The following is a 59,289-nucleotide window of genomic DNA, read 5'->3' as shown; positions in this document are numbered from 1 at the left end:
TTTCATCCTCCAATTTTTTCTGGCCTCTACTTATCACCAGCCTCCCACCATTTTTTGGCCTCCCACCCCATTTCAGCCTCCAATTTTTCTGGCCTCTACTATGCTCCAGCCTCCCACCCTTTTTTGACCTCCCACCCCTTTTTTGCCTCCCACTCCTTTTTTGCCTCCACTTTTTTCTGGCCTCTACTTCCCTCCGGCCTCCCACCTCTTTTTGGCCTCCCACCCCCTTTTTGGCCTTCACATTTTTCTGGCCTGTATTTCCTTTCCAGCCTCCCTTTTCGACCTCCTGCAGCTTTTCACCCCCTCCCCTTTATTCAGGCCTTTATGTGCTTCTCTATTCTTAGAGAGGCCAGGAGAGGTGGAAGCAGAACTGACATCCTGGGCTTCCAAAGGGCTGACTTTGTCTTGTTTAGGCACCTGCTTGACAGGATCCCTTGGGACACGATCCTGAAGGGTATAGGGGTCCAAGGAAGGCTGGACACTCTTTAAGAAGAACGTCTTAATGGCTCAGGAGCAGGCGGTCCCCAGGTGCTGTAAGAGAAGCTAGCAACAGAGAAGATCACCCTGGCTAAACAGGGAGCTTTGGCTGGAACTCAGGTTGAAAAGGAGAGTTTGCAGCTTTTGGAAGAAGGGGCTAGTTGCTCACAGTGATTACAAAGATGCTGTGAGGCTATAAGGGCGGAAATCAGGAGGTCTAAAGCCCAGCTGGAAATTAATCTGGGTTCAGCAATCAAGGACAACAAGAAATGTTTCTATATGTCAGCAGCAAAAGAAAGACCGGGGGCGGTCTCCATCCCCTGCTAGAAGCAGGAGGAAACATGGTAACAAGTGATGAAGAAAAGGCTGAAGTCCTTAATGCCTTCTTTGTCTCAGTCTTTAACAGCAAGACCAGTTGTACTGAGGGAATCCAGCCTCCTCAGCCAGAAGACAGACACTGGGAGAACCACACCCCCCCCTGCAATCCAGGGGGAGACAGTCAGTGACCTGCTGCATCACACAGACACACACAAGTCTATGGGCCCAGACGGGATACACCCGAGGGTGCTGAAGGAGCTGGCTGGGGTGCTCCTTCTCTTCTCCTGAGCTGATGGGGAAGGAGCCCCACTCCTTCCTGACAGCTCCTTCCCTGTATTTGCACCCCCGACCCCCTGCATCAGCTGCAGGAGCAGAATGAGCACCCTGGCAAGAGGCTCATATACCGCAGGCCCCACCCACCACCTGGGAAAGGGGAGGGGGGAACCACCAGAAGGCGTAAAAGCGGCCAGAGGATAAGCAGTAGGTTTGCTGATCTGCCTAAAAGTTACACCGTGTGAGGCACTGTAGCTGGTTTGCTCCTGATGGGAGCTCTGACTCACTTCTGGTGATTATTACACCACTTATGTTTCAGATATGTTAACTTCTTGTTGTGGAGAAGACATTACTGCAGCGGTTGCTTTAATTTTTTATTTTTTAGTTACTTTTGTGGTTAATGGTTGACAATTTTCTGCAGTTTTGGAAGAGTGCCGTTATGCACCGTGGGCGACTTCTAGAAGCCCCTGGTGATTTCTGGATGCCAGCAGAGCAGCGCCACTGGGAGCATGGCAGTTACGGGAAGCTGGGGGGGGGCCCAGTGTGAGGGTCAGGGTGGGGGGTACAGGATGGGACACAGGGTTGGGGTGGGGGCACAGAATAGCACTCGGTCTGGGGGACACGGGATGGGACACGGGGTCGGCGATATGGGACACCCGTGGGGCAGCACAGAGGATGGGGTCAGCGTGTCCCCAGGGGCGCTACCCCCGCTGGCCGAGGGGACACCGCTACGGGCCCGGGGCGGGGGGTGCAGGTGGCCCGGGGAGGGGGTGGTGGCCCGGGGGATGGTGACGCTCCGCCCTTCCCCGGGACGCGGGTCACGCCCCGCCGTGGTGGGACCAATAGAAGCGGGGGGAACCCCGGGGGGGCGGGGCCTGTGGGTGGGCGGAACTCGCTCCGCGCAAATACGAACGTGTTTGCCCGCCCGAAAGCGCTAGGGCCACGCCCCCTTCTCGCCACGTGCTTTCCCAGCCGGCTCCCATTGGCGGACGGGCCGGCGGGGGCGGGCCCTGTGGCGCTAACCGGAGGAGGCGGGGCGGGGCGGTTACAGGCGGAACTCTGCGCCAATGGGGCGGCGGAGCGAGGGCGGGCGCAGGGCGCGTCACCTGACCGGGACGGCGCCGGAGAGGCGCCATGGTGAGCGTTAGCGGGGGAGCGCTGGGATGGGGGGAGCGCTGGGATGGGGGGAGCGCTGGGATGGGGGGACTGGGAGCGACTGGAGGGGACTGGGAGGCGGGGGGGGCGCTTTGAGGCACTGCGGGCCCAGGGACGACTGGGCCCGGGGCACTGAGGGGAGCGGAGCCGGGGTGAGGGGAGCGCCGAGGCGGGAGGACCGGGGTGACCCTGTGCCGTGTGGGCTGACGGACCCCCCGCTGCCCCCAGACCACGGCGCTGACCCAGGGGCTGGAGCGCATCCCGGACCAGCTGGGCTACCTGGTCATCAGCGATGGGGCCGTGCTGGCGGTGAGGGCGGCGGCACCCGCGTCCGGAAGCCTGGGGCGGGGTCCCGGGGCAGGGCGCGGGGGGGGGGGGGGCATCTGGAGACCCCGGTCCCTGCGGGGCGGGAGGGGGGGGTGCAGAAGGGACACACCGGTACCTGAAGGTACTTGGATGCCTGGGGGGGGGGGCGCGACAGGCACCCGGGTCCGGGAAGGGGGGGAAGGGGTACCCGCATATCTTGGGCCGGGGGAGAAGGGGGTACCCGGATATCAGGGGGGGCAGACACTCGGGTCCTGGCAGAGTGGAAGGGGTACCCGGATATCTTGGGGGAAGGGGGGGCGTAGAAAGGGTACCCGTTTACCGGGGGGAGCAGACACCCGGGTCCCGAGCAGGGGGTAGGGGAAGGGGTACCCGGATATCTGGGCACAGGGGGGCTCAGACGCCCGAATCCCATTGACGCTGCGCTCCCCACCCCGCAGTCATCGGGCGACCTGGAGAACGATGAGCAGACGGCCGCCATCCTTTCGGAGCTGGTAGCCACAGCCTGCGGGCTGCGGCTCCAGCGCGGCCACGACCCCCCTTTCAAGCGCCTGTCAGGTGAGCGTGGGCTGTCCCTGGCCCCCACACCACCCCCAAGGTCAAGAGAGTGTCTTCCAGACTGTCCCCAGGGCGATGCCAGTGTCTCTGCAGTCCCCCAGGTCTCTGTGACTGCTGCAACTCCCCAGGGGGATAGTGGTGGCACTGCTGTCCCCGATGTTTTAGGGGTGACCCAAGTTATCCCCCCGATAGTGGTGGCCCTGCTGTCCCTGGGGCAGCTGTGACCCTCACAGGGTGCCCACGCCGGTGCCCCCACTGCACCCAGAAGAGCCCTGACCACCGCGGTAGCATGCCCAGCACCCGCACCCTGTCCCCGGGGTGGCAGTGCCAGCGTCCCTGTACTCACCCTGTCCCTGCAGTGGTGTTCGGGGAACACTCCCTCCTGGTCACTGTCTCTGGACAGAAGCTCTTCGTGGTGAAGCGGCAGAACCACGTCCAGGAGCCCGTTGCCGTCTGAGAGGTGTCGCCGAGAGGAAGGACGGTCCCCCTCACCCCCACTGTCCCCAGCGCCTCAGGGGAAGAGGGGGGGGCCGGCTCCCCTGGCCCTGCTGGCCCCAGGGCCCTGCAGCAACGCCCACTCGTGTCCCTGTCACCTCGAGGACTTTGGGGACTGGTCCTCTGCATCTCTATGGTCCCCAAGGCCACCTGGTGTCCCCTGTGTGCCTCAGGGCTCTGCAGTGTCACCCCCCCACGCACATTGTCCCTCTGTTGAGGCAATAAATTATGTCCTGGTCCCCCTCAGTCTGGCTTCCTTGGGGGAGGGGGGGATACAGGTCCACTCAGGACAGGGCATGGGGTGAGATGGGGCCTTCACGTAGGAGAGGGGGACGCGGAGCCCTTCGGGGGCTTCCACTCCCTGCGACACCCCAGGTCACCCCAGCATCTCCTGCCCTCCCCCAGTGACAGACTTGTCCCCGTGTCCAGGCCAGCGCTTTATTGGCACGCGCACACACACACGGACGGTAGCCAGCGCGGAAACAAATAAATAATAGGGAGCGGAGGTGCCAGCCGTATCAGGAGGCACGGAGACACCCCTGTCCCCAGCAGGGCACGGGGGTTGGCAGTGCAGGACCCGCCTTTGGCTTGGCGCCCTGGGGACTGGTCACAGTGTCCCCCGTGGCCCCAGGGACAGGCCCTGGTCCCTTGTTCCCCCATCCCTCCCCCCCACCCTAGCAGCCAAATTCAAGGCAATGCAGGAAGCTGAAGGGGTGTAAACAGTGCTGGGTCCAGCCACAGGACGTCCCCCCGCTTCCCCCGTGCCACCCCCATCCCCAGAGCATTGTCACCCCCAGGCTGGGAACAGACCCCCGTCCCCATTGGTAACCCCATGGCACATTCCAGTCCAGTCCCAGTGAAGCAGCAGGTTCATCCCCTGGGCATGTGGGGACTTAGCCCCATCCCTCGCCCCCCACGTTCCCCCCCCCCAAGCTTGGCCCCTTCCAGCACAGTCTCCAGGACGCAGCAGGATTTGTCCGTCCCCCTTGTCCCCGAGGTCCCCGTCACTTGACGGGCTCCACAACCAGCACCTTGCACTCCCGCTTGGCAATCTTGTCTAGGGACAGCACTGTCTTCTCGGAGGGCAGGTAGAGGGGACGCCCCACAGGGGACCCCACTGGCGGGGTGATGGCGCGTCGCTCCATCACGCTGCCTGACCTGGGTCGTGGGGAGGTAAGGGGGGGGGCTACCCTGGGTGCCTGTAGGGCTGCCTGTCGCTTCCCCACATCCCTGCAGGGCTGGCTGTCCCTCCCCGCGTTCTCCCCCAGAGCCATCTCATCCTGTGTCCCCCGAGGTGTCCCCCTGATGTGTCCCCGTCAGCCCCGGCCGCCCCCCCACCACATCCACCCTTGTCCTGGGTGTGCCCCAGCCCTGTCCTGCCTGTCCCCTCCCCACGTCACCCTTCTGTGTGCCCTCCCCAACCCTGCTCTGATCCCACCGCCATGCCCCTCTTGTTCCAGGTGTCCCTCCCATGCCCTGCCTGTCTCATGTGTCCCCCTGCCAGGTCCCTGCTGTCCCCCTGTACCTCATGAGGTGGCTGCGGGATGGCTGCTGGTGGGAGAAGGACTGGGACCGGCCCAGCCCGGCCTGGTGCCGCTCCACCAGGTCCCGCACAGCCGGGCTGCTGGGGCTGCTCTTGCGTGACACGGGCCGGGCCTCAGGCGGCGGGTTGGCCACGCTGGCCGTGAACTGCAGCTTCAGCTTCATGTGCTGGGACATCTGGGGACGGACAGAGGACGCGGTGACGCCAGGCCAGGCCCCAGGGTGGCCGCAGGGGCCCCGAAGCCAGGAGGCCTCACCTCGAAGAGGCCGGCCCGCAGCGCCTGGAAGGCCACGCGGATGGTGAGGGCGCTGCCCTTGCGCGAGTAGCCCAGGTTGTTGAGCGGCGTGTGGCACACGATGGCGTCCAGCGCCGCCTGCGTGGCCCGGCGCTCCTCCCCGGACAGCTTCTTCCCTGTGGAGACCACCAGCACGGCGGGGACGGGACCGCTGGCCCCTTCCCAGCCACCTCCAGCACCTCCTGGCTATGACTGTCTCATCCTGATCGCTCCCCCTCCCTCGCCCCGTCTGTCCCCTCTTAGCTACACCCAGAGGCACGCCCAGCCCCTCTGACCCTTGCCCACCCGCTCGGGCCCCTGCCAGGCCCCGTCCCCTCTGTCCCCACCGGCCGTGGCGGTCTCGGGCGTCCAGACGAGGCGCACGGCCAGGAAGTCCTGGAGGTCGTTGAGCAGCGTGTAGGTGACGGTGAAGCGCTGCCGGGCCCGCACCGGGGACTCGCAGGCGGCCGTCATCACAAAGCGCGGCCGCTCCAGGCGGATGCTCGGCAGCCTGGGGATGGCAGGGGGGTACTGACGTGGGGGTGGCCACCGGGAACCGCGGGGACGCGGCATTAGCAACGGGGTACAGCCCCGTGGAGCCCTGAGGATGTGGGGACAGGAACATGGAGATGGCCACGAGGCAGCCCCAGGATGTGAGGTTAGTGGCACAAGCAGGGGCACAGATATCGCTGGGTTCCCCCTCCTTGGGCAGGAGGATCTGGGGGCCCCTCCCCGCTTGGGGACAGGATACATCAAGGACCCTCGGGGTGGCTCTCACCGGTAATGCGTGTAGATGCTGCTGGTGAAGGGCAGTTTTGGCGTTGACCACTGGATCACGGCCACCAGTGGGACCTCCAAGCCCTGGGTGGGGGGACAATGGGTCAGAGATGTTCCTGTCACCACTGCTCCCAGCGAGGACGGTCCCCAACATCCCCACATCCCCCTAGGCTCCCTGGCAAGGACAAACACCCCAGGGCCCAACAAGGACAGCGAGGACAGTGGCCCCACATTCCAGCCAGGGTGGTCTTTGCCGCCCCCAGGGGAGGACAAGGACCCCTGGACCAGCACAGCACCCCCCAGGCCACCGACCGAGATAGTGGCCCCTGATCCTGGCCCAGACATCATCTCCCAGCTAGGACAGTCCCTGCCCAGGATGTCCCCCAGTGTCCCCTCATGCCTGGCCTCAGGGCAGTCACCCCTAGTGTCCCCCAAACCCTGAGGGTTGCCCCTGGTGTCCCCTCACCTCCTTGGCGTCCTCGGGGGGTCTCTCGGGCGCCTGGAGCTGGAAAAGGAAGTTGTGCTCCTCGAGGGCGCTGAGGGCACAGGGACAGGCCGAGCCAGCGCCGGCCACGCGGCAGAAGGCGCCCACAGGCACCTCGCCCGAGTGGTGGCTGCGGGACAGGGCGTGGGGACGGCTCAGTGACGCGTGGGGGCCTGTGCTGCCCGCCTGAGGCTGGCAGTGCCCCCCAGGGCTCCCCCACGGCACGGCCCCGTCCTGAGGAAAATGGGGGGCCCCGTGGGGTCTGGGAGACAGCATGGCCGTGTCCCCCCCACCCCAGAGACATTCCCCAGGCTGTCCCAGCACTCACCAGACGTCATCGACCAGCAGCACAGAGCCATCAGGCATGACAGGCAGGTAACTGGCATTGAAGTTGGGCAGGATCTGCACATCCCAGAGCGAGATCTCCTCCTGGGACCAGCCGTTGAGCACTGGGGGACGGGGACATCAGTGGACAGTGCAGGGGACACCATCGTGGCCCCGACCAACCCGTGTCACATCCTCCCCTGCCCCGCACCCTCTGCTCCGTCGCAGCCACCCCACAGGCACCACCCCTGTCCCTGTGCCACTGTCCTGTCCCGCTCACCTTTGAGCACGGTGAGGTACTTCCCGGACACGGTGAGCTGGCGGCATCGCACCACGGGCGGGGGCAGCACCGTCAGCAGGGTGCTCACTGCGGGGACACGACTGGTCAGGGAACACGGGATGTGGGGACACAGGGAGGGAGAGGGGACGCAAGGATGCTCCTACCCTGCGCCTTGAAGGCCCCCTGCTCCTGGCGGAAGACGTGTGCAGGCGCTCGTGTCTGCAGCAGACTTAGGTACCCGCCACCCTCCTGCAGCTCGGGCGGCTCTGTGTCCCTTTTCCACACTGTCACCACGATCTGGGGACAGTGGGGACATGGGTCATGGCTGGCCCAGGTCCAGTCCCGAGCTCCTCCTCTGTCCTCACGGCTCCTCCTGCCCCCACACCTACTCCAGGTAGGATCCCGTTCCCCATCCCGTGTCACTACGCTGTCCCCAAGGTGCTCACACTGTGACAAAGGCCCCCTCCTGTCCCCAAATTCTACCTTGCCCTCGACAGACCCAGACAGGAGGACCAGGGCTAGATCTCTGTGATCATCAGGATCCTGTCCCTGATGACTGAATGTTGTCCCCAAGGCCCCCCTTCAGGTCCCCATGCTGTCCCCAAAATCTCCACGCTGTCTCTGAGGTCCCCTCCCATCCCCAAGGTCCCCGTGCTGTCCCCACACTATCTCCAAGGTCCCCTTCCATCCCCCCTCAGCCTCACCTTGGCCTTGACGGTACCAGGCGGCAGCTTGTCAAGGGAGATGGTCAGGGGGAAGATGACCTCGTCCGTGGACACGATGGGGTCCTCCACCGGTATCTGGGGACAGAGCAGGGCTCAGCACCACGGTGGCCCTTGGCCCCATGCCCCTCCGCACCCCCCTCGTCCTCCCCCAGCCCTTGGCCCCACCTCTGCCCACTGCCCCTTGTCCCCACATCCCCCTTGTTCCCAGGCCCCTCCCTTGCTCCCACATCCCCTCGTCCCCCACGTCCCCCCAAATCCTCCCTCGTCCTCATGTCCCTTCCCAACTCCTTCTTGCCACCATATTCCGCCCCTCGCTGGTCCCCATCACCCACCCCAGCGGCGGGGCGCCCCGGGGGGCCCTGGCTGTGCGTCAGCAGGGCCCGGCAGTCCCGGAAGACGGTGGGCTCCGGCAAGGCCCCGCTCCCGGTGCCGTCCCCGGTGCCATCCGGGTCCCCGTCCCGGTCCCCGCCGGCCTCCGTGCCGCCGGGGCTGACGCTGGCCAGGGCGGCCAGCGAGGCAGCCAGCTCGGCCCAGGGCGGCCGGCCCGGCCCGGTGCCGCCGCCGCTGCCGGGGCGGCAGCGGAGCACCAGGAGGAACCGCACGGTCTCGCCCAGGTAGAGGTGGTTGCGGCGGGGCAGCGCCCGGTACCGGCCCGGTTCCCCCGACAGCAGCTCCCGGGCCGCGAACGGCACCGCCGGGAAGTACATGAAGTAATCGCACTGCGACTCCATGGGCAGCGGCCCGCGGCGGGGCTCAGGGCCGGGGGAACCGGGGGATCTTAGGGGCAAGGGGCAGACCTAGGGCCAGGGCGGGTCCGGCGGGACTCCGGGGATCGGGGGGTGCCGGGGCCTGGCCGTTACGTGGGGGTCGGGGAAGGGGGGTTCGGGCGGAAGAGCGCCGGGGGGTGATGCTGGGGCACCAGCGGGTTCCGGGCCGAGGGAAACCCCGGAGACGAGGGACCCCGGGGGGGAGGGGGGATGCCGGGGGAGGGGGGGGGGGGGGGGGGGAAAGCCGGCCGAGTGTGCCCGGAGGGTCTCCCGGAGCCGGGCCGCGCCGGGGGAGGTGCCGAGAGCGGGCCGGAGGCTCCCGGGAGCGGCGCTGCCGGAACGACCGGGCGCGGCAAGGAGGGGCGGGCGCAGGGCGCGGAACCGAGCCCCGAGCGTCCAGGAAGGGTCGGGCAGCCGAGCGCCGAGCGCATCGATGATGCTCCTCGGGCACAGGGACCAATCATCCCCGGGGGGGGGCGGAACTTCCGTTCCTGCCGCGCCACGCGATCTCCCGAGTGATTGGCAGCAACAACACCTAATCAGCGGTCTGATTCCAGTCTTTATTGCCATAGTTACCACGAAGCGAGCCTTGACGGGGCGGGGCCTGCGCCAGCCTCTTCCCCCAGGGAGTGGAGGGGGGCTGGTCCCCACCGGGGCAGGGGAGCCATTACCTGGCCCTGGTAAACTGAGGCACGGACCTGTACCATGGGGGCGGGGGGGCCATTACCTGGCCCTGGTAAACTGAGGCACGGACCTGTACCATGGGGGCGGGGGCGGATCCCCACCGGGGGCAGGGGGGGCAATTACCCGGCCCCGGTAAACTGAAGCACAGGGTGGTACCATGGGAGGACCCCGATCCCTGTCGGGGGTAGGGGTGGCCATTACCAGCCCAGGTAAACTGAGGCAGAGCTGTACCGTGGGGGGACCCCAATCCCTGTTAGACTGGGGGGGGAGGGCAGCGTTACCCACAGCAGGTAAACTGAGGCACAAAGTGGTTCCATGGGGGGACCCTGATCCTCATCAGGGTTAGGGGGGCTGTCGCCTGGCCCAGGTAAACCAAGGCACAGCGCCATTCCCGGGCCACGCATGGCTGTCGGGGTTCCCCCCGCTATCCCCCGGGCGGGACGGACGCGTTGCCCCCCCCAAACTGTCGCTGGTCGAGGATGTCCTTGTACTGCAGCTCGGGGGTGGCGAGGCGAGCGCAGCGCTCCCGCTCGGCGGGGGGCAGCCCAGCCCGCAGGGCGTACCCCAGGATCTGAGCCCGGCCGGGGGGCTGGAAGGGGCGGAGGCGGCCGTCAGGGATGGCACGGGCGGGCAGGGGTCCGCCACCCTGCAGGCAGCGGCGGGCCAGGGCAGCACGGTGCTGGCGCAGGCGGGCCACCTCCTCCCGCAGGCGGGCGGCTCCGAAGGCCTCGGCCCGGCGCCAGAAGGACCGGTTGAGGTGGGCGTAGAGCTCCCAGTCGAGGCTGTTCCAGGCCCGCAGGCGGGCGGCCTGGGCGGGCGAGACGCGGGGGGCACCCTCAGCGGGGCGGCCGTTGTGGGCGAAGGCGGCCACGGCCTCCTCGGGCCAGCACAGCGCCTCGCGCAGCAGCACCAGCGACTCGTCGAAGTGCTCAGCCAGCAGCACCAGAGCGAAGGCCCGCTCCAGCCCCGCCAGCGCCGCTGCCACCGCCGCCCCGTCCCCGTCCCCCACTGCCGGCAGGCCGAAGTCGAACCACTGCAGGTTGCGGGCGTAGTGGTTGCCCCGTGCCCCGGCCTCGTAGAAGCGCCCTGGGGCCGCCAGAAAGGCGGCCAGCGACGGGGCCCGCCGGAAGGCCGGCGCCACAGCCCGGTAGTAGGCGAAGGCCGACTCGCCCAGCGTGCCCGGGTCCCGCACGATGGAGAAGTAGAAGCTGTCGTTGGGCATCACCTTCTGCACCTGGGCAGGAACCGCGGCGGCGGCTCGGCACCCCACCGGGGCGGCCGCCAGCTGCGCACCCCCGCCCCCGCCGTCCCCCCCGCTCCCTTGGGTGTCCCCCAGCTCCCCCAGATGCCCCCGGCTCCCCCCAGCCTCCTCCGCCTTCCCCAGGCATCCTGTCGCCCCTAGATCTCGTCTGCCTCACGTGATGTCTCCCGTCTCCTCCAGACATCCCGCATCCCCCCCGGCATCCCCTGGCTCCGCCAGACAGTTTCTCTTTCCAAACCTCCCCAGACCTCCTCCATCTCCCCGTGACGTCCTCCACCTCCCGCAGATGCCCTCAACCCCACCCCAGCCCTGGCCCCCACCCCTCTCCACCTGACATCCCCCAACCCAGCCCCACTCCCCCACGTCCCCCCTTCTTTCCCCCCACCCATCGTGTCCCTGCTGTCCCCCCGCATCCCTGGTACCTCCGTGAGGTTGAAGCGCATGTGGTGGCAGATGATGTCAAAGGGGGGACCCCCTGGGCGGTACCCCTTGACCCGCTCGGCCCGGAAGGGGCCGGGGTACCCGAACTGGTAGCGGTGGGGCAGGGCGAAGCGCAGCCCCCGCGCCTCTCCGAAGCGGTGCAGCAGGTTGACCACGCTGCTGCCCCCCGTCTTGTGGGTCTTCAGAAACACCAAGTGGGTGTGGGGCTGGCAGGGTGCCGGGGGGCGGCCGACGGGGGCCACGGGGGCCCTGAGGATACATGGCAGGGTCAGGGGGTGCCAGTGGGGATCCCCCATCCTGTCCGGCCCCAGCCGTCCCAGGGGGCTGCAGACCCCCTTCCCATCCGTCCAGTGGATGCCGAAGGCGTCGGGAACCTGCATCCCCCCTGACCTGGGACATCCCCTGGGTGAGGCCCCAGGCGATTTTGGGAATGCAGCGTGTGGTGAGCAGGGGGACCGGGGCAGGGGGTGTCTCACCTGCGCTGGAAGGGCCCCCCCAGGAGCTGCACTGTGAAGCCGATGGTGACGCAGACCCCCAGGGCAGCCCCCAGCGTCTGAAGCCGGCAGCAGGCAGGTGGCAGTTTCATCATCCTGCGGGAAAACGGTGGCTCAGGCAACCCCGGCATCACCTTCCTGGGGGACATAGGGGTGCTGCCACATCGGGGACCCCACGTTCCCACCAAGCCAGTCGCATCCCACCCAGTGGGGGCAGAGCCCCGGGACCGCCCAGAGCCACATCGTGGCGCCGGGGGGGTCTGCGGGGCATTGGGCACCCGCCAGCCTGGCCCCACCCAGGGACAGCTGGGGCCGTTACGGAAGGGGACTGGCGACAGGGACAGGGACGGGCCACTGTCCTGGGGAGACCTCTGCCACAGCCATCCCTCCCTGTGCCCCAGGACCCCCCTGTGTCCCCAGGCCTCTCTGTCCCACTGCAGGACCCTCCGCTCTCCCCATCTCTCCAGGAAACCCCTGTGTCCCCCTGTCCCCCTCCAGGACTCCCCCCCCCACCTTGTCCGTTCCAGGAGCCCCTGTTCCCCTCCATGAAATGTCATCTGTCCCCCACAGCCCCTGTCCCCGAGATGCCACTTTCCCCCCCCATACCTTCTCAAGGACACTCCTGTCCCCTGACCCCATGTCCCCAACTGCATCCCAATATCTCTCCTGTTCCCCCCCGTTTTGCTCCAGGTCCCTGGGACCCCTGTGGCCCCAAACCCGTGTCCCCCCCTCACCCCCCTGTGTCTCCCTGTAGCCGCCCAGCCCCCTCCACAGCCTGTCCAGCCCCCTGCCCCCATGTACCCCCAGCCTTGCCCCAGGGCCCACTCCGTCCCCCCAGGTTGACCCCTAGACCTGCATCTCCCCTGCCTCTCCTCCAGGACCTCCTTTTCCCCCGGGTTCCCCTGACTCCCTGTCCCCAGACCCCTGGGTCACCTAAGCCCTGGGTCCCCCACCTCTCCCGTTGCCTTACAGCTCCCCCCCCATCCCCCCATGTCCTGCACAGCCACGTGTACCCCTGGACCCTGAGTCGCATCAGGACCCCCGTCCCCTGCGTGACCTCACAGTCACCTCGTCCCACTGTCCCCAGCGTCCCCCAGGCCGCGTGGCTTCCCAGACACCGTCCCGCTGGGGCTCCCCGCCAAGTTCTGTGCCCCCCCCGTGCCCCGTGAACCCTGTGTCCCCTCCGTGCCCCTCGCCCCTCACATGTGCCCACCCTGTCCCCCACAGCCCTCCAGACCCCCGGCTCCCCGTGTGCCGGTGTCCCCCGACCCTCTGTGCCCCCACGGTGCCCCTCAGTGTCCCCCCGGTCCCAGTGCCCACTGGTGTCAGTCCCGGTGCCCCCCGGTTTCCCCCCCTCCCGGTCCCGGTGTCCCCCCCGCACTCACCGCGGACGCGGGGCCGCTTGCTCAGCCCCGCCACATTCTGCCGAGCTCTCGGGGGGGGCTCAGGGGCAGCCCGGGGCTCGGCACGGGGGGGCTCCGGCCGCCCCGGCGTCCCGGGCAGGGGGTCCGGCCGCCCCGGTCCTGCTGTCGCGGGAGCCGACGCCCGGGGGGCGGGTCTCGAACGCCGGGCCGGGGGCTCGGGGGGGCCGGTGTCCCGGCGGCTCCCGATGTCCCGGCCGCTCTTCGCGAAGTTTTCTCCTTTGTCTCCCGCTGTCCCGCCCCGCCCCGCCGCACCGGGACGGCCCCCGGTACCGGGACGGCCCCCGCGCCCCCGCCCAGACGCGGCGGGACGCCCCGGGACCGGCACCGGCAGCGGGACGGCCCCCCCGCCCAATGCCCTCGTCCCCCGCCGTAGCGGGACAGACCCGGGGGCAACGGGGGGCGCTCCCGAGCACGGCCCGGAGCCAAGAGCTGCCCCCGCTCTCCGGGCTGCGGGACTGGGGGAGACTGGGAGCACTGGGAGGCACTGGGGGGACACTGCAGGGCCTGGGGGTCGCAGAGGGGGCACTGGGGAACACTGGAGGGGGGGACAGGGAGAGGATGGAGGAGTAGGAGGGATGGAGGGACAGAGGGAGTGCACACGGGGGGACTCGTGGGGGGCAGAGCTGGGGCAGCAGGACGGGGGGACACCCCAGAGCAGAGGAGGCCGTGGGGAACCCCCAGGCTATATGGGGCGGCAAGGACTCCCCAGTCCCGAGGGGGCTGTGGGGACCCCCAGGCTCTTGGAGACGCCAGGGCCGAGTGGCACCAGACGGGGCCTCGGTGTTCTGGGCCTGTAGGGGCTGTAGGGGACCCCCAGCACATGGGGACCTACGTGACGTACGGGTCGGCTTAGGGGAGCCGTGGCTTTGCGGGACGCCAGGGCCTGGTGGAGGCTGCGGGGCACCCCGGGACATGAGGCACTTGGGGGTCACAGGGCGCTGGGGGACCCCTGGCTCCAGGGGCTGTAGGGACCCCCGGGACACCCCCGGCTCCGGGGGCTGTAGGGACCCTCGGGACACTCCCGGCTCTAGGGGTTATACGGACCCCGGGCCGATCGGGCCCCGCCCCTTGCACGTGACCCCGGGGGCGGGGCCGCGTCTGCGCACTGAGCTCCCGCAGCCACGTGCGGGGCCTGACGAGGATCGTCAGCGCGAGGCAGGACGGGGGGAGGGGAGGGGAGGGGGGCACGTGACCACGGGGGGGATGGGGAGGGGCGGCCCCCTCCTCGGTGGGACCCCGGGGGTCTGAGGCCTCCCTCGCCCCCCCGGGGCAGGCCCGGGCCCTCTTCCCGCCTCGGTGAGGCCGGGCCGGGCCGGGCCGGGCGTGCCTGTGGGTACTCGGGCCCCCCCCCCGGGCCGGGGGTGCTCCCGCCCCCCGCCCCCAGCCGCCTCGCTCTCCCCCAGGCCCGGCCGCCGCCATGCCCCCCCGGCGCTCGGCCCGCCTCCAGGGCGCCTCCTGCAGCTCCGGCTCCTCCGCCGGGCCGGGCACCGGCTCCAGCCCCGCAGCGGGGTCGGCCGGGGCGCAGAGCAGCTCCCCGCCGTCGGCTCCCGGCAGCCCGTGAGTGGGGCGGGGGGGGGGGGGGGGCGCTCAGCCGGGCCCTGGGTGCACCCTGCCGCCGTGCTGTTCCCGCAGGGACCTCAGCAGCGGCGGCTCCGGCAGCGACTTCGAGGACACGCTGCAGCTGCGCAGCAAGCGGGGACCCCACCGGGCGCTGAGCCACGGCCCCGTGCGTCCTGCCCCTCCTTCCACCCGTGCCCCCATCCTGAGGCTGCTCCAACCCTTTGCCGTGCCCCCTCCCAGGTCTCGAAGCGTCCCCGGAGGAGGGAGCCCAGCGGGGACAGGAGCAGTCTGGCTGCGAGCAACCCAGAGCAAAACACCCTCTTCGAGGCTGTCAGGTCGGCCAAGATCGCCGTCGAGGTAACCTTGCTCCTGCAGCACCCTGGGGGGCCCAGCCGGCTCGCACAGGGGATGAAGGGACACAGGGGTCCATGACGTCTCGAGCGGGCGACTCGGGTGTCCCCCACGGGCCGCTGTTTGATGCTGGCGGTCCTGTGCCACAGACGGTGGTGGACGACTGGCTGGAGACCTACAAGCAGGACCGCGAGACGGGGTTCCTGGAGCTCGCCAACTTTATCATCCGCTCCTGCGGCTGCAGAGGTGGGGGGGTCTCCGCCGGGTGCTCTGTCTTTCTGTGCTGCTGGCGGGGCCCGGCCCCCCCCTGGGGACCCCCGTTACACCCCTGGCTCCCCCGGCAGGCGTGGTGACCCCGGAGATGTTCAGGCACCTGCAGAACTCGGAGATCATCCAGCACCTGACAGAGAAGTTCGAGGAGGTGCTGGGCGGGTGTGGGGGGAAGGCGGCAGCGGGACTGGTGGGGGCCCGGCTCACCCTGTGTCCCCCAGGATTCGGCCGACTACCCGCTCTCGCTGGGCACCCAGCCCTGGCGCCGCTTCCGGGCCGGCTTCTGCGAGCTGGTGGCCGTGGTGGTGCAGCGGTGTCAGTACAGCGTCGTCTACGACGAGTTCCTGATGGACGCCCTCATCTCCCTGCTCACCGGCCTCTCTGACTCCCAGGTGCGGGCTTTCCGCCACACCAGCACCCTGGCAGGTAGGCAGCTCCCCGGGGGGGCTCCCGCGGGCTCCCCACGGGGGTCCCCGCTCCCACCACGCTGCCCGCCCAGCCATGAAGCTGATGACGGCGCTGGTGAACGTGGCGCTGGGCGTGAGCCTGCACCAGGAGAACAACCAGCGGCAGTACGAGGCCGAGCGGAGCAAAGGGCCGGGCCGCCGGGCCACCGACAGGCTGGAGGCTCTGCTGGAGAAGCGCCGGGAGGTGGGCAGCAGCGGCGGGGGGCTGGGTGGTGACAGTGGGGGGCCGGGCCCTGTCTGAGCCCCGCTGCGTCCCCCAGCTCCAGGAGCAGCAGGAGGAGATCGAGAACATGATGAACGCCATCTTCAAGGGCGTCTTTGTGCACCGCTACAGGTTGGGGCTGGCCCAGCAGCTCGGGGGCAGAAGGGGGTCTCGTGACTGGGGAGAAGGGGCACGGAGCGTGGTGTGGCCGGGCCGGGAGGGCAGGTGGGAGCACTGCGGGGACAGGGATGTCGCTCCCCGGGGGACCACGGTGTGAGCCTGGGCGGTGCCGCGCACGGCAGGGACGTGGTGCCCGAGATCCGGGCCATCTGCATGGAGGAGCTGGGGACATGGATGAGGAGCTACGTGGCCTCCTTCCTCACCGATGGCTACCTCAAGTACATTGGCTGGACCCTGCATGACAAGGTGGGCCAGGGATGGGGGCCGGGGCCCACGGGGCCGGACCGGGGGTCCCGCTGACGGCCCCTGCCCCTGCAGCAGCGGGAGGTGCGCCTGCAGTGCGTGAAGGCGCTGCAGGGGCTGTACTGCCACCGGGACACGGCCGCCCACATGGAGCTCTTCACCAGCCGCTTCAAGGTGAGGGGGGGCCCGCGGGGGTCCCCCGGGTGCCGGCAGGCTGTCACCGACCGCATTCCTGTCGCCAGACCCGCATAGTGTCCATGGTGCTCGACAAGGAGACCGACGTGGCTGTGGAGGTGGTGAAGCTGCTGACAATGATGCTGGAGTGAGCCTGGGGCTGAGGCTGGGGGGGACGTGGGGGCACAGGGCCCACCAGTGAGAGGGGACAGGCGATGGGGCTGGAGGGCTCCTGGGGAACGGGGTCCTGCTGCGAATGCAGGGTCCTGGGGACGCGGCCCCACAGCAAGAACAGGGACGGGGGAAGCGGGGCTGGGGGACGGGAGAAGCGGGGACCCCCGCTGTTGCTCGTGCACAGGAACGTGGAGGAGGCGCTGACGGAGGAGGACTGCCAGAGCGTCTACCCCGTAGTCTACGTATCCAGCCGGGCGCTGGCCTCCGCCGCCGGGCTCTTCCTCTACCGCAGGTGAGCGCGGGCCGGTGCCTGGCACAGCCCACCCCGTGACAGCGTCTGGCCCCCAGCCCACCGCTGCCCGGCACCGGAGCTGCCGTCACCCGGCCGCAGCCCCCACAAAAAGCCGAGCGTTTTCTGCCTGCCAAACCCTGAGTCAGGCTCGGTTTCCTCCCCATTCCACAGTGGGGAACATCTGGCAGGCAGCCGGCGGAGGCCTTCGTCCCAGGCTCGTCAGCACCGTCCCTAATGAGAGCGGGACCTGGGGCAGCCGCATCCGGCCCGGGGGTCGCCGCGGGGCAAGCGTGAGCCCAGCACGCGCTGGGTCAGCTGCCCCGAGCCCCGGCCGCTCGCGCGCTCGTGCTCCTGCGCCAGCCTTGGCGCGCTCGGCGGAGGGGAGGCCAGCGGCGCCGTGTTTACCTCGGCGCAGGCCTTGGCGGCTCTTGGCAGCGGCGGTGTTTGGGCTTGTCCCGACCCCGTTCCCCCGCACAGCTGGGGCGGCAGCAGCTGCGCGTGGCGTCAGCCCGGGTCCTCCCTGTCCCCCGGGGCTCAGGGTTCGGGTGCCGCCCCAGGGCCGAGGCGGGGGGGGACCCCCGTGTCTGCGTCCCCTGGGGCTCTCTCCCCAGAGCAGGGGGTAGGTGCATCCCCCATCTCTGTCCCTTGGGTTTCTGGTCCCCACGTGTCCCTCGTCTCTGTCCCCAGAGCAGGGGGTACGTGGGGCCCTGGTGACCCTGTCCCTTGGGGCACTCCCCCCTGTATGTCCTGCTCAGGCACTTGATAGCCCCGTCTCTGTGTGCCCCCGGGGTTCTGCCCCCCTCACACCCAGCGTGGGGACATGGGACCCCCGTGTGACCCTGTGCGTGTGTCCCCAGGCTGCTGGACCCCCAACGAGAGGTGGGCAGGGAGCCGTCTCACGATGGGGAGAACAGGACCTTCTTCCGGCTGCTTCTGGCCTTCTTCATCGAGAGTGAGGTGAGAGCGGCCGCAGGGGGCCTGGCAGGTCGGGGTGGGGGCCCTGCCTGCCCTGACGGTCCCTGTCCCCCCTCCCCAGCTCCACGAGCATGCGGCCTACTTGGTGGACAGCCTGTGGGACTGTGCCGGGCCCAGGCTGAGGGACTGGGAGACCATCAGCGCTTTGCTGCTGGAGGAGTCGCCCACTGAGGGTATGGCACTACCAGGAGACACTGAAATGTGCCGTGACACCATGGAGGCGTCACTGAGAGACAGTGGGATACGCTGGGATATCACTGGGAGATACTGGGATATGCTGGGATGTTGCTGGGACCAAGTGGGCTGCATTAGAACACCCTGGGACACCCTTGAGGTGTACAAGGACGTTGCTGGAACACACTGGGAGATGCTGGGATACACTAGAATGTATTGAGAGATCACGGGGAGACACTGCAGGATTGCTGCAATGTACTGGGATATACAGGGATGTCACTGGGAGACACTGGAGTTGCTGTGGGACATCTCTGGGAGATGCTGGGATGTGATAGGAAGGCACTGACGTATCACTAGAACATACGGGGACATGCTCGGATGCTACCGGATTGTGCTGCGACATTGCTGGGGTGCTGGTGGGTGGTCAGGGGACATACTGGGATTTGTTGGGATGCACTGGGATTTATTGGGATGCCTTGGGACCCTCTGGCACAGCAGAGGGGGTGCCAGGCTGCCCCCCCAGACACCTCATTCCCCTCCCCAGGCCTGGCAGACCAGCAGGAGAAGGCACTGGTGGAGATCCTGGCAGCCAGCGTGGTCCAGGCAGCCGAGGGGCAGCCCCCGGTGGGCCGTGGACCGGCCAAGAAGGTAACAGGGCTGGGAATGGTGCTGGGGAGGGAGCAGGGGGCCCCCCCAGGCCACCCTGAGCCCCCTTTCTGCCCCCAGCCCTCGGCCCGTGAGCGCAAGGCGCAGGTGGAGGAGAGAACCCGTCTCACCCACTGCCTTGTCCCGGCCCTGCCCCAGCTGCTGGCCAAGGTGAGGGGGACCGGGCCCCCCAACACCCCTGGGGGCCTGGGGAGGGTCGGCGTTGACACCCCCCCCCGCTGCTGTCTCCCAGTTCTCAGCCGACGCTGAGAAGGCGGCTCTGCTCCTGGAGGTGCTGCGCTGCTTCGACCTCAGCATCTACTGCACCGGGCGGCTGGAGAAGGTGCTGCCCCCTCGCCCCCCGGGCAGGATCCGGCCCCCCGGGGCTGGGGCAGAGCCGCTCGGCCCCTGGGAAATGGGTCTGCAGGGACGGGATGCCCGCGGGTCCCCGGGTGTCCCCCTTGGGAGGCTGTGGGCCCTGTGCCCCCCACCGAGGGGCCGTCCTTGCCCTCTCCGGGGGAGGGCTGTCTGTCCCTGCGGGAGGCTGCAAGTCCTCTCGTCCCCGTGGGCAGCCCCGTGACCCTCGTCCCTGGGGAGGCAGCGTGTCCCCGTGCCCCTGGCAGCCTCCTCTCCCCGCAGCACCTGGAGCTGGTGCTGGGGCAGCTGCAGGAGGTGGTGGAGAAGCACGCGGGGCAAGCGGTGCTGGAGGCCGCGTCCCGCGCGCTCCACGCGCTCTGTGACCCCGAGCTCGCCCTGCACGGCCGCGGGGACCTGGTGCGCAGCCGCCTGGCCGACCAGCTGGCCGACAAGTTCCACCAGGAGGTCACCGAGCTGCTTCAGGTAGGGGGGACGGGAGAGGGACCCTGCGTCTGGGTCGGGGCTGGGGACTGCAGGGGCCAGGACAGGGACCTGAAGATCCGGATGTGGACCTGGCGCCTGGGATGGAGCTTGGGCCACCCCAGGGCAGGGACCTGGACTCCAGGATAGGGCTGAGGACAGACAGGGACCTGGCGCCAGGACAGGACTGAGGACAGGAGAGGGACCAGGACTTGTAGGTACAGCGGTGGCCTGGGCAGAGACGGGACTTCGGCAGGGAAGAGCCGGTCTGGGAGGTGCTGGGTGGGAGAGTGGCGAGGAGCTGTGGGGAGTGGGGTGTCCCCAACCCCGCGTGAGTCCCCAACCCCGCACGGAGCGTCCCCAACCCTGGGCCCTGCCCAGGCCTCGTCCCTGGACGAGGAGGAGGTGTACAGCATGGCGGCCACACTGAAGAGGATCTCCGTCCTGTTCAAGTGAGTGGGGAGCCGTGGGGCCACACCACCCCTCTGCCCGCGCCCCCAGGGGTCCCCCTGTGTCCTTGTCCTCCTCCACATGCCTGTCCCTCTGCCCCTCGTGTGCCTGGCAGCCTGTCCCCTGTGCTCCACATGTCCCAGTGCCCTGTTCCTTGCCCTGTGTGTCCCCTGCCCCGTGTGCCCCCCGTGTCTCTGTCCCCCAGCGTCCTGTCTCTTGCCCCACATCTCCCCTCGCCCTGCTGATGCTGCTCTGTCCCTGCAGCGCCCACGACCTGACACCCTGGCAGCTCTTCGAGCCCTGCGCCCAGCTCCTGCAGCACACTGTGGACACGGGCGAGGTGCCCTCGCAGGTACCGACCGCCCTGGGGACCCTGGGGACCTGGTGGGGATGTGGCTGCTCAGCACCGTGGCCGTCCCTTGCCCACATCTTCCCCCACAGGTCCTTGTCCCTGCTATCACGTGCCTCCACTTCCACATCCTCTGGGAGCTCTCGCGCCTGCCCAGCACCAACATCCCCCAGGTGAGCGGGTAGCACAGGGACAGCCCTGGGGATGACTTGGGGCAGCCCCCGTGTCCCTAAAGGCCACCGCGTGCCCCTGCCCAGGAGCAGCTGCAAAGCCTGAAGACCAGAGTCACCTCCTTCTGCTCGCTGTGCCAGAGCTGCCTGTCCGACGTGGACGCTGGCGTCCAGGAGCAGGTACGCAGGGGCCGGGGGGACACGGAGCGGGGGTCCAGGCCTGGCGCCGAGCCCGTCCCTGTGTCCTCAGGCCTTCGTGGTGCTCAGTGACCTGCTGCTGGTGTTTGGGCCCCAGCTGCCGCAGGACGGGCGGGAGGCGCTGGCCCCGCTGGTGCTGCTGCCCGACGCGGGGCTGCAGTCCCAGCTGGCCGCCTTCCTCATGGACCACGTCTTCCACCACACCTGCAGCCACGAGGAGCTCTCGGCCACGGGTACGTCCCCTCCACGCATCCCAGGACTGTCCTCCGGGATGCCTGTCCCCCGCACCGTCCCATCCTGTCTCCACAGAGGATGGCGAGAGCCGCATCGCGGAGCTGCACCAGCGCCGGGTGCTCCTGGCCGGCTTCTGCAAGCTCATCATCTACAGCGTGCTGGAGCTCAGCGCTGCCTCCGATGTCTTCAAGCACTACGCCAAGGTAAGGGGTGCACGGGAGGGCTGTCCCGCTGGCCCCGCGATGGCTCGGGGACACGGCCCTGTCCCCTCCTCTCCAGTTTTACAGCGACTATGGGGACATCATCAAAGAGACGCTGAACTGCACCCGGCGGATCGACCGGCAGGAGTGGGCCCACACCCTGCTGCTGAGCTTGCAGCAGGTACGGTGCTGGCTGGGGGCTCTGGGGGCTCTGGGGTCATCCAGGAGGCTCTGAGGGGCTCTGGGGGGTCTCCAGGTGGGTGTAAGGGGTCTTTGGGGTGCTCTAGGGAAGTCTGCGAGGCTCCAGGAGGTTTGGGGGGGGTCTGGAGACATCCAGGGGTCCAGGAGGCTCTGGGGGCGAGGGGGAAGGGGGGGGGTCTGGGAGACTCTAGGGGGTGGGAGGGCATCCAGGAAGCTTGGGGTCTCCCGGGGGGTCTGGGTGTCTCCAAGGGGTCCCACACTGACCCTCTGTCCCCACGCAGCTGATGACAGAGCTGCTGCTGCAGCAGGGCCCCGAGATCCGGGCGGCCGAGGCTTTCCTGGAGATCCGGGACCTGGCGCGGCGTTTCTCCCTCCTCTTCAGCCTTCACCAGCTCCGCAACCGCCCGGCGCTGCTCAGCGTGCACAAGTGCGCGGGGCCGGGGGGCTGGGGGACCGGGGGGCCAGGCCGGGGCTCAGCCTGCCCCCTCACCCCTCTGCCCCGGCCAGGGAGGGGATCCAGTTCGCCTTCCAGGAGCCTCCGGGCCCCGGGCCGGGGCTGCCACCCCTCAACCTGCCCTTCCTGGAGGTGCTGAGCGAGTTCTCGCCCCGGCTGCTGCGCCCTGACAAGGCCCTGATGTGAGTGGGGGGTGGGGGATGCCCGGGGGCTGACGGGGTCCCATTTGGGTCCCCCAGCACCCTGCAGGGCCCTGGTGCCGTGTCGCCCACCGCGTCCCCCCGTCCCCCCGCAGACTGGCCTACCTGGAGAAGACGTGCCAGGAGCGGCAGTGGCCGGCGCTGCGGGACGCGCCGTGGCCGTCCCTGGTCGCCTACCGCAGCTCCCTGCAGCCGCAGGAGGAGGGGGGCTCCGTCAGCAGCCGCAGCACGGCCCCCCGCCCCCCGCCCGGCTCCGCTGCCAAGAGGCCCCGCATGGACGGTGAGGCGGGGGCTGAGCCCCGGGGACCCCATCTCCTGGGGCCGTGCCACCCCCAGCACCCAGGCTGGGCTGGGGGGGCTCTTCCCGCTCTGTCTGTCGCTGAGGGGACCCCGGCCAGAGGCTGGGCCTGGGGTGAGGCTCCCCAGTACAGAGGGAAGGGCTCTGGGGGACAGGAGGCGCAGAGGTGGCAAAGGGGGGTTCCTGTCAGGGCCGTCACCTCTGCCGGAGCCAGACTGTCCTCGGGGGGTGGGGGACGGGGACACGGCTCGGGGACAGGGATAGGGTGTGGGGATGGGGTGGGGATCCCCATGCTCAGCCCCCTCCCGCAGCCCCCTCGGAGCTCCCCGACTCCAGCCCGTGGCCAAGCAGCCGCCTCCCCAGCCCGGCCCTGACCTCCACCATGCTGCGGGGCGCCAGGCCCCCCCTGCCCCGCCTGCGTGCGCAGGACCCCGGCTCCGACCCCAGCCTCCTGCAGAGGTGAGCGGCTGAGCTGGGGTGAGACCCCCCCCAAACCGGATGCCCCCCACTCAGGGCCCCCCTCTGATTCCATCCCCTCCTCCAGCAGCAGCTCCCTGTCCCACCGATGCAGCGGGATCAACCGGTGAGCGAGGGCCGGGGGGCATGGGGTGGGCACCAGAGGGGACCAGGTGGGCATTGGGGCAGCAGGGGGAGAGTCTTGGGGAGGGTCCTCCACCTCCCTCCCTTCTCCCCCAGGCTCAGCCTGATGGTGGAGGAGGAGGAAGAGGAGCAGAAGGAAGAGGAGGAGGAGGAAGAGGAGGTGCTGATTGAAGAGGAGAGCAGTGAGGACAGCCCAGAGCAGGACAGGGTGAGGCCACCCCCTGAGGGTCCTCCCAGCCACCTGCCCCTGCACAGCTGGAGTTGGGGGTGCCCGGGGGTGCCCCCACCCCACCCAGCCCCAATCTGCCCCCTCCAGACTCTGCTGGACCCCCAGGATCAGCTCCGGGACCTCTTTGACTCGACCATCCTGGGCATCGAGGTGAGCTGGGGGAATGCATGGGGCCTCATGGGGAAGAGGGACCCCACACTGGGGGGGGGGGGGGGGTGTGTCTCACAGGCCCCCTCTCCCCGCAGGGTGACTGAGCGAGGGAGCCCTGGCAGCACGGAGCAGTTTGGTGCCTGTTTATTGTTGTTACGAGCCCAAATCTGGGGGAGCCCAGCTCCCCGGGCCCTGTTTGGTGATGCTTAATAAATACTTGTTTGACAGCCGGTGTCGGGGCGCAGCTTTCCCTTTCCGGGCGCGGGTCCCCGGTGTCGGGGCGCAGGTTCCCAGTGCTGGGGGTCCGCAGGCTGCGGGTCTCGGCGGGGTCCCCGCTCAGAGGCGCAGCACGTAGGAGTCGCTGTGGGTGAGGTAGCGCACCCAGCGCTGGGGGGGCCCGGCCGGCCCCGGCAGCCGCACGAAGCGGACGTGCAGCCCCGAGCACGTGTGTGCGGGCAGCTCGAAGGCCAGGTTGGCCGGGCCCAGCTCCAGCAGCGACGCGCGGCTCAGCCCCGGCACCTCCAGCTGCAGGGAGGGCGCGGTGACGCCGGGGACGGCACGGGACACCGGCCCCCCACGGCTGCCCCCCTCCCCGACGGGAGCGTGTGTCCCTGCCCGGCGCCAGGCCCCGCAGGCTGGAGGGGGACAGGTCCCTGCCTGTCCGGGGCTCCCTGCCCAGCCCCCCCAGCCCTCACCTTGAAGAGCGCGGAGAGCTGCGACCCGCCCTGGCAGCGCGGGATGTCCCAGCGGAGGGACTTGGTGCCGGGCTGCAGCTCGGCCGTCTGCTCGGGGCTGCTCAGCTCCTGCGCCAGGCTGGGGGGACGGCGGGGTGAGCGGGTGACGAGACCGCGAGCAGCCCCCAGACCCCCAGGCGCCAGCACCCACCTGCTCACGCCCTTGGGCACAGGCAGCTGCAGGCAGACGTTGAGGGCTTGGCTGGAATTTGGGGGGAGCGGGGTCAGCAGCCAGGCTCTGACGCGGCCCCCCCAGCCCCCCGTGCCCCTACCTCTTGGGGGGCAGGTCACAGCGGAGCTTCAGGTACAGCCGGAGCCTGCGGGGAGACGAGGCCGGTCAGAGCCGGGGGTCGCGGGGTGAACTCGGCCCGCAGCCCACCACCGCGCAGCCAGCCGCTTACTGCCCCCGCCCGGTGAAACGGGGGGGAGAAAAAAGAGAATTCGTAGGTTGAATAAAAACCCGGATCAGTAACGAAACCACAGCAACAACGGGAGCCCCGAACCGCTGCGCAGGAGGCGGCTGCTTGCCGCCCCCCCGCCCCGCCCCGGTCCAGGCCCCCCCAGCCCGTTAACTCTGTTCTGGCCGGAACCGGGGTCACCCCCAGGGATGGTCAGAACGGGGGTGCTGCCCCCACCCCACGCCCCCCCACTCACCTCCCCGTGGGGTCCTGGTCCACGGTGGGGAAGAGGCGGAAAGGCAGAGGCGAGGGGATGTCGTCTGCCAGCTGGTACTGCATGAGCGTGAGCTGGGGGAGACGGGGCTTAGGGGCGGCTGCCACGGCCCCCCCCACGTCCCCAGTGTCCCCTGGTGCCCCTCACCTCCCCCTGGCTCGGGGTGACCTTCAGGACCCTCCCGCTCTCAAACTCGTCCAGCTTGATGGAGCTGTGGAAGGCGCATTCATCCACCCGGACGGCCGTGCCGTAGCCTGCGGGGCATAGGAGGGTGCTACGGGGTAGCGGGGGGCAAAGCAGGGGCTAGGGGGGTGTTGGGGGGCAGCCGCGGGTGTTAGGGGGGTGCTGGAGGGCAGGGGCAGGTATCGGGGGGGACTGCGCTCACCCCGCAGCTCTGACTTGCCCACGCAGAACTCCTCCGTCAGCCCAATGCGCATCTCTGTGGGGACAGAGGGGGCACCCGGTGACCCCGGGGGACAGCCCTGGCTGTCCCCCACCCCCCTTACCCCAACCCCGGCCCCCCCTTACCCACACAGCTGGGCAGGTAACACTTGAGGCGAATTTCCCCCTGGACGTCCACCTTCATGGGTGTCCCCTGGGGAGAGGGGACGTGGGCTGAGCTGGGATGGGACAGGACGGGGGGTGGATGAGACCTGGGGAGAATACGGGGGTCCCAGGGGGTGGGGGGGGCCTGGGGGCAGTACGCAGAGCCAGAGCACCCAGGGGACATGGGGCGATGCTCTGGGGACACGTTGATGTGGGAGGGCGTGGGGCAGGGGCTCCCTGTGCCCGCTCACGTTGGCAGCGATGACCACCGTCAGCCTTTCCACCACATCCACGAAGACCTCGTTCCTGGTGCCCTGTGGCCAGAGAGGGGGGTCAAGGCTGAGGGGGGACAACAGGGGGACACGGGGACACTGGGGGGGTCCTACCTGCTCCCCCCGGGGTGGCAGCACAGGGCGGCTGGCGGCCGAGCTGGGGGCCACTCTGCTCTGCTGCGTCTCGGCGCCGAACTGCAATGACATGCAGGGGGACACAGGGTTTGGGCACCGCAGCCGGGGGGGCCGGGGGGGGTGGGGGTGTCCCTGGGTCCTCACCAGCCCGATGGAGCCCAGGTCGAGGAGGCTGAAGGGTTTGGTGGCCACAGGCTCCGTGTGCATGAAGTTGCGCAGCACCTCGGGTGCCGTGGTCTGGATGTAGCCGTAGTCCTGGGGGGCCGGGGGGGCCGTCACCCCTCAAAGCTGTCCCATGTGGACCCTGAGGTGTCCCCTGTCCCCTTCTTTCTGGGGTGTCCCAAATGGGTGTTCCTGGGGGCTCCTGTCACCCCCTGAGCTGTCCCCAGCCCCAAGGGGGTGCCCACCACCCCAAGGTGTGTCCCCAGCCCCATGAGGTGTCCCCAGTGTCCCCCGGGGTGTCCCCTGTTCCCTTCAGGGAGTTCTCGCCATGCCAAGGTGTCCTCACCCCCCCCAAAGGGCATCCCCAGCACCCCCAGGCGTGTCCCCAGCTCCCCTCGGCAAGTCCCCACCAGCATCTCATCCAGCAGCTCGTAGATGAGGGCGAAGTTGAGGCTGACGTTCTTCTCGCTGAGGGGCCCGCAGAAGTCCCGCAGCAGCGTCACCAGCCTGCAGCAGGACCCGCAGCCATCAGGGGGTCCCCGTCACCCCCCATCGCGCCCCCCGGCCATTCCGTACCTGTTGAGGAACTCCACCAGCGTGAAGGGCGACGCGTCCGGCGTCGTGGTGGCCACGAAGTAGAGCCCCGCGTGTCGCACGTGGACAAAGTGCCGGCCCTCGTGTGTCTGGGGAGGGGAGCAGAGCCGTGACCCCCGCGGGACCCCCACGGAGCCTCCCCGTGTCCCCCCAGCCCCGCCTTACCATGAAGACAGGGGCCTGGTCCCCCGGCAGGGAGGTGATCCTGCGGTAGAAGGTGTCAGCAAGGTCCATACTGGTGCCGCAGGTCTCCCCACGGACTGGGGGGGGTTAAGGAGAATGGGGGAAACACGGGGGGGGGGCTGGGGAGCCCCCCAAGCGGGGGGACCCCTGGGGGTGCAGGGAGCGGAGGATACAGTCCTTGTGGATGAGCCGGTCGCCCTTGGAGGAGAGGATGAAGATCTGGGACAGCATCGCCAGGCTGGGGGGGTCAGGCGGGGTTTGTGTGGGCCCCCCAGGGCCCTGCAACCCCCTCGAGCTCTGCGCACCCCAAAGCCGCCTACCTGAGACCACCACCCGCCCGGGCCCTGCCCCAGAGCCCCCAGCACCCTGTGCCCCCCCAGCACCCTGTGTCCTCCAGCACCCTGTGCGCCCCCAGCACCCTGTGCGCCCCCCAGCACCCTGTGTCCTCCAGCACCCTGTGCGCCCCCAGCACCCTGTGCGCCCCCCAGCACCCTGTGCCACTCCCAGCACAGCTGTGCCCCTCCCAGCACTCTGTGTCCTCCAGCACCCTGTGTCCTCCAGCACCCTGTGCCCCCCCCCAGCACCCTGTGCCACTCCCAGCACAGCTGTGCCCCTCCCAGCACCCTGTGTCCTCCAGCACCCTGTGCCCCCCCCCAGCACAACTGTGCCCCTCCCAGCACCCTGTGTCCTCCAGCACCCTGTGCCCCCCCCAGCACCCTGTGCCCTCCCAGCGACCTGTGCACCCCAGGCGCCGCACCCCAAGACCCACCCCCCACCCAAGGGCTCAGCACCCCCGAAGCCCCGCCCGGATCTTTGTCCCTCTCTAGGCCCCCACCCCAGCGCCCCCCCCGGCTCCCCCCTGCCGCGGCCCCTTTAAGAAGGGGCGTGTCCAGGGCCCCTCCGCGTCCCCCCAACCTGCGTCCCGCCGCGCGGGTGGCGGTCACATGACACCGCCGGAAGGGGCGTGGCCCGCGCCGGACTGGGCGGTGACAGTCACGTGGTGCCGGTTTTCGCGCCACTTTTAGTTGCGGCGGTGGGAGCGCGAGCGGCGGCGGCTCCGGGATTGGACCTTCGCGGGGACCCGTAACGGCACCGGCACGACCCGGCCCGGGACCGATCCTGCCATGGCGCCACGCGACTACGCCGCCGAAAAAGGTATGGCCGGGCCGGGGCGGGCGGGGCCGGGGGACCGGTCGGGATGCCGTGACCGAGCTTCCCACCTTCCCCCCCCGCCCCCTCTAGAGAAGGCGAAGCGGTTCCTGCAGGATTTCTACCGCGATGGCGCCGACGGCGGCAAGGAGTTCCCGTACCGGGAGCAGCTGGTGAGAGCGGCCGCCCGGCCCGGGGGGATCCGCGGTGCTGGGGGTCGCCGTGAGGGGGCGGTCCTCGCCCCCTTCCCCGCCCCTGCCTGCTGCAGCCGCCCCCCGCCGTGGCAGCGGGGGTCCCCTCCCGTCACCCCGCCCCGGTTGGGGCCCCTCCCATCACCCCGCCCTGTCCCCGGGTGCGGCCGCAGCCAGTTTGGGGTCCCCCCAACCCCCCCGTCCCCCCCAGACGGCGCTGGCGCACCGGGAGCGCGTGGCGCTGTACGTGGCGCTGGACGATGTGGCGGAGGACGACCCCGAGCTGGCCGAGGCCGCCTGTGACAACGCCAAGCGCTACAGCCGCCTCTTCGCCGACGCAGTCCACGAGCTGCTGCCGCTCTACAAGGAGCGTGAGGTGGGGGCTCCCTCGGCGCTGGGGGGCTGTGGGGTTCCCCAGCGGCCCCCTCTGACACCCCCCCCCCACTCCGGTGTCCCCAGGTGTCCCGCAAGGACGTGCTGGACGTGTACATCGAGCACCGGCTGCTGCTGGAGCAGCGGGGCCGGGACGCAGGGGACACCCGCAGCCCCCAGAACCAGTACCCCCCCGAGCTGCTGCGGCGCTTGTGAGTGCGAGGGTGGCCGGGTCCCCCCTGCGTCCCCCTCTAACCCCAGCCCTGCTGCCCGGTGTCCCTGGGGAGCCCCATCTCCTCTCTTAACTCACCTGCCTGCCCTGGGACCCTGTTCTGTCCTTGTGTGCAGCCCCCCCGTCCCCTCCAACTCTCTCCTGCTCCTTTTTCCCACGTTCCCATCCCTGCCTCGGCTGCCTCCCCACTAACCCTGTCCCTTCCTGTCCCCCTTGTCCCCAGCGAGCTCTATTTCAAGGCCCCCTCCACCGCCAAAGCCCGTGTGGTCCGCGATGTCAAGGCTGACTGCATCGGGAAGCTGGTGACTGTCCGCGGCATCGTCACCCGCGTCACTGAGGTCAAGCCCATGATGGTGGTGGCTACCTACAGCTGCGACCAGTGCGGGGCCGAGACCTACCAGCCCGTAAGCATGGTGGAAGGGTCCCGGGACGGGCGTGGGGACTGTGGTCAGCCCTAGCCCACCAACTCGGCTCTCCCCAGATCCAGTCGCCCACCTTCATGCCTCTGCTGATGTGCCCGAGCCGCGAGTGCCAGACGAACCGCTCGGGGGGGCGGCTCTACCTGCAGAGCCGCGGCTCCAAGTTCATCAAGTTCCAGGAGCTGAAGATGCAGGAGCACGTGAGTGGGGGTGAGGGGCCGGGACCTTGGGGTGTCCCCGTGAGCCCCAGCTGCAATTGGAGAGGCCTATCTTCCTCGCCCCCCCCCCCCATGCCTGCTCTCCTCTAGGGACAGTCTGGCTCCATCAGGGGGGTGACAATAGTGATGCAGTGCTGCTGTGTCACCTCTCCAGGGTCTCACAGAGCTCGGGGACTGCAGTAGAATCAGGGTCTCAAGCTTAGGAAGCCCCAGATTGGCCCCAGTCTTTGGGGTGGAGGGGGACAGTCTCCCCCAGCCCATACAGCTGGGTCAGCGTCATCACTGCTGGCAATAAAGAGGCGACACGTCCACGTGGCTCTGTCCTGTCCAGTCTGCCCCAGTCCATACTGGTGCAGGGGTGGGACAGGGACAGAGTCTGGTGGTGCCTCCTGCTGCTGCACGTCCCCAGCCCTGTCTCTCCCTGCAGACCGACCAGGTGCCGGTGGGACACCTTCCCCGCTCCATCAGCGTGGCCGTGCACGGGGAGAACACGCGCCTGGCCCAGCCCGGGGACCACGTCAGCGTCACCGGCGTCTTCCTGCCCCTGCTGAAGACGGGCTTCCGCCAGATGGCCCAGGCGAGCACCGTGGCTGGGGGGGGCGGGCTGCAGTGGGGCCCGCAGCTGCCCTGACCCGCCGCCACTCTCCTCTCCCACAGGGCTTGCTCTCCGAGACCTACCTGGAGGCCCACTGCATCGTGAAGATGAACAAGAGCGAGGAGGATGAGTCGGGGACTGGGGAGCTGAGCGAGGAGGAGCTCCGGCAGATCACAGGTGAGGCCGTCGGCCTCCCAGGATGTGCCCAGCTCGGGGCGAGCGGAGCCCAGGGCCGCCCCATGGCGGGGCAGGCGGCCGCCCCATGGCTTCCCTTGCTGCCTTCGCAGAGGAGGACTTCTATGACAAGCTGGCCTCCTCCATCGCCCCCGAGATCTACGGCCACGAGGACGTGAAGAAAGCGCTGCTGCTGCTGCTGGTGGGCGGCGTGGATCGCAACCCCCACGGCATGAAGATCCGGGGTGAGTCTGCGCGCTGCGCTGGGGGGGCCCTCTCCTGCAGGAAGGTTTGGGGGGTCTGGGGTCAGCCAAGGGTCCGGGAGGTTTAGAGTCGGTGTCCCGTGTCACTCAGGCAGGTGTGGGCGATGGGGTTGGCCTCTTGGGACCGTGGAAGGAATTGGCAGCTGCAGCTGAGGGATCTGGGGCAGGAACACGGCCAAGTGGGGCAGAGGGTGCAGATTTCCCCCCCCGCCACGGACTCACGCTTCCCTTCTCCTCCCCCAGGAAACATCAACATCTGCCTCATGGGCGACCCCGGCGTTGCCAAGTCGCAGCTTCTGTCCTACATCGACCGCCTGGCCCCCCGCAGTGAGTGCCGGGCTCCCGGGGCGGGGGGGTGCCCGCTGCCCCCGCCCTCACCCCGCCGATCCCCTCTGCCCCCAGGCCAGTACACGACCGGCCGCGGCTCCTCGGGCGTGGGGCTGACGGCGGCCGTGCTGCGGGACCCCCTGACGGGGGAGCTGGCGCTGGAGGGGGGCGCGCTGGTGCTGGCCGACCGCGGCGTCTGCTGCATCGACGAGTTCGACAAGATGCTGGAGGGCGACCGCACGGCCATCCACGAGGTGATGGAGCAGCAGAGCATCTCCATCGCCAAGGCGGGCGTGCTGGCCACCCTCAACGCCCGCTGCGCCATCCTGGCCGCTGCCAACCCCGCCTACGGCCGCTACAACCCCAAGCGCAGCCTGGAGCACAACATCCAGCTGCCCGCCGCCCTCCTCTCCCGCTTCGACCTGCTCTGGCTCATCCAGGACCGTCCTGATCGCGACAACGACCTGCGGTGAGGGGGGGAGCGGGAGGACGGCGGGTGTGGGGCTGGGGGGGACACTGGGAGCTGGGGGGTGAGTGGTGGGTGCTGGGGGCATGTGAGGGGCTGGGCTGGGCAGCACGTGGGGCCCACAGGAGAGACGTGGGGCTCGGCCAGTAGTCGTGGGCCAGCCCCGGCCCCACTGCCAGCCCCTCTCTGCCCCACAGCCTGGCCCAGCACATCACCTACGTGCACCAGCACAGCCGCCAGCCCCCCTGCTCCTTCCAGCAGCTCGACATGAAGCTCATGAGGTGAGAGAGGCTGCAAGGGGCCGCTGGCCCCGTCCCCGCTGGCCCTGGCCCTGTCCCCGCTGGCCCCTCACCCTGCCCGTCCCGCAGGCGCTACATCGCCATGTGCAAGCGGAAGCAGCCGGTGGTGCCGGAGGCTTTGGCCGACTACATCACGGCCGCCTACGTGGAGATGCGGAAGGAGGCCTGGGCCAGCAAGGACACGACCTACACCTCGGCGCGCACCTTGCTGGGCATCCTGCGCCTGGCCACCGCCCTGGTGAGCCCCGGGACGGGCGGGGGGGTGCGCGTGGCAGAGCGGGACCCGCGGAGCCGGGCAGGACCAGGCAGGAGAAGAGCTAAAGCTGGGCTGGATGGAGCCAGCCCTGACCCAGGAGGGTCGAGTTGGGCTGGGAGAGTGTCCCTGTCCCCCCTGGTCCTCCGCAAGCCCCAGGGGCCCCAAAGTGCTGTTTGTGCAGGTAGTGTGTGTGCGGCATCTACTGCCACGGCAGCACTTCCAGAGCCCCCGAGGCACAACCAGCGCACGGCCGGTGTCCCCTCCCATCCCCCTGCGTCCCCTGTCTCTTCCTGGGGCTGCCCAGGGGCTTCCAGTGGTCTTGGGGGGGCACCCTGAGGCAGGGCGGTGCTGGGTGGGGTCCCGGTTGCTGCCAATGGCCCCGGTCCCACAGGCCCGGCTGCGGCTGGTGGACGTGGTGGAGAAGGAGGATGTGAACGAGGCCATGAGGCTCATGGAGATGTCGAAGGACTCGCTGCTGGGAGACAAGGGACAGCAGAGCCGGTGAGCAGGGGACACGGAGGGACACGGGGTGACAGTGGCTCCAACCTGCCAGGAAGGGGGAGGCAGCATTGGGGGAGCCCCAGCCCTGCCCCCTTGTCCCTGGGGTCGCTGTGGGGTGGGTGGGAAGAGGTGGCACTGCCAGGACCCCCCTGAGCCCCTTGTGTTCCCCCAGGGTGCAGCGTCCGGCCGACGCCATCTTCGCGGCGGTGCGGGAGCTGGCGGGGGGCCGGGGCCGGGCCGTGCCCTACGCCGAGGCCCTGCAGCGCTGCCTGGCCAAGGGCTTCACCCCCGCCCAGGTCCAGGCCGCGCTCCAGGAGTACGAGGAGCTCGACGTGCTGCAGGTCAACCCCGCCCGCACCCGCATCACCTTTGTCTGAGGGGGGGCACATGCAGGGACGCCCTACAGCCCCCCCCCCCCCCGGCGCAGAGGGACAGGCGGGGCTGCAGCCCCTGTCACCATCCTGGCACAGGCCGTGTCTGCTGACTCCCGCGGCCCTTCCCCTGCTCCGGCCCCGCTCCCCTCGTTACAGCATCTTGCCAAGCGCTGTTTTACCAATAAAGAGGCTTTTCTTACTCTTTTTGGTGGTGGCACCAGCCTGCTCACCCCCTCCCGGGGCCCTGCTCCCCCCTTGGGCCCACGTCGCTCCCCTGGGCCCAGCTCTCCCGGATGTCAAACGAGGCCGGAGCTGCAGTTCCCAGCCTGGAGCTGATTTATTGGGGGGACCCCCAGGAGGGGGGGACACAGTCCTGAGGAGGGGCCCCCAGCCGCGGGGTGGGGTCGGCGGTGCCCCCCCTAGAAGAAGAGCCCCCGCATGCGGCGGCCGATGCCCTGTCGGTCGTAGAGGATGTTGAACTTGTTGACAAACTGGTTCATGGTGTTGCAGGTCTTGGTGATGGTGCCCAGATACGCCATCAGCCCCACGTCGTTGCATTGCTGAGGGGGGGCAGGGGTTAGGGGGCTGCTGAGGTGCCCCCAGCCACAGCAGCCCCGGGGGCAGAGGGGAGACGGCTCTGACCCGCTGTGTGCCCTGGTGGGGACACGGGGACCAGACCCCACCCCCCAGCTCCCCAAGGGGCCTGTGCCCCCCCCAGGTGTTACTCACATCGTAGAAGTCGGTCTTGAACTTGTCGGTGCTGAGCACGGGCAGGCAGTGGCACAGGGCGTAGGCTTCGCGCAGGATCTCGTGGTTGAAGGGCACCTCCCCTGCGGGCGACCCCCTCAGCCTCGGGGATCGCGGGGGACACCCCTGGGGGCCTCCTGCATCCCCCCTGGGCACAGTCCTCCTTCCCTGGGCACACTCCAGGGACAAACCAGCCCCCCCGCTCCAGGACAGCGAGGACAGCCCTGTCACCCCCCTGGGGCGCTGGGGACAGCCCTGTCACCCCCCTGGGGCGCTGGGCCAGCCGTAGCCCCGACTCACCAGCCTCGGAGGCCCGCACGTACTCCAGGATCAGCTTGACGCGGCTGTGCAGCATCTTGATGGCGCTGTGCTGGGCGATGAGGTGCTCGGCCACTGCGGGGTCAAGGCCCCGTGTCCCCTGTGTGTCTCCACGTTCCCCCCCCCGACCCTCCCCGGGCAGCTGCAGCCCAAAGCCAGGACGTGGGTCCCCGCGGCTCCCGTTCTCCACCGCTCCCCCTCCCCTGTGCCCCACCCTGGCCCTGGGACCTGTCCCCCCCCGTCCCCCCCCACTCCCGCCGTGTCCCCCACCTGTGGAGTTCTCCCCGCTGCCGGTCGCCGTCATTCGGGCTACGTGGTCGACGCCGATGCGCTCGGCCTCCTCGGTGGCCAGGGTGTAGGTCAGCTCGGCAAAGAGCATCGTGGCCTGAGGGCGGGGGGGACGTGTGGGGCGCGATGACAGGGACACAACAGCGCCACCCCACCCCCGCCCCCCCCCAATGCCCCCAGACCCTCCCTGCACCCCCGCAGTCCCTACGGCTGCAACCAACCACCCCAGAGACCCCTGGACCCCTCCCCAGCACCAATACATCCCCTGGGCACCCCTGGAGCCCCTGGCCTCCCCGCAGCCCCCCCAGCCTAAATAACCTCCCTGGGACCCCCCCAGCCCCATTCCCACCCCCCCCAGCACTGATTTACCTCCCCATTGATGATGTCAATGACCGACTCGAAGACGCTGACGGGTAGCTGGGGCAGGAGAGGGAAGAAGTGTGTTTTGGGGGGGCCCAGACCCACATTGGGGGAGCTCCTGGGGCCCCCCGATATGCTGGGGCTGCTCCCCACCTCCCCCCCCCCGCCCCCCGCCTTACATCCGTGTGCTTTGTCATGGGGTTCAGCTTGAGGAAGAGGGGGCTCTCGATGATCTCACACACCTGCAGTGTGGCAGGGGGGGCATCAGGATGGGGTGCACGCCCCTCCCCCCTGCCAGCCCCTTACATCTGCCCCCCCACCCCCCTCCACTCACCTGCTTGTGCACGTGGATGTCAGAGGGGTCGGGGGGGCCCCCGGTCGTGTACCAGCCCAGGAACTCCAGCTCCTTGAACACCTGCTTGACTGGGGAGGGACCAAGGGTGCCCTGACTGGGGTGGGGGGCACCCAGCACCCCCCGCCCCCAATCTGGGGGTAGGGGGAGACCACACAGACCCTCCAAAGGCAGCAGACCCCACCTCTAACTCCAACCCGGCCCCAACAGACCCTATCACGCCTCTCACAAGACATTCCTCAAAGGCAGGGCCCCCAGGCAGCCCAGGACCCCCTGCACAGCCCAGGACCCCCCCCAGACAGCCCAGGGCCCCCCCGAGCCCTCACACTGCTCCTCCTTGGTGTAGTAGTACTCCTTGTCGATGAGGACGTGCCCGTCCACCGCGTGCGAGAGCAGCTCGAAGGAATTCATCACCTCGATGTTGCGGCCCTCCTGCCGCCCGATGAGGGCCCCGATCACTGCGGGGACAGGGCGGGGGGCACAGGGGGGTACGGGGGACTGTCAGCGGGGGTCAGAGGCCACCACCAGCAGCCCTGACCCAAACCTCTACTGGTCTCAGCCTCGGACTCGTGCTGAGGGTGGCCCCAAACTAGCCCCAGGTACCAGCTGGGACCAGACCAGGGGCTGTGGGGGGCCCTGGAGAGGCCATAAGGGGGTTTGGAGAGCCCCAGGGGGCTGTGGGGGAGCCTGGGGGGCCATGGAAGCCACTGGGGGGGCTCTGGAGGGCCCCACGGGGAGCTCTGGGGGGGGCGGGGGACCCCGTGGAGCTGTGGGGGCCGCGGGGGGTGCACGTACCTTGCCCGGGGCGCCCCTCCTGCGAGCGCATGCGGATCCAGTGGTCGGAGATGTTGAGGATGACGAGGGGGTGCAGGGCCACCGAGACGCTGCCCGTGACCCCCCCGGCCATCACCGAGGGGGCGGCTGCGGGGGCGGGAGCAGAGCTGGGGGCGGGGCCGAGGTGGGGGCGGGGCAAGGGGTGTGTGGGTGGGGCCCCAGGGAATGGGGTGGGGCAACAGCCCTAGAGGTGGCCACTGCTGGGGGGCGGAGCTGGGAGGGGGTGGGCGGGGCACGGGTCTTTATGGGTGGGGCAAGGGGGGCGGGGCCATGGGATGTGGGCAGGACCATGTCTTTATGGGCGGGGCCCGGGGGTTGTGGGCGGGGAAAAGGGGCAGGGGCCATGGGGGTGTGGGCAGGGCCCCGTGTGTTTTTGGGCGGGGCAAGGGCGCAGGGGCGGGGTCACTGGGGTGGGCGGGGAAAGGGGCGGGGCCCGGTGTTTGTGGGCGGGATATTGGCGCGGGGGCGGGGCCCGGGGGTTGGGGGCGGGGCCCGGCGGGAGGCGGCGGGGCCCGCGGTACCGACCGGCCGGTCGGGGCGGCCCCGCAGCCCCGGGGCGGTGGAGCCGGTCCCGTATGCCGGGGCGGCCCCGCGGGCGGTACCTGCCACGTCCACCTCCATCCCGCCCGCTCCGTTGCTCCCCGCCGCGGAGGAAGAGGCGCCGGCCGCCGCCGCCGCCATCTTGGCTCGGCCTGTCCCTGCCCGGCCGCCGTACGCAGCGTCTGTGCGCCCGCGCGGGGGGGCGGGGCGGGGCGGGCGCGTGGCCGAGGGAGGGGGCGGGCGGTGGCGGGTCCCGCCAGCACTGGAGCTCCTCAGCGCCTCCCAGTGCCGCCCAGTGCATCCCAGCGCCTCCCAGCGCTGCCCAGTCCATCCCAGTGCCTCCCAGTGCCGCCCAGTCCATCCCAGTCCCTCCCAGTCCCTCCTAAGGCCCCCCCAGACCTTTCCCAGAGCCTCACAGGAGGTCCCAGGAAACAGCTGCTGCTCGCTGTGACCCCAGAAATGGTGATTCCCCCCTTCTTTGCTCCGCTGCCCAAACAACTCCAGAAACTCCAATTCTGGGCAAATTCCAGCCTTTATTGCCCAGCCCGGCCCCTCAGAGCCGCACTGGGGGGGGGGGGGGGTCCCAGCTCACCCCGAGGGTCCCGCTCGGGCCAGGAGCCGCAGAGGCACCAGGAAGAGGTTGAGGGGGCAGAGACCTACCCCCCCCCAGCCCCCAGGAGCCGTGCCTGGAGCCGCGGGGTCCGTCCCCGGGGGCCAGGGGTCCATCCCGGGGGGGCAGGGGTCCGTCCCCGGGGGGTAGGGGGCCGTCAGGGTGCCGTAGGACGCACGCAGGTGGCCGTGGAGGGCGGCACGGTCGAGGGAGCCCAGTTCCTGCGGGAGGGAGCCCAGCAGCGCCAGCACCACCGCCGACTCTGGGGGGGGACACGGCATCAGGACCTCCCACCCGCCCCATGCCCCCCCGGGGGGTCCCAGCCCCGCAGGGACAGCAGCAACACTGACCCCCCAGCACTCCCCCCCCACCCCCGATCCCCCTCTCTGGGCCACCCCACGGTGCCAAAACCGGCCAAGGGGCCCCAAGTCCCCCCTGGCACCGGGGACCCCCACTCACCGCCGGGGGGGAGCGTGGGGCCCCTCCCGCACAGGCAGAGCCGCGCCAGGTATTCGTAGACCCGCTGGAAGTCGACGGTGAAGGCCCCGGGACCATGGGGCTGTGGGGGGGCCGCGGGGTCCCCCGGCGCCGACCCCCCCCGCTCTGGGGGCGCCGCGGTGCCGGTGGGATGTGGGGGGACAGAGTGGAGCAGGGTCAGCGGCTCCGTGGCCGCCACAGTGAGGACCTGGAGGTGCGACACAGGGACGGGGGGTGACGTGCCCCAAGAAGTGCCCAGGGAGGGGGGCACTGTCCCTTCCACCCCCCCGCGCTCCGGGAACCCCCCAACCCCTCACCTGGGAGAAAGCGGCTGCTGTCACCTCCTCCAGCCCCTCCGCCAGCGTCTCGGCCAGCTCCAGCCACACCTGTAAGTCGAAGGGGGGTGACACCGGGCCCCGACCACCCCCCCGGGCAGGGACCGCCCCTGCGGCCCCGCCCCGCCCCCGAGCCCCCGCACCTCGATGGGGGCCGGGATTTGGGCGCGGCGGCAGCGCTGCTGCTCCAGGCAGTGCCGGTACTGGGTGCGCACGGCCTCCCGCGCCGCCCGGCCCCGCAGCCGCGACAGGAACGACAAGATCTGCGGGGGGAGACAACGACACGCGGCTGGGGGGGCCCCGCCGGGGGGGCCCCGCCGGGGGGGCCCAGGGCCCCGCTGCTCCCCGGACCCAGCGGCCGGGGATCACCCGCACAGGGACCCCAGCGCCGGGGACCCCCAGGCACCGGGACCCTCCCCGGCCCCGCTCCCCCAAAAGCGGCCGAAAGTCCCCGCCGCGCCCCGCCGCCCCCACCTCGGCCTCGCTCCGCCGGGGCAGGCGCTCCCGCAGCGGCCGCGGCTGCAGGTCGGGGAGGCCGAGCGCGGCCTGAGCCCGCAGCGCCGCGAGCAGCGCCCGCTTCTCGCGCACCGACCAGGCCGCCCGCGGCCGCTCCGGCTCCGCCGCCGCCCCCGGGCCCGTCACGTACCGCGCCGGGGCCAGGCGGGGCCGCAGTGGCGGCTTCATGGCGCCGCCGGCCCGGGGCGGCCGCCGACGCGCGGGGATGACGCCACTCGCGGTGCGACCGAGCGGCGCCGGCTGATTGCGTCACTGGCAGAGCGCAGAGCCGCGGGGCACGCCGGGAGCTGTAGTTCGGACGCCAAAAACACACACCCGGGGGGGGAGGTCGGTGCGTTTATTCCGCGTCTCGCCGCTGTGAGGGGGCTCGGGGGGGGCGGGGGGCGCCGGAGGGGGTCACAAGGCCGTTTCGGGGGCCTTGTCGTCATCCGGGGGGCAATCGATGAAATCCGCCAGCATGGTGGCGGTCTCGTCCAGCTCCTGGGGGGGGGGGGGGCGGGGTCAGAGGGGGCCAACTCACCCCCCCCGACCCCCAAACTGCCCCATTTCCCCCCAACTCACCCCCCCGACCCCCAAACTGCCCCATTTCCCCCCAACTGTCCCCCCCCACCCCCAAACTGCCCCATTTCCCCCCAACTGTCCCCCCCCCAAACTGCCCCATTTCCCCCCAACTGTCCCCCCCCCCCAAACTGCCCCATTTCCCCCCAACTGTCCCCCCCACCCCCATACCTCCTCCTTCTCCACGGGGGGCAGCGGCTCCTCCTCCAGCTGGGGGGGCACTGGGGGGGGGCTGCCGGCCCCCCCCAGGGGTTCGGGGTGCGGCAGGGGGTGGGCTGCGTCCAGGGCGGGGGGAGGCACCTCGGGGGCCTCCAGGAGCGGAGGTGGGGGCTCGGGGATGCCCGGTGGGGGCTCCCCCTCCTCCTCCCCCGGCTCCTGGGGGGCTTTGGTCCCCTCTTCCTCCTCCTCCTCCTCTTCCTCCTCCTCCTCCTCCTCCTCCCCGGCCGGGGGGGGCGGGTGGCCTTCGTCCACCTCCATCACCAGGGCGCCGGTGTCCCCCGGGGGCGGGGGGGGCTCTTCGGGCACTGGCAGGGGCTGCCCCTCCTCGGCGCCCCCTTCTTCCTCCTCCTCCTCCTCCACCTCCTCCTCCTCAGACAGGCCTTCATCCTCCTCGTACTCTTCCTCGTCCTCGTCGTACTCCTCCTCGCCCAGCTCCTCCTCCTCATCGAACTCTTCCTCCTCCTCCTCCTCCTCCTCCTCTTCCTCTTCCTCGAAGAACTCTTCCTCCCCAAACTCCTCTTCCTCCTCCTCCTCCTCCTCCTCCTCGCTGCTGTTGATGTTGATCACGGCCGGGTCGGGCTCCCCGGGGATCCCCGGCGGCTCCGGGGGGGCAGCCGGGGGGATGACGGGGGGCAGCGGCGGGGGGGGCGGGGGGGGCGGCGGGGGGGGCCCCGGCTCCTCGGGGGGCTCGGGGGGCGCCAGCGGGGGCGAGGGGGGGGGCGGCGGGGGCCCCCCGCTCTTGGGGGCAGGGGGCGAGGGAGGAGCGCCCCGCTTGGGGACGATGACCACGCTGTCGTCCGAGTCGCTCTCCAGGGAGATCTCCACGTCCGAGGGCTCCTCCTTGTCGTAGTGGACGAAGACGGGGCGCCGGGGGCGCCCCCCCGCCGGGCCCCCCTCTTCCTCGCCCCCGGGGGCGCAGGGGGGCTGCCCAGGGGGGGCCTCCCCGGGGGGCTCCTCCGCCAGCGGCGGCAGCCGGGGGGGCCCCAGCGGGTTGGTGGGGGCAGCCCGGGGGGCCCCCGGGAAGGCCGGGGGGGGCAGGGGGCGGAAGGGGGGAGCAGGGGGCTCCGGGGGGGCCCCCGGGACGGCGGTGGGGTGCAGGGGGGGCACCCAGGGCCGGGCCAAGGCGTTCGCCACCACCAGGGCTTCAGTGCAGACGGAAGAGACCTGGGGGGGGCAGGGGGTTACCGGGGGGGCTGTGGGGGTCCCTATGGGGATGGAGGGGCCCTGGGGGGGTCAGGCTGGGGGCTGGTGGGGTTCTGGCTGTGAAATGGGGGGACCCAGGTGGGACAAGGGGGGCCGGGGGGGGTGAGAGGGTCCCAGCTCTGGGACAGGGGGGCTCTCAGGGGGGGTCGTGACCCGTGTGGGGCTCAGCTGAGGGCTGGGGGGTCCCTGGGAGCGGCCAAACGGGGCGACCCCAGTGGCACAGGGGGAGACCCCAGGGGGATAAAGGGGGGGGCCAGGAGGAATAGGAGGGTCCCTGGGGAATGGGGACACCCTGGGGGTCCCGGCGGTGGGGCGGGGGGGTCCCGGGGGTCCCAGCAGTGGGGCAGGGGGTCCTGGGGGTCCCAGGCGAGGCAGGGGGGTCCCGGGGTCTCACCTGCAGCGCCGGGTCGCGCTGGCCCTGGCCGAAGGCGCGCAGGGCGCAGTGCAGGGGGGGGGCCCCGGCGGGGGCGGGGGCCAGCACCAGGGCCAGCAGGAGCTGGTAGAGGGCGGCCCGGCACAGGGGGCTGGCGTACGGGGTGCCGGGGGGGCCGGCGGCGGCAGCAGGGGGCCCGGGGGGGACTTCGGTCTGCGGCAGCCGCAGCAGCAGAGGCACCACCAGCTCCTGCAGCCGCTGACGAGGGAAGGGGGGGTGTCAGGGGAGGGGGCACAGTCAGGGGGTCCCCGATCCCCCCCCCCACTGTCCCGGCCCTATAGACACCCCCATCACCTGCCCCCCAGACCCCAGCCCCAGCGCCACCCCTGCCAAGACCCCCCCTCCCCTCCCAGCAGTTCCCCCCCATCGCCCTCGAGGCCCCCCAAGAACTGCCCCAGACCCACCCCCACCCCCTGACACCCCAGTTCCCCCCCAGCCCCGCGGGGCCCCCCCTCACCCCCTTACCCGGTGCGTCTCCTCCTTGATCAGCGGCCCCCCCGTCAGGATGGCACGACGCAGCGCTGGGGGGGTGTCGGGGTCAGTGATGGGGGGGCGCCCCCTTCCCCCCCCAACACTCACAGGGGCCTTGGGGAGCCCCAACCGGGTGATGGGGGGGTCCCCTCTCCCCCAGCCCCGCAACAGCAACAGGGGGTCCCCACGGGGCCCTGAGGGAGGGGTGCAGCCCCCGCGCCCCGGGGGGGTCCCGGCCCCCCCCGTACCTCGCAGGGCGGCCCGGCACACGTCACTGTTGGCCGCCGGCTCCAGTTTGCGGTGCAGGGCGGGGGCGTCCCCCCCGTCCCCCAGCTTGGGCCGCTTCGGGGCGCTGGGCTTGGGGTCCGCCTTCAGCTGCGGGAGGAGAGAGGAGAGGCGGCGGTGCCGGGGGGGGCTGCGGGGAGGGGGGGGGTCCGGGGGAGGCTCACCTTGATGCCCTCGGCCGGGGGGGTGATGTCGCTGAGCAGGTGGGCCAGCAGCACCTCGCCGGGGGCGCCGGGGCCCTGCAGCACCCCCGAGGCGGCGCCCGCCACCTCCACCCACAGCTCCAGCACCTGGTACAGGCGGGTGCGCACCGCGCTGGGGGCGCGGGGTCAGGGGGGCGCGGGGACCCCCACCCCCGCCCCAGGGACCGCCACCCCCCCCCGCACCCCCGGTCCCCTCTGTGTCCCCCACCCCCGCCCCAGGGACCCCCACAGCCCCCCCTGCACCCCCAGTCCCCCCTGTGTCCCCCCAACTGCCTCGGCTCATCAAGGACAGAGGCGGGGGCCCCCCAGGAGCAGCAGGGACCAGCGGGGGGGAGTCCCCGCGCCCCAGGCCCGGCCCTGCCGTGGGGGGGCCCCCACCCACGTTCCCCCCGTACCTGAAGGGCTTCTCCTGCCCCGGCAGCGCGGCCTCGCGGGCGCCGCTCCAGGCGCTCAGCACCTGTGGGAAGAGGCGGCCCAGGACGCTGCCCCAGCGCACCAGGCGCGCCCCACACCTGCGGGGGGGGGGGGTGTCAGGGCTGCGCCACAGCCCCCCAGCACCCCACACCCCCCCTACAGCACCCCACATCCCCCTCAGCACCCCACATCCCCCTACAGCACCCCACATCCCCCTCAGCACCCCACACCCCCCCCAGCACCCCACATCCCCCCTACAGCACCCCACCCCCCCCAGCACCCCACCCCCCCCAGCACAGCTCCCTGTCTCCTGAGCACCCCCAGTTTCCTCCCAGTTCACCCCAGTCCCCTTCCAGTAAAGCTCCAGTGTCCCAAGGCCCCTGTACAGTCCCAGTGCCTTCAGAAGCCCCTAAAGCCCCCAGCACCCTCCCAGTTCCCCCCAACTCCCTCCCAGAACATCCCCAAGTCTCCCTAGCACCCCCAGAACCTCCCAGTTGCCCCCAGTTCCCTTGTAGCACAACGCCGTGTCCCCCGGCCCCCCCAGACCCCCCTGGCCCCCCCAGACTCACGCCAGGATGAGGGCGGAGAGCACGTCCAGCATGTCCAGGTGGACCGACGCAGCAGCAACATCTTCAGGGGACCGTCCCCGAACCAGTTCTGGGGGGCAGGGCAGGGTTGGGATCGCCCCTGCACCCCCAAACGCGGCCCTGGGGCCACAGCAGCACAGCGGTGCGGGCTCAGCCCCCTCCCCAGCCCCAGGGGGGGCTCACCGCCCCCCCCCCCCCACTCACTATGTTCTTGCTGGTGATGTTCAGGGAGCGGCAGACGAGATCCAGAATGTCTTGGACGGGGACGGTGACGGGAGCCACGAAGTCCTTGCTGCCGGGGAAAAGGGGTCAGGGGGGCCGGGGGGCGCCGGGGGGGGCGCGGGGGGGGCCGGTACCTGAGCAGGAGCTGCAGCACGCGGGCCAGCCCCGAGAAGCGGTTGTGCAGGGTGAGGACGAAGCCGGTGTCCCCGTCCTGGGGGGCCGGCAGCAGCATCTCCACCCCCGGCCCCTCGTAGGGCAGCGGGTCTGGGGGGGCAGCGTTAGGGCTGAGGCACCCCCGGGAACCCCCCCGGGAACCCCCCCGGGGCCTGTTGGTCTCCAGAGACCCCCAAGACGCTCCTCAGGGTTCCTCCAACCTCACCGGTACCCCAAAACCCCCCCAAGGGTGTCTCTGTGCCCCCAAACCACTCCTCAGGATCCCCACAGCTCCCCTGTGTCCTCCAACCCCCCCCAAGGGTCTCTCTGTGCCCCCAGACCCCCCAAAGCCATCCCTGGGGGTCTCTCCATGTGCCAGAGCCCCCAAACCCCCCAAGGGTCTCTCTGTGCCCCCAGAACCTCCCCTCAAGGTCTCTTCACCGCCCAGTACCCCAAACCCACCCCTCAGGGTCTCTCTGTGCCCTCAGAGCCCCCCAGACCCCTCCCCGAGGGTCTCCCTGCACCCCACAGTGCCCCAAAGGCACCCCGAGGGCCCCCCCGCGCCCACCCACCGGTCTCGCTGCCCTCGAAGAGCGCCCCGAGCAGCCCGTGCAGGCTGGCCAGCAGCCCCTGCACCTCCTGGTTCCAGCACTCCGTGTGCCGCAGCCCCTGCGAGAACCCGCGGCCCAGGGCCGGCAGCAGCGCGTAGCACTCGCAGGCCAGCTGGGGGGGGGCACGCGTCAGGACCCCCACTGTGCCCCCCCGGAACCGCCCCCAGCCCCCAGAGGCCCCCCAAGGACTGTTCCTGCACCCCAGGGGCCCCCAGCCCCTATGAGCCCCCCCAGGGCCGCCCCAGCGCTTTCAGCTGCCCCGGGTCTGGCCCCCCCATGGCTGTCACAGCCCCCCCCGAGCCCCCCGCGGCCTCCCTGGGACCCCCCACATCCTCCTCGGGACCCTCTTGGGCTGCCCACACCTTTCCTAGGGTCCCCCCAGACACGGCTTTAGGTCCCTGAGGGTTCCAGCTGCCCCCCACAGACCCCAGCATGGACCCCAGCCCCCCCCGGGCTCCCTCATCCCCCCCAGAACAGCCCCAGACCTTCAACCTGCCGTTAGCGCCCCCCCCCGAACAGATCTGGGGTCCTCCCCCAGCCCCCCCTCTACCTGCTGCAGCTGCGGGGACTCGGAGTCAATGCGGGAGAGGAAATACGCTGCCAGCTTTCCCTGGGGGAGGCGAGGGGTGAGGGGGGGGCACAGAGCATGAGCCCCTCCCTGCCACAGCCTCCTGGGGGGGCAAGGCGTGGCCCCCCCAAACCTCGGGGGGTGCTCACCCGCATGGAGCCGCAGGCGCGGGGGTAGAAGGTCATGCAGGACTTGATGCCCTCCAGCGTGGAGACCTCGCACTGCGGGGGGGGGAGCAGAGCAGGCACAGACTCCGTGACCCCCCACATCCCCCGTGCCCCCCCCAAGCCCCCCCAGATCCCCTGTGTGCCCCCGAGCTCTCCCTCTGTGTTCCCACAGCCCCGCCAGCCACCCACAGCCCCCAAACGCTACGGTGTGCCCCCCGTGTCACCTCCTCACCCCCCACCTGTCACCCAATCCCCCCCAAGCCTCCCCCCACCCCTCTGTGCCCCCTGACCATGCCCCCAGCCCCCCATGTTCTCCCTCAGAGCCCCTGTGACCCCCCCAGCCCCCCATAACGCCCCCATGTGCCCCCCCCGGACACCACCGCCTCTCTGTGACCCTCCTCAGCCCCCCCTGGACCCCCCTCCGCAGCCCTTGTGCGATCATCCCCAGCCTCTGTGCATGTTCCCCCCTCCCCGGACCCCCGGTCCCCCCCAGGCCCCCCACCCACCTCGGGCTTGAGGGCCAGCAGGGAGGTGAGCAGCCCGGGGATGTGGTTGGTGCCGATGTCCCGCGCCAGCTCGGGCAGTTGGGAGGAGAAGAGCAGGAGGTCGTGGAGCACGGCCACCCCCAGCGCCATGGTGGGGGCCGGGTCCTGCGACTGGCGGGGGGACGGGGGGGGGTCAGCGCAGCCCCCCTGGGCACAGCGCCCCCTGGCCTCCCATGTCGCCCAGTCACACCCTGCCCCCGCTCTGGCCCAGCCCAGGCTGTGCTGCCCCCAGGATCGACTCAGGGACCCCCCCAGGGACCACCCAGGGACCTCCCAGGACCCCTCCATCCCCCAGGGCCCCCCCCACCTGGAGCAGGTGCTGCAGGCAGCGCAGCCAGTCCCCCGGTGCTCCCCCAGGGCCCCCCCCCAGCCCCCAGGGACCCCCCCAGGACCCCCCCACCTGGAGCAGGTGCTGCAGGCAGCGCAGCCAGCCCCCCATGACCCCCCCAGGGACCCCCCCACCCCTCAGGGAACCCCAGCCCCCCCATGACCCCCCCGACCCCCCCACCTGGAGCAGGTGCTGCAGGCAGCGCAGCCAGCCCAGGCAGTGCTGCTGGAAGGGCTCGGTCGGGCTCTCGCTCACCAGCAGCGACAGCAGGCACAGCCCCTCGAACCTGCAACGCCATTGGCTGCCGCCATGCAGGGCCCGCCCCCACAGCACCCCCGCCGGCCAATAGCACAGCCCACCCTCCACACTCCATGGGGGGGTCCCGCTTCTGATTGGCTGGTGTGACACCAAGTCCCACCCACCCACTCGTCATACCAAGGGAGCCAATGGGAGGGAAGGCAGTAAGGGTGTGGCACACACACGACACCCGATTGGCTGCCTGCCTGCATGGCCCCACCCACCAGGCAGACTCCTGTTCATTGGCTGCTGTCCCTCCTAGATCCGCCCACTGCACATCAGGGAGCCAATAGCAAACAAGAGACCACAGGTGTGGTCCAGGGAGCACACACCCCCCTGATTGGCTGCTCCACTCAGCCAATAGGAGCCAGAGCCATAGGGGTGTGCCACTGAGACAGCTCCTGGTTGGCTGACTGCCCACCCACTGCAACTAATGAAAATCGAGATTGTGGTGGCATCGCCCATGCCACAACCCTCCTGATTGGCTGCCTCCCACACGGCCCGCCCCCGAGGGACAAGGCCTCTCTTGATTGGTTTCTCTCCCCGCCATGGCAGCAGCCAGCCAATGGTAGCACCGCTGTGACCTGCCCGCGTGCTCTCCTTAGTTAATGAGCGGACGTTCTCATTGGCTCACGCTTCCCTTTTTGCCCCTCCCCCAGCACGGTAACCAATGAGAAACAAGACAGGAAAGAGCTGCGCGTCCTGATTGGCCGAAGCGGCCGCCACTCACCGGGTCTTCATGGAGCCGAGCCGGGCGCTGGTGACGCCGACGAGGCCGCCGATGGCCTGAGCGCTCTGGGGTCACGGGTCAGAGATCACACGGGGTCAACGGTCACGGGGGGCGGGGCGTCACGGGGGACGCGGTATCGTCACGTGAGGGATCACGTGAGGGGGATCAGGGGTCACCGGGGGTCTAACGGGAGGGAGGGGAAAGGTCCCGGGGGAGGGGCCGGGGGGTCCCGGTGCCGGGGGGGGGGTCTCTGGCCGCGGGGGTGTGTCGCGATGCCGCCGGCGGGGGCTCCCGCTCCCCGGGGGTCCCGCTCCCGGCCCGGCGCCCCCCCGCTCCCCCCGCACCTGCGTGCCCGCACTGTCCCGCAGCCCCCGCACGAGCCCCGGCAGCGCGCGCCGGGACGGCGGGAGCGCGCTCAGCGCCTCCAGCAGCGGCGCGGCGGGGGCCCGGGCCGCCGCCACCGCCGCCATCGCCGCCTGCTGACGTCACCGCCGGGCGCCGCCTGACGACGTCACTCGCCGCTGCGCGGGGGAGGCGGGGCCGAGGGAGGGGCGGGGCCAATGGGCGGGGCGGGGACGGGGCCTGGGAGCAGCCTGCACGGAGGGGGCGTGGGGGGTGGCCTTGAAACTGCCCCCGCCACCCAGACACCGCCGGGGGGGCCTGGACACCGCCGCGCGCGGGCGCCCCGGAAGGGGTCACTTCCCCTTTCCCCCCCCGCGCCGTGACGTCACCCCCCCGCCTCCCCGCCGCGGCCCCGGATTGGCTGCGCCGCCCGCCACGTGACCCGGGGCCTGGCCATGGCCTCGCTGCGGCCCGCGGTGCCCCTCAGCCGGGCCCCGGGAGCCGTCGCCCCCGCCCCCGCCTAGGCTGGTACCCTCGGACCGGGACACCCGGACCGACACCCCCGCCCCGGGACACCCCCAGACCGAGACACCCCCGCCCCGGGACACCCCCGGGCCCCCGGCCACAGCATGGGGGAGAAGGCGGGCACCAGGTGAGGGGCGGGGGGTGGCAGCTCCCCCGGGGGGTTCCCCCCTCCAGGCACGGCAGTGGCGTTGGGGACCCCCCGCCCAGCGCGGAGGCCCGGGGTGGGGGTGTCCGGCCGCCTGGGACCCCCGGGCAGCGCCCCAGCCCCCAGCCGGGGGGGGCGGGCAGGGGAAGTGCGGGACGGGGGGAGGAAGCGGGAGGGGGAGGAAGTGCTGACCGCAGCGGGGGGGCCTCGCCGTGCCCCGAACTCGGGGGGTTGGGTGTGGGGCTCCTCCCAGCCCCACAGCTAATGGGGACCCCCTGCCCCCCGCTCTGGGGCTGGGCGCCCCCCCCATCAGCCCCACAGCTAATGGGGGGCCCGTTCCCCCACCCTGCCAAAGGAGGGGGGGCCCTGTGGGGCCCGCGGCTGCCTCCGCTTCCTGCTGGGCAGAAAACAGGAAGGGCCGTGGTCAGCCCCCCCCGTGTGCACCCCCGGTCTGGGGAGGGCTCAGGCCCGTTCCCCCCAGGCAGGAGGAATTTGGGGGTTCCAGGCACGGTTTGGGGGGTGTCATGGGGCAGGTTTAGTACTTGGGGGGGGGGGCTGGGAAAGGCTGTGCAGGGAGTTTGGGGGATGCCCGCAAAAAGGGGGGCGCAGGGGAGGCTACATGGTTTTGGGAGGACCCTCAAAAACCTCACCCCAAACACCCACCCCCAAAAAAACCATTTTAGCCATTTTTTTGTCCTACAGGGTGTTCAAGAAATCCAGCCCCAACTGCAAGGTGAGAGGCCCTGGGGGGGGATTCACCCCCTCCCCTTCCCTGGGGGGGGCTTCTTGACCCCCAACCCCCCAGTTTAACCCCCCTTTTCCACCCATGGCATGAGCTGTGCCCGTTCTCAGCCCCCGCGGGGTGGGGGGGTGGCAGCATAACCGTGCAATTTCCTTTTCCCCCATCCCCATGTCAGGGGGCTGCTGACCCCCCCCCCCAATACTTTCCCCCACCAGCTCACGGTCTACTTGGGCAAGAGGGATTTTGTGGATCACTTGGACCGGGTGGATCCTGTGGGTGAGTGGGGGGGGGGTTGCCGGGGGGTTTGGGAGGGCAGAGGGGGTGCTGGGGGCAGCACTGGGGGATGGGGGAGGATCTGGCAGTATGGAGGGGCTGCTGAGGGATTTGGGGGGCAGAGGGGGTGTGGGGGGGTCTGGGTTCCTCTGGGGCTGCCGTGGGGCTGGGGGGGACACTCGCCTCCCCCTGACACCCCCTCCCTTGCAGATGGGGTGGTGCTGGTGGACCCCGAGTACCTGAAGGACCGGAAAGGTGAGGGAAGGGGGGGGATGGGGGCCCTCCCACCCCCCCAGGGACACCTGGGCCCCTCCCCGGACGCCCGGGTCCCACGGCCGCCCCCCCACCGCCCCTGCAGTGTTCGTGACCTTGACCTGCGCCTTCCGCTACGGCCGGGAGGACCTGGACGTCCTGGGCCTGTCCTTCCGCAAGGACCTGTTCGCCGCCACGCGCCAGGCTGTGCCCCCCTGCCCGAGGAGCGCCGGCCCCCAACCCGCCTGCAGCAGCGCCTGCTCCGCAAGCTGGGCCCCGCCGCCCACCCCTTCGCCTTCACGGTGAGCCCTGCCCCACGGCCGCCCCACGGCCGCCCCAGCCCCCCCCACCTCATTAACCACGGACCCCCTCGCCCCCCAGATCCCCCAGAACCTGCCCTGCTCCGTGACGCTGCAGCCTGGCCCCGAGGACACCGGCAAGGTGGGGCTGGGGGGGTGAGGGGGAGAGCTCTGGGGGTGTTGGGACTGGGGGGGGCAGTGGGGGGCTGTGAGGGCTGGGGGGTGTTTAGGGGGACGGAAGCTTTGGAGGGGCTGTGGGGGCTGGGGTGGGGGTGAAAGGGGGGCGGTGGTGTTATGGGGGTCCCAGTGATGTGTGTGTGTGTCCCCAGGCCTGCGGCGTTGACTTCGAGATCCGGGCGTTCTGCGCTAAATCCCTGGAGGAAAAGATCCACAAGAGGTAGGAGGGGCCCAGGCATCCAGGAGCCCCCCCACCCCCCGGGACCCCTCTCTGGGGGGACCCCGGTGTCCGGGCGCCCTGTCCTGGGGACCCAGGTGTCCCCTTCGCACGCCCCCAGGAACTCGGTGCGGCTGGTGATCCGGAAGGTTCAGTACGCGCCCGAGCAGCCCGGCCCCCAGCCCAGCGCCGAGACCACCCGCCACTTCCTCATGTCCGAGCGCTCCCTGCACCTGGAGGCCTCTCTGGACAAAGAGGTGGGGGGGCTGGGGGGGGGTCCCGGGTGTGGGGCAGGGGCTGGGCAGGGTTTTGGGGTTCCCAGAAGTGGGTCAGGGGAGCTGGGGGCCTCTGGGCAGGGGTTCAGGTCGTTGTGGGGCGCGGTGCTGAGCCGGTGCCCCCCCCACCCCCCCAGCTCTACTATCACGGGGAACCCCTGAACGTCAACGTCCACGTCACCAACAACTCCAGCAAGAGCATCAAGAGGATCAAGGTCTCCGGTATGGGGGGGACGAGGGGGTCTGGGGGGGACATGGGGGGAGAAGGGAGGCAGGGGGGGACACGGGGGGATGTGGGGGACACAGGGGGACAAGGGGAGGTGGGGGCCAGGGGGACATGGGGTGACCTGGGAGACTTGGTGGGATATCGGGGATGGGAGGGGTCACGGGGGGCACAGAGAGCCCCGTGGGGTGCGGGGGGGGTCAGGGGGGGCCATGGGGGGCGGGGGGTGACCTGCCGCTGTCCCCACAGTGCGGCAGTTCGCTGACATCTGCCTCTTCAGCACCGCCCAGTACAAGTGTCCCGTGGCCCAGATAGAGCAGGAGTGAGCAACCCCCCGTGACCCTGGCGGTGACCCTGTGACCCTGCCTGACCCCACAGCTGCCCGGGGTGACCCCGTGCCTGACCCCTTGTCCCTGGGGTGTCCTTGCACCCGGTGACCCCCGACCCCGTGTCCTTGGAGTGATCCCTGTGCCCCTGGGGTGCCCCCGTGCCCTCAGCTGACCCTGTCCCCTCTGCCCCCAGGGATGTCCCCGGGGTGCCCCCCGTGCCCTGGGATGACCCCTGACCCCATGACCTCCCCCCCCAGGGACCAGGTGCCCCCCAGCGCCACGTTCTGCAAAGTTTACACCCTGACCCCCCTGCTCAGCAACAACCGGGAGCGGCGGGGGCTGGCGCTGGACGGGAAGCTGAAGCACGAGGACACCAACCTGGCCTCCAGCACCATGTGAGGGGGGACGGGGAGGGGGGCGGGCCGGGGGGCACGCGGGGGGTCCCCTGTGCCCCGGGGGGGGGCCGCACCGTGTGTCCCTGCTGACTCTCTCTCGCAGCGTCAAGGAGGGGGCGAACAAGGAGGTTCTGGGGATCCTGGTGTCCTACCCGCGTCAAGGTGAAGTTGGTGGTGGCCCGTGGCGGGTACGTGTGTGTCTCCCGGTGACCCCCCCCGCGCCCCCCCAGCCCCCCCCGCTCACCCCCTCCTCCCCCCAGGGACGTCTCGGTGGGAGCTTCCCTTCGTCCTCATGCACCCGAAGCCCCCCGAGACCTGCGCCCCCCCCCCGCTCACAGTCAGGTAAGAGTTAATCTGGGGGGGCACAAGGGTCACCCCAACACGGGTCACCCCAACGCCCTGTGCCCCCCTCCCAGCGCTCCCCGAGACAGACGCCCCCGTGGACACCAACCTCATTGAGTTTGAGACCAAGTGAGTGACCCGGGGAGGTGGGGGGGGGACAGAGACACCCCTGGGGGGATTTGGGGGTCCCAGGAGCAGGGGAGGGGGTGGGGGGAGATTTGGGGGGGTCTGGTACAGGACTCGTGGGGGGAGGGGGTGGGATAGGCTGAGGGGGGGGGCTGGGGGTCATCTGGGGTGTTGTGTCCCCCCCGTGTCCCCCCCCAGCTACGGGCCGGATGACGACATTGTCTTTGAGGACTTCGCCCGCCTGCGCCTGAAGGGGCTGAAGGACGAGAAGGACGATGAGGACCAGTTGTGCTAGGGACCCCCCCGGGACCCCCCAAAGGCCCCCCCGGGGGCCCCCCTCCCCAGCCTCTCCCTCTCCTTTCCCCATGTGACTGCTGTAAGGGGGGCCCCTCCCTTTCCCCCATTCCCCCCCCGGGGGGGGGCCATTTCAGGGGACCCCAGCCCCCCCCCCCGGTGCAGCCCCCTCCTGCCCCTCCCCCCCCCCCCACGCACTGGACTCGACCGGCATTACCCCCCCGCTGTTTATATGTACATTGATTTTTAAAGATGTTTTGGGGACCCCCTGCCCTCTCCGCCCTCCCCCAGCTGTGTCCCAGGGGGTTGGGGACTGGGGGGGGTGTCGTTGGGGTAAATAAAACCTTTGAGCTGATCTTGGCGTGCGGAGGGTGATTTTTGGGGTGAAAGGGGGGGGGATTGGGGCTGGAGAGGCCCAGGAGGACCGTGGGGCCATAGAGGCGGTTCCTAGAGCGGCCGCGGAGGACCCGCGGCACCATCGAGCGCGGATCACGTGACGTGCGCCGGACGGTGGGGGCGGACGGCGCATGCGCGGCCGGAAGCGGAAGTGTCGCGTACGGCGGCCGGCGAGGGCCATGGCGGGCTACGGGGTGGCGAACGAGCGGCTGCGGGTGCTGGAGGAGCTGGAGCGCGAGATCGGCGCCTCCCTGCAGAGCGCCGGTGGGCGGGGCCGGTCTCCATGGTGACCGCGGGGGGTGGGGGCCGGTCTCCATGGTGACTGCGGGGGGCGGGGCCGCGGGGCGGGGCCCTTGGGGGGGGGGGATCCTGGGGGGGTCACGCCCCGGGGTCAGGGGTGAAGGGTCGCGCCCTGCCCGCAGGCACGGTGATCCTGGAGCTGTCCAAGGAGAAGGGGGGGGAGCGGCTGCTGGAGCGCCAGGCCGCGCAGTTCAGCGCCGCCGTCCAGAAGGTCGAGTCCGAGCTCTCGGCCCAGATCCGCTACCTCACCCAGGTCAGGGGGCAGTGGGCGGCGGGCGGGGGTCGAGGGTCACGGCGGCGCCGCCTCACCTCTGCCCTCCCCAGGTGGCCACGGGGCAACCGCACGAGGGCTCCAGCTACTCGGCCCGCAAGGCCTGTCAGATGGCGCTGAACCGCGTCGACTATGCCCGCCTGAAGCTGGGGGAGCTGGCGCGGGCCTGCGAGCAGATGCTGGAGCCCTGAGCGGGGGCACGGGCGCGGCCGCGGACACGGCACCGCGGGGACACGGACACGGCACCGCGGGGACACGGACACGGCACCGCGGGGACACGGACAGGGACACAAACCCCCCCGGCTGCCGCCTCCCGCCCCCACACGCCAAGGAAATGCCAAAATAAAGAGAAGCCGCCGTGGCCTTCAGGCAGGGGTGAGCCTGGGTGTGTCCGCGACACGCGTGTGCTCCCCAACACACGTGTGCTCCCTGACATGCGTGTGCTCCCCAACATGTGTGTGCTCCCATGTGCTCCCCGACACGTGTGTGCTCCCCAAGACGTGTGTGCTCCCATGTGCTCCCCAACACACACGTGCTCCCATGTGCTCCCAGACACGCGTGTGCTCCTGTGTGCTCCCCAACACACGTGTGCTCCCATGTGCTCCCCAACACGCATGTGTTCCCATGTGCTCCCTGACACGCGTGCTCCCCGATACACGTGTGCTCTGCGCCCCAACACACGTGTGCTCCCCGACACGCGTGTGCTCCAGGCTGCCCCCAGCCCCGATGGGGCCCCGCCCGCCCCCACAGACACAGACTCGCTCCAAGTTGCTGTTTAATCGCGGCAGGGGGGGGCCCCACCCCGGATGCTGCGGGGGGGGTGGTGGGACCTGACTCAGAGCAGCCCACGGGGGCCAGACCCAGCCCCACATCTGTGGGGCAGGAGAGGGGTGTCAGGGTCTCAGGCGGGGGGTGGGGGGCCCTGGCCCCCAGCCTCTCCGTGCCCCCCAGCAGCCCCCCCGGCGCACCAGGACCCCCCCCAGGCCCAGGGCGGCTCCCAGCAGCACCAGCCCCATGATCAGCCCCTGGGAGAGGGGGGGTCGCCCCACAGCGGGCGGTGGAGTCTGGGGGTCCTGCCCCCCACCTTCCCAGTGGATGCGGCCTGCAGGAGTCGGGAGCAAGGCCTGAGGACCCCCCAGGAGCTGCCCCCCTGCCCCGTCTTGGTGCCCCTCCCCCAGCCTCGGGGCTGGGGGGCGGGGCGGGGGGCTGGGTCTCACTGTGGGGCTGGCAGGGGGTCCCTGCGGGGCCAGGGGGGCTGCCTGGGGGTCTGTCCATAGCCAGGTGTCCATCTGGGGGTCTGTCCGTGGGTCCGTCCGTAGCCGGGGGTCCATCCGGGGGTCTGTCTGTGGGTCTGTCCGTGGGTCCGTCCGTAGCCGGGGGTCCATCCGGGGGTCCGTCCGTGGTCCGTCCGTAGCCGGGGGTCCAGCCAGGGGTCTCTGCGCTGCTGTGGGACAGAGGAAGGGGTGGGAGGGGTCAAGGCTCCCCCCAGCTGTGGGGCAGCCCCGGGGGTCCCCGTCCCCCCCCCAGGCTGTGGGGCAGGGACCCACCTTGGCGCTCCCAGAGCTGCAGCAGCTCCGCGACCCACGGCGAGTCCCGGAGCCCGCAGAGCCGCTTGTGGGGCAGCACGAACCTGGGGGGCACGGGGGCTGTTATGGGGCACGGGGGGGGACCTGGGGGGGCTGCAATGGGGCACAGCGGTGGATCTATAGGTCCCAGACCCCCATCTGTGGGGCAGGGACAAGCCTGTCTGTGGGGCCTGCCCCCCCGCCCCCCCCCAGCCCCCCCCCAGCCCCAGTCGGAGCTTCCTGGGCACCAGTTTCCTGGTTCCTCTTTAACTGCTGGGCCGGGGGGGGGGTGCAAGGGGGGGCTGGGGGCCCCATGGGGCTGGGGGGTCCTGGGGGGAATGTGGGGTGTTGGGCGGGGGGAGCTGGGAGGTAGTCGGGTGGGTCCCGGGGGGGAATGTGGGGTGTTGGGGAGGGGGCTGGGAGGTGGTCGGGGTCGGGGGGGGTCCCAGGGTGGGATGCGGGGGGGGGAGGGTGTCCCGGGGGGGGAATGTGGGGTGTTGGGGGGGGTCTGGGAGGTGGTCGAGGTCGGGGGATCCCGGCGGCGGATGTGGGGTGCTGGGGGGGGGGGGGTCTCTGGGGGTGTTGGGGGTCCCGGGGGTCCCTCACCTGGTGACGTGGTTGGGGCAGAGCTCGGCCCGCAGCACGTGGGGGGCCAGGGGGGGCAGGCGCACGGTCGGGGGGGGCTCCCGGGGCCAGCGGTGGGTGCAGGCGCAGGCCCCCGCCGAGCCCCCCACGTTCCCCAGCGCTGGGGGGAGAAGGGGGGGGGGCGATCAGAGGGGGGCACCGGGACCCCCCCGACCAGAGACACCCCCCCCTTCCACCCTGCGATGCCCGAAGCCCCGGGACACCCCCCCGGCCCCCCCGGTACCTGCCCAGGGCAGCAGCAGCAGCAGCAGCAGCAGCCCCGGCCCCATGGCGCGGGGGGGTCCGGCCGGGCGGGGGCAGCACCGGGAGCGCAGACGGGACCGCCCCGCCCCCCCGCCCCGCCCGCGGCACCGGGACCCCCCGCCGGGACCCCCCGCGGCTCGGGGACCCCCCCCCCGGGGCTCAGGGACCCTCCCGGGGCTCAGGGACCCCCCGCCGGCACCGGGACCCCCCTCACGGTGCCCAGAGACCCCCCCCCCGGGACACCGGCACCCCCCCGCCCCTCCTCCTCCTCCTCCTCCCGCCTTTCGGTTTCGGTTTCTCTCACGGACGGTGCCGGCGCCTTTCCGGCAGCGTGACGTCACGGGTGGTGTGACGTCACACGCGTGACGTCACGGGGGGCCCTGGAGGGGTTGGGGGCTCGGGGGCGCCGGAGGGGGGTGCCCTGAGCTGCCCCCCAAGACGTTCCTGACCCCCCCCCAGACCCCAAAACTGGTCCCCGAACTGGGCTGGGAGCCCCCGAACCCCCCCCAGATGGGGACCCTGACCTTGACCCCAGGTGTGACCCTGAACCCCCCAGGACCCTGAACCTGACCCCAAGATGCCCCCCGGGACCCCAAATCCGACCCCCGGATCCCCCCGTGGGACCCCAAATCTGAGCCCAATCCTGAGCCCAAGGGGGGGGGGGGACGACACACCCCAACCCTGACCCTGACCCCGCTGACCCCTGTGACCCCGCTGACCCCTGTGACCCCGCTGACCAGGGCCATTAATGGGCCCCATTCATTAACGGGGGCAATTAATGACGGGCCGGGGGGGGGCAACAAACGGCAGAACCTCCGTCAGCGCCCCCCTGCCCCCCCCGGGACCCCCCAGCCCCAGCCCCTGCGGCCTCTGTGGGGCAGAGGGACAGGCGGGGACAGACGGAACGGGCGGGGCCGGGCAGACAGACGGGGCGTCACGCCCCGGCCCCATCTCAGCCCCCCCTCCCCGTCCCTGTCACCATCCCCGCCCCGCTGACGTCATCGGGGGCGGGTGACGTCACTGTCCCACCCCACACGTCACCCGCCCCGCCCCGGGGGCCGGACCCCATATACAGGTGTGGGCACCTGCGGGGCCCCACGCGCGGGGGGCGCTGCCGCGGCACCTACAGGGGCTGTGGGGGCTACAGGGGCAGGGGGTCCCTGCTGTGGGGGGCTCTGCGGGGCTCGGGGGGGCTCTGCCTCTAGAGGGGCCCTAGAGGGGCTCTGCGGCCTGTCCGCTCTCTACGCTCTCACCTCTCCGTGCGGCTCCTGCTCTCGGCACCTACGGGGCCACTCCAGGGCCTCTGCGGCTCCAACGGGCTCTGGGGGGTCCCTGCAGGGGGCTGGGGGGTCTCCTGAGGCCAGCGATAGGTGTCGCTGCGGCTGTCTATAGGGGGGGGTGGCACCTCTGGGCTCCTCTGAGGCTGTTTGCAGGCTCTTTACTCGCTGTCTGTAGGGTGTCTATAGGGGGCCTGTAGGGTCTCCGCGGGGTCTGTAGGGTCTCCACACGATCCATAGGGTCTCCGCGGGGGTCTGTAGGGTCCCCGGGGCCGTCCATAGGGTCCTCCCGGGGCGGCCGAGCACCGGTGGCCGGGGGCGATGGCGCACGGGGGGCTGCAGCTGCTGGGCCTGGGGGTGGCGCTGGCAGGGTGGGGGGCGCTGGTGGCGGCGGCGGTGCTGCCGCAGTGGCAGACGTACTCCTTCGCCGGGGACACCATCATCACGGCCGTGGCCACGGCCCAGGGGCTCTGGATGAGCTGCGCCAGCCAGAGCACGGGGCAGCTGCAGTGCAAGAGCTACGACTCCATCCTGGCCCTGCCCGGTGAGGGGGCTGGGGGGGGCTGGGGGGGGGGGCGGGGGGTAGGGGGACATGGGGGGCAGTGGGGGACATGGGGGCAAGGGGGCAGCTCCAGTGCAAGAGCTGCGACTCCATCCTGGCCCTGCCCGGTCCGTGGGGCTGGGGGAGGCGTTGGGGGGCTGGGGGGGGGCGTGGGGGGGTGATGGGGTGTCCCGGGAGTGGGGGGGGTTGGGGGAGCGCAGGGATGGGGCGGGGGGGAGGAGGTCATGGCGGGTCCTGACCCCCAAACCGGGAACCACAGCGGGGGTGGGGGTCTGCGCCCCCTCCCTGCGCCCCCCCCCTAGACCTGGGGTCCCCCCCACCCCCCCCGGGGGGTTGTGGCCAAGCCAGCGGGGGGGAGGGGCAGCTCCTGGATGCCGGGGACCCCAGGATGGGGGCGGGGGGGGAAGCAGGGGTCACCCCAAACCCCACCGCCCAACCGCGGGGGTCAGTGGGGTCCCCCCCCGGGGTGTGGGGGTTCCCCCAGCCTTGGGACCCCCCCAGAGGAGACCCACGCATCTTGCTGGGACGGGGGGGGGGCCCAAACCCTGCCCCCCCCCCCCTGCTTCGGGGGGTCCCAGGCGTCCAGACCCTCCCTGCCCCCCCCATAACCCGGGTGTCCGGGTGCTGCCTCTGGTTTCGCTGAAACTCCCATCCCTGGGGGGGGGGCCCTGAGTCACGGGCGGGAGCAGCCGTTGGGGCGCGGCGGGGTGTCCCCCCCCCGGGGATGGGTCCAAAGTCCCCCCCCTCCCCGCCCCGCGGGGCGCCGGGGTGGCGCCGGGGAACGCGGGTGTCCGGGTCACCCCGATGTCACCTCTAGCCCCCCCGGGGGGGGACCCAGGCGTCTGGGGGACACACCCAGGTGTCTGAGGGACCCCTGCTTCACCCCTGGGGCCCCCCCCGCTGTCCCCCCCCCCCAAACCCCGGGTGCCAGGGCAGGGCGCAGGTCCCTGCCTGTCCCCTGTCCGTCCCTGCCCGTGACAAGGCCAAAGTCTAAACCAGGTGACAGACGGGGGCCATAAACCCATCACCCCCCGCCCCGTCCGGGCAGGATGGGGGGGGGGGGGGGTGACCTTGCCGTGACCTTCTGACCCCGCCGTGACCCCGCTGACCCCCCGTGCCCCCAGGGTACCTGCAGGCCACGCGGGCGCTGATGGTGGTGGCGGGGGTGCTGGGCCCGCTGGCCCTGGGGCTGGCGGTGGCGGGGATGAAGTGCACCCGCTGCGGGGACGACGACCCCCGGCGCAAGGCCGGCGTGGCGGCTGCGGGCGGCGGCCTCTTCCTCCTCTCGGGTGAGCGGGACCCCCAGAACCCTCCCCCCGCCCCTTGGGGACCCTCCATCCCCATCTCGGGGTCCCTACCCACTCTTGGGGACCCCCCGTTGGGGGGTGGAGGGGGATCGGGGGGCTGACAGGTGCCCCCCCCAGGGCTGGCGGGGCTGGTCGCCTGCTCCTGGTACGGCCACCGCGTCATCACCAACTTCTACGACCCCACGGTCCCCGTCAACTACAAGTGAGGGGGGTTGGGGTGGGGGGGTGTGGGGCGGGGTTTGGGGGGGGCTGTGGGGGCGTTTGGGGGGGCTGTGGGGCTGGGAGGGGGTTGTGGGAAGGGTTTGGGGGGGGGCTGTGGAGAGGGTTTGGGGGCTGGGGGGGGTTGGGGGGTGTGGGGCTGGCAGGGGGCTGTGGGGAGGGTTTGGGGGGCTGTGGGGGGGTTTGGGGGCTGTGGGGGAGGTTGGGGGTCCCTCACCCCTGGCTGTGTCCCCCCTCCAGGTTCGAGCTCGGCCCCGCCATCTTCCTGGGCTGGGCGGGGGCCGCGCTGGCCCTGCTGGGGGGAGCCATGCTGGCCTGCTCCTGCCCGCGGGGGGGCCGCGCCCGGGGGTACCCCCGCAGCAAAGGGCCCGACGCCCCCCGCGGCCCCGCCAGCCGCGAGTACGTGTGAGGGGCCGCGCTGGGCCCCCCCGCCCCGGGGCCCTGCCCCTACCCACGGCTTGGGGTACCCCGCCCGCGGGTCCCCACAGATTCTAGCGAGTGGTTTTGTACGAAATAAAGTTTTTTGTGTGTTTTAACTCTTTTCCGGCCGCGTTTGGTCCCTGGGCTCCCCCCCCACGCTGCTGAGGGGTTCCCCGACACTCACCCGCCTTGCCCCGTCCCAACATGGCGGCGCCCGCAGCCGTACGGTGTCGGCATCGGGAGGCGCCCGCCTGGATATGGCGGCGCCCACGGCCGTACGGTGCCGTCATCGGGAGGGCGCCGGGACGCGATGCTGGAGGCGCTGGTGGCCGGCGGCGCGGGGGGGGCTGGTCCTCGTGCGGGGTGCGGGGGGGCCGGGGGCTGGTTGGGGGGGCGCCGCGGGGCTCTGGGGTACCGTGGAGCCGCGGGGGGGGGCCCTGGGGCTGGTCCTGGGGGCCGGGGGGTGCCCGGGGGGGCTGTGGGTCACCTGGGGCTCACCCCTGTCCCCCCCCCCAGACAGCGCCGCCTGCGAGGGCCGCAGCCTCCTCCGCGCCTTCGCCACCGCCGCCGTGCAGAGGTGGGGGCTGGGGGAAGGGGGCTGGGGGGGGGCTCAGACCCCCCCCACACCCCCCCCGGCTCACCAACCCCCCCCCAGGGCCGAGCGCGTCCTCGTCCTCCTCTTCGACGTCCCCCGGGAGCAGTTCGAGGCCGGGCTGAGCCCCGCGGTGAAGCAGCGGTGAGTGGGACCCCTCGTGGGCACCCCATGGCCCCCCGAGACCCCCCCCGCACCCCCACAGCCCCCTGACCCCCCCTGACCCCCCCCGACCCCCCTCCCCAGGCTCCTGTACCGCGACGGCTTCACGGACCCTCTGGGCTGGAGCGGGCCGGACCCCGACCTGCGGGCGGGTGATTTCGGGGGGCTGCTGGCGGGGGGGCTCCCCCCGGGGGGGCCCCTGACGCTGGTGCTGGACTCGCTCAGCTGGCTGCTGCTGCGCCTGCCCCCCCCCCGCCTCTGCCAGGCCCTGGCGGCTCTGCTGGGGGGGGCCCCCAACACCGGTCAGGACAGCGGGGCCCCTTGGGGGGGGCCCTGACAGCGGGATGGGGGTGGGGAGCACAGACACCGGGGTCCCCACGGGGTTGGGGGGGGCAATTGGGGTGACAGGGGGTCCCCAGGGGGTTGGGGTGCAGGGAGTCACCCTGAGATTGGGGGGGGGGGGTTCAGGCATTGGGGTCCCCATGGGGTTGGGGCACGGGGACACCCACAATTA

At 71.0% G+C, this 59,289-nt stretch overlaps 14 protein-coding genes across 18 annotated transcripts; 7 read left to right on the top strand and 7 right to left on the bottom strand.

Moving 5' to 3' along the window:
* The first annotated feature begins 2,113 nt into the window (after positions 1 to 2,113).
* On the top strand, positions 2,114 to 3,839 carry LAMTOR4 (late endosomal/lysosomal adaptor, MAPK and MTOR activator 4). Of its 2 annotated transcripts, none has more exons than XM_074814020.1 (4): positions 2,114 to 2,205; positions 2,452 to 2,532; positions 2,988 to 3,105; positions 3,509 to 3,839. In XM_074814020.1, the coding sequence occupies exons 1-4, from the start codon at positions 2,203 to 2,205 to the stop codon at positions 3,823 to 3,825; spliced, it is 519 nt and encodes a 172-aa protein (XP_074670121.1). In that variant the 5' UTR covers positions 2,114 to 2,202; the 3' UTR covers positions 3,826 to 3,839. The 2 variants fall into 2 exon arrangements, with proteins under 2 accessions (XP_074670121.1, XP_074670122.1); XM_074814021.1 differs by having other exon boundaries at positions 2,124 to 2,205; positions 3,465 to 3,839.
* Positions 3,840 to 4,419: 580 nt separating this feature from the next.
* Positions 4,420 to 9,016, bottom strand: TRAPPC14 (trafficking protein particle complex subunit 14). Its single transcript, XM_074814027.1, has 11 exons — positions 8,340 to 9,016; positions 7,987 to 8,082; positions 7,447 to 7,579; positions 7,283 to 7,369; positions 7,007 to 7,127; positions 6,661 to 6,808; positions 6,196 to 6,278; positions 5,765 to 5,928; positions 5,400 to 5,554; positions 5,126 to 5,319; positions 4,420 to 4,758 (listed from the first exon to the last, which is right to left on the bottom strand). Exons 1-11 carry the CDS (start codon positions 8,736 to 8,738, stop codon positions 4,605 to 4,607), a joined length of 1,734 nt encoding a protein of 577 aa, XP_074670128.1. The 5' UTR covers positions 8,739 to 9,016; the 3' UTR covers positions 4,420 to 4,604.
* Positions 9,017 to 9,320: 304 nt separating this feature from the next.
* Positions 9,321 to 13,321, bottom strand: GAL3ST4 (galactose-3-O-sulfotransferase 4). Of its 2 annotated transcripts, none has more exons than XM_074814024.1 (4): positions 13,040 to 13,321; positions 11,637 to 11,792; positions 11,142 to 11,409; positions 9,321 to 10,692 (listed from the first exon to the last, which is right to left on the bottom strand). In XM_074814024.1, exons 2-4 carry the CDS (start codon positions 11,783 to 11,785, stop codon positions 9,883 to 9,885), a joined length of 1,227 nt encoding a protein of 408 aa, XP_074670125.1. In that variant the 5' UTR covers positions 11,786 to 11,792; positions 13,040 to 13,321; the 3' UTR covers positions 9,321 to 9,882. The 2 variants fall into 2 exon arrangements, with proteins under 2 accessions (XP_074670125.1, XP_074670126.1); XM_074814025.1 differs by having other exon boundaries at positions 11,637 to 11,750.
* Positions 12,200 to 23,581, top strand: STAG3 (STAG3 cohesin complex component). Its single transcript, XM_074814022.1, has 37 exons — positions 12,200 to 12,344; positions 12,409 to 12,451; positions 12,627 to 13,447; positions 13,932 to 14,222; positions 14,482 to 14,635; positions 14,711 to 14,804; positions 14,879 to 14,995; positions 15,139 to 15,235; positions 15,334 to 15,410; positions 15,481 to 15,685; positions 15,759 to 15,910; positions 15,987 to 16,060; positions 16,231 to 16,354; positions 16,427 to 16,525; positions 16,594 to 16,673; positions 16,884 to 16,991; positions 17,849 to 17,948; positions 18,028 to 18,139; positions 18,685 to 18,788; positions 18,867 to 18,956; positions 19,039 to 19,128; positions 19,425 to 19,625; positions 20,004 to 20,074; positions 20,337 to 20,424; positions 20,514 to 20,594; positions 20,679 to 20,771; positions 20,842 to 21,022; positions 21,099 to 21,226; positions 21,303 to 21,404; positions 21,706 to 21,851; positions 21,932 to 22,060; positions 22,174 to 22,358; positions 22,688 to 22,835; positions 22,921 to 22,959; positions 23,073 to 23,184; positions 23,293 to 23,355; positions 23,451 to 23,581. Exons 1-37 carry the CDS (start codon positions 12,200 to 12,202, stop codon positions 23,457 to 23,459), a joined length of 4,953 nt encoding a protein of 1,650 aa, XP_074670123.1. The 3' UTR covers positions 23,460 to 23,581.
* Positions 23,480 to 27,008, bottom strand: AP4M1 (adaptor related protein complex 4 subunit mu 1). Its single transcript, XM_074814023.1, has 15 exons — positions 26,827 to 27,008; positions 26,636 to 26,730; positions 26,453 to 26,559; positions 26,287 to 26,383; positions 25,859 to 25,969; positions 25,694 to 25,774; positions 25,559 to 25,621; positions 25,290 to 25,356; positions 25,147 to 25,200; positions 24,909 to 25,015; positions 24,744 to 24,835; positions 24,362 to 24,406; positions 24,241 to 24,291; positions 24,051 to 24,168; positions 23,480 to 23,880 (listed from the first exon to the last, which is right to left on the bottom strand). Exons 1-15 carry the CDS (start codon positions 26,882 to 26,884, stop codon positions 23,692 to 23,694), a joined length of 1,335 nt encoding a protein of 444 aa, XP_074670124.1. The 5' UTR covers positions 26,885 to 27,008; the 3' UTR covers positions 23,480 to 23,691.
* Positions 27,009 to 27,637: 629 nt separating this feature from the next.
* Positions 27,638 to 32,693, top strand: MCM7 (minichromosome maintenance complex component 7). Its single transcript, XM_074814018.1, has 15 exons — positions 27,638 to 27,808; positions 27,896 to 27,975; positions 28,205 to 28,369; positions 28,453 to 28,577; positions 28,821 to 29,001; positions 29,079 to 29,216; positions 29,662 to 29,811; positions 29,892 to 30,006; positions 30,117 to 30,248; positions 30,510 to 30,593; positions 30,669 to 31,062; positions 31,257 to 31,340; positions 31,428 to 31,596; positions 32,006 to 32,115; positions 32,288 to 32,693. The coding sequence occupies exons 1-15, from the start codon at positions 27,778 to 27,780 to the stop codon at positions 32,490 to 32,492; spliced, it is 2,163 nt and encodes a 720-aa protein (XP_074670119.1). The 5' UTR covers positions 27,638 to 27,777; the 3' UTR covers positions 32,493 to 32,693.
* A 109-nt stretch (positions 32,694 to 32,802) lies between these two features.
* COPS6 (COP9 signalosome subunit 6) lies at positions 32,803 to 36,140 on the bottom strand. The gene is made up of 10 exons (XM_074814029.1): positions 35,991 to 36,140; positions 35,350 to 35,475; positions 34,881 to 35,012; positions 34,537 to 34,625; positions 34,382 to 34,444; positions 34,212 to 34,259; positions 33,825 to 33,939; positions 33,537 to 33,629; positions 33,219 to 33,319; positions 32,803 to 33,049 (listed from the first exon to the last, which is right to left on the bottom strand). The coding sequence occupies exons 1-10, from the start codon at positions 36,067 to 36,069 to the stop codon at positions 32,909 to 32,911; spliced, it is 987 nt and encodes a 328-aa protein (XP_074670130.1). The 5' UTR covers positions 36,070 to 36,140; the 3' UTR covers positions 32,803 to 32,908.
* Positions 36,141 to 36,441: 301 nt separating this feature from the next.
* On the bottom strand, positions 36,442 to 38,067 carry SNAPC2 (small nuclear RNA activating complex polypeptide 2). The gene is made up of 5 exons (XM_074814031.1): positions 37,825 to 38,067; positions 37,494 to 37,613; positions 37,333 to 37,401; positions 36,998 to 37,223; positions 36,442 to 36,800 (listed from the first exon to the last, which is right to left on the bottom strand). The coding sequence occupies exons 1-5, from the start codon at positions 38,032 to 38,034 to the stop codon at positions 36,517 to 36,519; spliced, it is 909 nt and encodes a 302-aa protein (XP_074670132.1). The 5' UTR covers positions 38,035 to 38,067; the 3' UTR covers positions 36,442 to 36,516.
* A 119-nt stretch (positions 38,068 to 38,186) lies between these two features.
* PELP1 (proline, glutamate and leucine rich protein 1) lies at positions 38,187 to 46,369 on the bottom strand. Its single transcript, XM_074814028.1, is given in 18 exon segments — positions 38,187 to 38,346; positions 38,596 to 39,807; positions 40,241 to 40,477; positions 40,745 to 40,800; positions 40,999 to 41,125; positions 41,200 to 41,350; positions 41,634 to 41,750; positions 42,222 to 42,270; positions 42,273 to 42,309; positions 42,444 to 42,531; positions 42,596 to 42,725; positions 43,187 to 43,337; positions 43,776 to 43,835; positions 43,943 to 44,014; positions 44,467 to 44,616; positions 45,014 to 45,119; positions 45,861 to 45,925; positions 46,205 to 46,369. Coding segments are annotated over 18 exon segments (3,018 nt in total). The 5' UTR covers positions 46,331 to 46,369; the 3' UTR covers positions 38,187 to 38,262.
* Positions 46,370 to 46,651: 282 nt separating this feature from the next.
* Positions 46,652 to 51,171, top strand: ARRB2 (arrestin beta 2). The gene is given in 19 exon segments (XM_074814026.1): positions 46,652 to 46,854; positions 47,575 to 47,605; positions 47,830 to 47,890; positions 48,098 to 48,142; positions 48,246 to 48,353; positions 48,356 to 48,441; positions 48,521 to 48,580; positions 48,768 to 48,835; positions 48,954 to 49,089; positions 49,245 to 49,329; positions 49,580 to 49,652; positions 49,917 to 50,054; positions 50,158 to 50,206; positions 50,208 to 50,242; positions 50,315 to 50,327; positions 50,329 to 50,367; positions 50,369 to 50,396; positions 50,471 to 50,525; positions 50,721 to 51,171. Coding segments are annotated over 19 exon segments (1,230 nt in total). The 5' UTR covers positions 46,652 to 46,831; the 3' UTR covers positions 50,818 to 51,171.
* A 188-nt stretch (positions 51,172 to 51,359) lies between these two features.
* On the top strand, positions 51,360 to 52,151 carry MED11 (mediator complex subunit 11). Its single transcript, XM_074814037.1, has 3 exons — positions 51,360 to 51,476; positions 51,635 to 51,765; positions 51,837 to 52,151. Exons 1-3 carry the CDS (start codon positions 51,392 to 51,394, stop codon positions 51,972 to 51,974), a joined length of 354 nt encoding a protein of 117 aa, XP_074670138.1. The 5' UTR covers positions 51,360 to 51,391; the 3' UTR covers positions 51,975 to 52,151.
* Positions 52,152 to 52,545: 394 nt separating this feature from the next.
* LOC141919035 (uncharacterized) lies at positions 52,546 to 54,553 on the bottom strand. Of its 2 annotated transcripts, none has more exons than XM_074814033.1 (4): positions 54,217 to 54,553; positions 53,955 to 54,093; positions 53,331 to 53,413; positions 52,546 to 53,224 (listed from the first exon to the last, which is right to left on the bottom strand). In XM_074814033.1, the coding sequence occupies exons 1-4, from the start codon at positions 54,260 to 54,262 to the stop codon at positions 52,677 to 52,679; spliced, it is 816 nt and encodes a 271-aa protein (XP_074670134.1). In that variant the 5' UTR covers positions 54,263 to 54,553; the 3' UTR covers positions 52,546 to 52,676. The 2 variants fall into 2 exon arrangements, with proteins under 2 accessions (XP_074670134.1, XP_074670133.1); XM_074814032.1 differs by having other exon boundaries at positions 52,546 to 53,227; positions 54,217 to 54,430.
* A 995-nt stretch (positions 54,554 to 55,548) lies between these two features.
* LOC141919036 (claudin-7-like) lies at positions 55,549 to 58,135 on the top strand. The gene is made up of 4 exons (XM_074814034.1): positions 55,549 to 56,057; positions 57,200 to 57,364; positions 57,500 to 57,584; positions 57,842 to 58,135. Exons 1-4 carry the CDS (start codon positions 55,835 to 55,837, stop codon positions 58,008 to 58,010), a joined length of 642 nt encoding a protein of 213 aa, XP_074670135.1. The 5' UTR covers positions 55,549 to 55,834; the 3' UTR covers positions 58,011 to 58,135.
* Positions 58,136 to 58,251: 116 nt separating this feature from the next.
* ELP5 (elongator acetyltransferase complex subunit 5) lies at positions 58,252 to 59,169 on the top strand. Of its 2 annotated transcripts, none has more exons than XM_074814036.1 (4): positions 58,252 to 58,384; positions 58,542 to 58,598; positions 58,677 to 58,757; positions 58,860 to 59,169. In XM_074814036.1, exons 1-4 carry the CDS (start codon positions 58,332 to 58,334, stop codon positions 59,110 to 59,112), a joined length of 444 nt encoding a protein of 147 aa, XP_074670137.1. In that variant the 5' UTR covers positions 58,252 to 58,331; the 3' UTR covers positions 59,113 to 59,169. The 2 variants fall into 2 exon arrangements, with proteins under 2 accessions (XP_074670137.1, XP_074670136.1); XM_074814035.1 differs by having other exon boundaries at positions 58,538 to 58,598; positions 58,860 to 59,168.
* Positions 59,170 to 59,289: the final 120 nt, after the last annotated feature.

The sequence above is a fragment of the Strix aluco genome, unplaced genomic scaffold (genome assembly GCF_031877795.1).
Source record: "Strix aluco isolate bStrAlu1 unplaced genomic scaffold, bStrAlu1.hap1 HAP1_SCAFFOLD_125, whole genome shotgun sequence".
In the NCBI taxonomy this organism is placed as follows: Eukaryota; Metazoa; Chordata; class Aves; order Strigiformes; family Strigidae; genus Strix; species Strix aluco.
Note: the sequence above shows the minus strand (reverse complement) of the source record. Positions and strands in the feature narration are given on the sequence as shown.

Bases quoted from the DNA above. Each gene is read 5' to 3' on its own strand.
- LAMTOR4 (XM_074814020.1), top strand. The intron at 2,533-2,987 runs GTGAGGGCGGCG...CCCACCCCGCAG, and splicing joins GCGATGGGGCCGTGCTGGCG to TCATCGGGCGACCTGGAGAA. The intron at 3,106-3,508 runs GTGAGCGTGGGC...GTCTCTGGACAG, and splicing joins CCCTTTCAAGCGCCTGTCAG to AAGCTCTTCGTGGTGAAGCG.
- STAG3 (XM_074814022.1), top strand. From the start codon at position 12,200: ATGAAATGTCATCTGTCCCCCACAGCCCCTGTCCCCGAGATGCCACTT. The intron at 21,227-21,302 runs GTAAGGGGTGCA...CCTCCTCTCCAG, and splicing joins TCTTCAAGCACTACGCCAAG to TTTTACAGCGACTATGGGGA. The intron at 22,061-22,173 runs GTGAGTGGGGGG...GTCCCCCCGCAG, and splicing joins CGCCCTGACAAGGCCCTGAT to ACTGGCCTACCTGGAGAAGA.
- AP4M1 (XM_074814023.1), bottom strand. From the start codon at position 26,884: ATGCTGTCCCAGATCTTCATCCTCTCCTCCAAGGGCGACCGGCTCATC. The intron at 25,775-25,858 runs GTGAGGACCCAG...ATGTCATTGCAG, and splicing joins ACCTGGGCTCCATCGGGCTG to TTCGGCGCCGAGACGCAGCA. The intron at 23,881-24,050 runs GTGAGGGCTGGG...CCCTCCCTGCAG, and splicing joins AGCTCTCCGCGCTCTTCAAG to CTGGAGGTGCCGGGGCTGAG.
- ELP5 (XM_074814035.1), top strand. From the start codon at position 58,279: ATGGCGGCGCCCACGGCCGTACGGTGCCGTCATCGGGAGGGCGCCGGG. The intron at 58,599-58,676 runs GTGGGGGCTGGG...ACCCCCCCCCAG, and splicing joins GCCACCGCCGCCGTGCAGAG to GGCCGAGCGCGTCCTCGTCC. The intron at 58,758-58,859 runs GTGAGTGGGACC...CCCCCTCCCCAG, and splicing joins AGCCCCGCGGTGAAGCAGCG to GCTCCTGTACCGCGACGGCT.
- MCM7 (XM_074814018.1), top strand. From the start codon at position 27,778: ATGGCGCCACGCGACTACGCCGCCGAAAAAG. The intron at 29,812-29,891 runs GCGAGCACCGTG...CCTCTCCCACAG, and splicing joins GCTTCCGCCAGATGGCCCAG to GGCTTGCTCTCCGAGACCTA. The intron at 30,249-30,509 runs GTGAGTCTGCGC...CTCCTCCCCCAG, and splicing joins CCACGGCATGAAGATCCGGG to GAAACATCAACATCTGCCTC.
- TRAPPC14 (XM_074814027.1), bottom strand. From the start codon at position 8,738: ATGGAGTCGCAGTGCGATTACTTCATGTACTTCCCGGCGGTGCCGTTC. The intron at 7,370-7,446 runs GTAGGAGCATCC...GTGTCCCCGCAG, and splicing joins GGGGGCCTTCAAGGCGCAGG to TGAGCACCCTGCTGACGGTG. The intron at 6,809-7,006 runs GTGAGTGCTGGG...CCTGTCCCGCAG, and splicing joins CTGCTGGTCGATGACGTCTG to CCACCACTCGGGCGAGGTGC.
- SNAPC2 (XM_074814031.1), bottom strand. From the start codon at position 38,034: ATGAAGCCGCCACTGCGGCCCCGCCTGGCCCCGGCGCGGTACGTGACG. The intron at 37,402-37,493 runs GTGCGGGGGCTC...TTCGACTTACAG, and splicing joins AAATCCCGGCCCCCATCGAG to GTGTGGCTGGAGCTGGCCGA. The intron at 36,801-36,997 runs GTGAGTGGGGGT...GTCCCCCCCCAG, and splicing joins CCCCACGCTCCCCCCCGGCG to AGTCGGCGGTGGTGCTGGCG.
- LOC141919036 (XM_074814034.1), top strand. From the start codon at position 55,835: ATGGCGCACGGGGGGCTGCAGCTGCTGGGCCTGGGGGTGGCGCTGGCA. The intron at 56,058-57,199 runs GTGAGGGGGCTG...CCGTGCCCCCAG, and splicing joins CTCCATCCTGGCCCTGCCCG to GGTACCTGCAGGCCACGCGG. The intron at 57,585-57,841 runs GTGAGGGGGGTT...TCCCCCCTCCAG, and splicing joins ACGGTCCCCGTCAACTACAA to GTTCGAGCTCGGCCCCGCCA.
- COPS6 (XM_074814029.1), bottom strand. From the start codon at position 36,069: ATGGCGGCGGCGGCGGCCGGCGCCTCTTCCTCCGCGGCGGGGAGCAAC. The intron at 34,260-34,381 runs GTAAGGCGGGGG...CTCCTGCCCCAG, and splicing joins CCATGACAAAGCACACGGAT to CTACCCGTCAGCGTCTTCGA. The intron at 33,630-33,824 runs GTGGGGGACACG...TTGACCCCGCAG, and splicing joins CAGCGGGGAGAACTCCACAG to TGGCCGAGCACCTCATCGCC.
- GAL3ST4 (XM_074814024.1), bottom strand. From the start codon at position 11,785: ATGCCGGGGTTGCCTGAGCCACCGTTTTCCCGCAGGATGATGAAACTG. The intron at 11,410-11,636 runs GTGAGACACCCC...ATGTATCCTCAG, and splicing joins GGGGGGCCCTTCCAGCGCAG to GGCCCCCGTGGCCCCCGTCG. The intron at 10,693-11,141 runs GTACCAGGGATG...GTTCCTGCCCAG, and splicing joins TGCGCTTCAACCTCACGGAG to GTGCAGAAGGTGATGCCCAA.
- MED11 (XM_074814037.1), top strand. From the start codon at position 51,392: ATGGCGGGCTACGGGGTGGCGAACGAGCGGCTGCGGGTGCTGGAGGAG. The intron at 51,477-51,634 runs GTGGGCGGGGCC...CCCTGCCCGCAG, and splicing joins CGCCTCCCTGCAGAGCGCCG to GCACGGTGATCCTGGAGCTG. The intron at 51,766-51,836 runs GTCAGGGGGCAG...TGCCCTCCCCAG, and splicing joins AGATCCGCTACCTCACCCAG to GTGGCCACGGGGCAACCGCA.
- LOC141919035 (XM_074814032.1), bottom strand. From the start codon at position 54,262: ATGGGGCCGGGGCTGCTGCTGCTGCTGCTGCTGCTGCCCTGGGCAG. The intron at 54,094-54,216 runs GTACCGGGGGGG...TTCTCCCCCCAG, and splicing joins GCTGCTGCTGCCCTGGGCAG to CGCTGGGGAACGTGGGGGGC. The intron at 53,228-53,330 runs GTGGGTCCCTGC...TCTGTCCCACAG, and splicing joins GCAGCTCTGGGAGCGCCAAG to CAGCGCAGAGACCCCTGGCT.